Raw genomic sequence first — 68,303 nt, forward strand, 5'->3', positions numbered from 1 at the left:
TTCGATGGGACCTCTTGTTATGCAGAGCCTGTGCACAATGCAGCAGTCACATGATCAGAATCACATGTCTGAAACTGCTCTGCTTCCCAACTGACTCTTTTTCTATGCAACACAAAGCATTGTGCCACTGGGAGGTTTTTAAAGCTGAGTATGCAAAGGTTTAACAAACCCAAACCAGAAACAACATCAGTGTTTATTCAATGAATTTTTAACAACCATATGTTGACACTGAAAACTGTGATCGCACAGAAGAAACACTGGCTCGCATTATTAAAATAAAGAAAAAAAAATATTTTTAGTGTCCGGCTGTCCACATTTTTATCCATTTTTTAAATGATGTGTTATTGATTTATATTAATTTAAGTGATTTCTATGTAATAAGTAACAACAACGACGTCTTTGAAATCAAGATTTTCCTTTTTATTGAAAACTTGGCCAGGATTCTGTACAGCAGAGAGGGTGTGCAATGCACAGGGGCAGGAAGACGAGGGAGCAGGGGGCTCTAAGGACTCAGTTTCCCATGGTGCATCATACCCTGAGCTGAGAATCGTGTATGTAAAACAGTAAGAGACACTCCGTTCCCTCTACTGTGTCTCAGAGGTCTGTGGAGGGGAATGAAGCGAGGGACTAAAAATAAAAATAAAAGAAGAAAAGGGAGGAAAGCAAAGCTCAGCCCACAGGGGAGAAAGAGAAAAGTAGAAACAGAGAGGAATGGAGGGTGGTCTGATGGTTTTGTGGTCCAGCTGGCCCTTCCACTGAGGTGTTTTCTCCAGTCAGGGGCAGACATAGATCCTCACCCTTCCCCTCACTGCATTAGATCAAAGACCTTCTTAAGGTACTAAGGTAAAGGCCTCAGACGTCTCTCCCCCTTTCCCGCTTCCTCCGCCCCTCTCCCTCACCTCCGCTTTTTCTCTTTCTCTCCTTCCCTGAGCCTCACTTGCTGGCCATGGTGTAGCAGCCCTGTTGGTGCCACTGCATGTCACGGATACGCCTCACAGACTGGAACTGAGGATGGCGGGCGCCATATTCATTGAAGTGCCTGTATTCGCCCTTCTCCAGCAGGTACTGGCTGCCACGGTATCCAGGGAACTGGTATCCCACAAAGCTGGGAAAAAAAGATGAAACATGTCGATTTATTTGTTTTTATGGCCTTTAAATTTGGTATTTAAGCTCCACTGATGGTTGACACTCACGTTCCACAGCTGACAATGATGCTGCCCACTCTGTCGGTGAAGCCATAGGAGAACAGGCTGGGGACGTCATCGTCCATGATCTCCATCTTGCGGCCCTTGAACTCTCCAACCTCATACAGGCAGATCTTGTGCTTCTCGGGGTCCTGGCACATGGGAAAATAGAGGGAGACAGAGGTTTTATTTAGAGGGGAGTCTAAAGAGGAAAAAAAGTGACGTTTTAAAGAAATAGAAGATTTTTACCATTCTGACGGGCCTGAAGGACAGCAGGTAATCGTTCTTCTGGCAGTTGCTCCAGGAGTCCCAGCGGGGATACTCTCCCTTCTCCAGGATGTACATCTCACCGCAGAAGTTCATCTGCTCGAAGCCCACGAAGCTGCGGACGAGGAAGCGTCATGAAGCAACCAATCTAAATCTTAGATGCACAAACACAAGTGTATTTCATTTGACACTTACGGTCCACATTCAACACGCAGGGAGCGCACGCGGTCCATGCCCATCTCACACACATTCATGCACTCATTGCTGATTTCGATCATGCGACCCTGGAAGTTCTCCTGGTCGAACACGTACATCTGGAGGAAAGTAATACGTCAGAACAACATCAGTAAGGGTCTGTGATGTGAATTTTTTCAGCGTAGCCACTGTTATCTGTATCTGAAACAGGAGAGAACCACCCACCTTGTAGGACATCATTCCCATCTCAGACTTCTTGCTCTGGGCAGCCTTTCCGTCAGTCTGGGAGGAAGTCTTGGATTTATCTCCGCTGGACATGATTACTGAGTGGAAAGAGAAACGGAAGAAATAGGGAGAGATTGTTTATTCGTGTGATAAGTGCAGCCTTTCGTATTGCCACGAGATTGTTGAGGAACTCAAATGAATTAAAGGTAAAGGAAAGCTTAAACCTAATCTATGCCCTTTCCGCTTGCTGCTGGACCTCCTGCTGGCGTGTGAGCGTGTACCTTACCTGTGTGTGCGATGCCTGTGCCGAGCCTCACTCAGAGTGTGTGTGGCTCGGAGTGCGCCCCTCGCTTTTATACGCTGGCGCACATAGGAGAGGGATTATGGGAAGAGAAACAAACTCGCTGAGGTCAGAGACAAGAGACAAAAGAAACCCCGCATCATCAGAGAGGGACGGACCAAGGGTGATGGGGATGGGCAGAGACAGAGGAGGACAGACACCAGCTGGAGCACAGACTGGCCAATTAAAAAGTAGTCAGGTTTAGATTTCAGACAGTTTAGTCTTCTGTCTCCCCTTGAATGCGTGATTTAAAATAAAACCAAGTTCCCCAGACTGTAGGAACAGAATGTATGAAGAGTAAAAATGTGTAAGCTGTTTTATAACCCTGACTGAAAACTATAAAACCATAACCCTTTAAATAAAGTGTCAGATGTGTATTTATGCTTTTTAAAGGTTAATTACTGTATGATGTATACAACCTTTTCATGTCCCACAGACAACAACTGGCAACATAACAACAGGCTGCACAATCTAGCCTGACTTTGAATGAATAGGTGTTTAAACTGGGATGTAACTGGAAGGTACCAGTTACACTGTGTTTTACTTGTCTGTCTGACTGGTAATTTAGGTCAAACTTCCTGATCATTAGGGTTAAGCAGCTTCAATTAGATGCTACTAATTAAACAAGAGAAAACGTAAACCTTCCATTTCTGTACATTCGTTCACATCGACCCAGTTAAAACTTTATGCGTGGCTCTCTGCCGCGCCGTTAATCCCCACATTTTCCGCCCCGATTCCGACCCTTTGTGCGCGGGGCACGCGCTGGACTGCTGACCGGGGTCCGAACATACTGGAGAGGCTTTTGTTTCCGAGCCTCGGCAGCACTTTAGGATCTGCTGAGCTAGACGCTGGAGGGGGACAACAGCGTCCAGAGGCCACACAGCAGCTCCGGCGGCGCGCGCATGGTTACTGTGTCAAAACGGAGAGCTTGCATGGTCCGAAGCGTACGCGCGAACGCGCAGAAGTAGGCGCGCTCCCCGACCGTCGATATAAAACTGAAGCGCCAGGTTCTCTGAAAGCTCTACGCGAGGCAGGCGGTAGGCGCGTACCACTCCCGAGCTCTTCCAATAAAGTGCCATTCTAGGTAAGGCTGCATCTCTGCTTTCAGCTCAGCTCAGGGTCCGACAGACAGGTGGTGCTTTCACACAGAAACTGAAATCCAAAAGCACTTTGTGACACCTGTGAAACACTTCTGTTGCTGTCAGTCAGATTGTAAAAAAATATATATATATTTGCTTTAAAAGTGTGAATTAGCTGTTCATGGCCAGACCTCCCTTCAAATGTCGTAGCTGTGCAGCATAAACGATGCAGAAGGTGGAGTTTGAGGTGGAGTTACTGTGAGCGCGAACACCAGCGTGTTTTTGTCCGGTTATTTTATCTAAATTATTATTTTTAATTATTACTATCTCTGACACTGTTTCACCAAAAACTTCCTGTTCTTTACTTTACATCCACACATCCAGGAGTAAAGATGTACAGAACTACAAGGTCCCCAATGATCCAGCCCCTGGTTACCTCAGGAATGGGCATGGCTCCTTTCTTCAAGGTAAACAAATGCTCGTGAGGAGGTGTATATGAAATGTTTTATTATAGCCTTTGGAGCAGCAGTATCTAAACTCCTCCCCACTTTGATCTGTCTCCACAGGTGACCGTGTTTGAGCAGGAGCACTTCCAGGGCAAGTGCCTGGAGTTCACCTCCGAGTGCTGCAACATCCAGGAGTGCGGACTGGACAACATCCGCTCCATCAGGGTGGAGAGCGGAGCGTAAGTCTCAAAACTCTCTTTGTTACTAATAACAAATAGATGAAAACAAAACCCAGTGGACCAGCACAGAGTTAAAGAAATATATATAGACTTAATCCTCTTTTGATCACATCTATTCCAAACACTAAAAAAAACATTAAAAATTCTTGTAAAAAGAATACAAAGACGTGGGGTTTTTTTTTTTTAATTGTAGCTCACCTGCAGTTGAAAAAAAGGTTGTTTCTTTACTGTAAATCTCACTTTGGAGACGAAAAGAAGAGCCGAGATTTTATCAGCGGTACAAAAACCTACATTACAGACCAACTCTTAAAGGGAGCATCATGTAAACCAGCCTCTCTGTGTCTCTTCTGTGAAGCTGGGTGGGTTTCGAGCACCACGACTTCCAGGGCCAGCAGTTCATCATGGAGAGAGGAGAGTACCCCCACTGGGACGCTTACAGCGGCTCCATCTCCTACCACGTGGAGCGCCTCATGTCTCTGCGCCCCATCTATTGCGCCGTGAGTACACCCCGACTCTCTCAGGGTCCAACCACATCCTCCTTTTGAACCCTGAAATCTCAAACCTAACTCTTGGATTTTTCTGTCCTGTTCAGTCCCACCAGAGCAGTCGCATGCTCATTTTTGAGAAGGAGAACTTCTTGGGTCGCAGCGTGGAGATCTGTGATGACTACCCTTCTCTGCAGGCCATGGGATGGATGATGCCTGAAGTCGGCTCCATGCACGTGCAGTGTGGCGCGTAAGTATCACCCTAAAAACGAAAATGGGGATGGTACCCCTAACCAAATATTCATCGCAGTCCCTATTTTGTGACCATTAAACATCATCTGCCTATAAAACTGTACTCTTAAAATAATTAAAATCCATCATCAGCACATATTATTCCCATTACTAAATCCTAATTCTGACAGCAGCTACTGAAAACTGACTCTGCTGCCCTCTCCATCTGTCCCACAGCTTTGTCTGCTACCAGTACCCTGGCTACAGAGGCCAGCAGTACATCATGGAGTGTGAGAGACACAGTGGAGACTACCAGCACTGGAGGAACTGGGGCTCCCACTGTCAGACCCCCCAGATCCAGTCCATCAGGCGCATCCAGCACTGAGAGGAGGACAGGCTGAGACTGAGGCCACGGCCCACGGACAGCAGCTCCCCTCAACTCCCGCCTCCTTTTACCCATACCCCCCTCCTCTCTATCTTCCTCTCTTCAATCCTTTCCTTCATCTTGACTTGAGCCGCGACAGCTGCCCCAACCCGACATCACCACTACTACTGATTTACAGCCAGAGTGTGATAAGAGACAATATCGCACTGTTAAAAGCACAGGGAAACACACGCTCCACACACACACACACACCGACATAACTGACACACACACTGTGTCTTTTTACTTTGGTTTAGAGGTCGCTACACACCCGCACACAAGCACACACCTGCGCTGTACTCCCGCCTGAGCTCGGCGATGAGCGTAGGAGTTCAAACCGAGGGGAGACGAAGCTCCAACATGGTGCCATGTCCAGGAAAGTCTCCCACGCTGCAGTCCCTCACTGAGTGCAGCAGACTGTGATATGGTGCAGCTCAGATGTGTTTTGTTGCAGTTGTGTGTAGGAGGTTGGTCCACAGGTTGATAACTAATAAACTCATTTTCACTTCATGTATTCTTTTTTTTTTTCATTATTTCAAATTCTGTATGTGATTTAATTTGAGCCAAAAGAAAAAAATATGTGAATAAAGTGGGCTGCCCACTTCCCTTCCTTCTCTTCTAGTATGAAACACATCACCTGCAGGGCTGAAGTTTCTCTCAGCAGTAATCATGTTCAAATATGACATATACCTTGATAGGACACAAAAACATGCAACAGGAGTTCTTTTTTATGCTAGTCATGCTGCGCTGCATTTATAAGTGTTTCTGCCAGACTAATTAAAGGGACACACAGCAGAGGCAAGTGGAGAGAATAATGAATACCGAGGGTTTTTTAATCTGTGGAAGCTCTCAGTGACTGATAGTTAAACATAGTACATCTTAAGAAAATAAACAAACTAAATGAAAACAAAAAGATTATGTTTTCCAATCTTTTTTTTTTTTAAAGTTGGTAAACTATGTAAAATATAACTAAAACCAGAATGCTATTATTTGGAAATCACATAAACCTATATTTTATTCACAATAGAATATGGAAAACATATATTTTAACAACAACCTGTAAACATCTGGGAACTGAGGAGAGCAGTTGTTGGACTTCTGGGAGAGAAATGTTGTTCTTGTTATTCTAGCAGCTCGACAGTCCTTCGTCTTCTTCATCGTATGCCAAATGTGTTCAGATGGTGACTGCAGGCAGGACAGTTTACCTCCCAGACTCTTCTACTGTGAAGCCATGTTGTTTTAATATATGCAGTATGTGATTTAGCATTGATTTGCTCAAACATGCAGCTCTTTTTTTTTTTTGGAAGATGTTCAGATGGGAGTATATGTTACTTTAAAACTTTTATATACCCTCCACCACTGATGGTGCCTTTCCAGATGTGCAAAGCTGCCAATTCCATAGGCACTGATGACACAGGCTCTTAAACTGAGTGCTGATAACAAGCTGTATGTTCCTTTTCCCTTTTTTGGATGAGGAATGTTTTAAAAAAATAGTTTTGAGTTGTCCGACCTTAGAACAGCTTTCATTATAAGAGCTTTAACCTCGGAAACATTTTATGTCTGTCAAACTGTGTTTTTTATGGATTAGCAATTTGTGGCATTTTTTTAATGGATTTAACTAAAGAAGTATCCAAAGAAAAACCCTGACCTTCAGAAAGACTGAAGAACTATTGCTCAAGAGCACGTAAAAAAAAAATCACAAGAAGGTCTGGCTGATCGGAAGCTAAAAAAAATAGGATTGGACTTTTGAGGCTTTTGTTGTTGTTTGTTGTTTCAGATCCACTTGCGCAGTAATAAGGTCACAAGCATCACAGAAAAATCTTTATTACAGGAAACAGATCCTTGAACCAAAAGTGCCACGGGGAACATTAGCAAACGAAAACAAACATAAAAACAAGGAGTGCTGAAAGTTTTCTGGAAATTTTTGGCAGAACAGAAGCTGACATACATGTATATATATATATGACCAATCATATTTACAACTAACTGAGTTACGCTTCAGCGGGAAATCTACGTCGTAACTTACAACGTAATCTGACGTGCAGCTCTGGAAAAATGCAACTACAGGTCAGGTCGACTCTGATCGCCGTGGAAGATTAAGTTGTGATGTAGATTTTTAGCTGAAGCATGATTAAGGCGTAATGCACGGTTACTGTCATATGTACAACTAATAAAAACGCTTTCTTTACATACAAAAACCTGATTTTTTAAATGTATTTCCAATACTTCAGTTTAAAAAAGAAAACTTTGCTTAACAGTTACAAATGAGTAATATTAAACTTGTAACACATAAAATTCTTCAATTATGAACAATCCCAGCTGTCTCTATATACTCAGCTGAAGAGCTTAAAACTAAACATCTTCACACAAACACACGTCTTTTGTTCTGATTAAGCTCACAATGTTACGCATTAGGCTGCAGGTCTTTCCTCACTGCTTGAAACAAATGACACATATTGCTCCATTTATCCTAAACCCCAGTGGAATAGCAACACAAACATCCTTGGTGTGATTGTCAGCATGTTTGCACGTGGATGTGAGCACAATACAGAGAGAAGACAAACATTCATGAACATCTACGTCGACCATTTGTCACCAGCCCTGAAATAGACGCAGTTAAATGAACCAATGTAAGAAATCACACGAACAGAAAAGAAGGGGGCATTAGAGGTGTTAATGAAAGCGCACCTCAGTCTGAACGTTTCCCTTGACAAGGTCTTTAATCACAGCGGTGAAAATCACTGATGAAGCGCTGTCTTTGTGTTCTCCGACTACATCAACGTCCAGCTCTCCTCCTTCTTCTTCCTCACCTTCTGAAGACTCTGTCCACGTGATGGTCACCGGTTCAGGGATGGGACTGGAGCCTCCAATCACATCGATGACCTCATCTTTGACAACGTCCCAGCTTCCATTTGCAGACTGTGAGGGTGAAACAGAAGGCTGCAGGTCAGCAAACACAGTCGGCGCTCTTCTGCTCTGAGTCTGAATCTCTTCTTTTATCTCAAAGTTTTCGTCGTCTCCATCCACATCGATGATCTCATCAGCGCTGCTCTGTACTTCCTCATCTGTCAGACTTCCCTCAGCTAGTCTGAGTTCACTCCACGGGAGATTTTCTTTTTCTTCTTGTAAACAGGCTCCGGTCGGAGAAACAGTCTCTACATCGATTGTCTCCTCAGGATCTGTGGCTCCTAGTTTAGAGGTAAAGTCTGCAGGTTCAGAGGTGGGTGGCTGTGTCGGTGTCTCAAAGCAAGCCCTCTTGGCCACGGTGGCGTTATCACTCGTATCCTCGTCTGACTCTGCTCCCCTCTTCTGTCCCCTCCTCGTAGCCCCCCCCACCTCTTCGTGTGACTGTACAGCCAACTCCTCCTCACGTCTCTCCTGGTTTTTCTCAAGTTGTTCATCCGCAACACAGAAATCTGCAGGCTGTGCCAGAATGGGTGGCTTTGAACACTCTCTGTTAGATGAGCTGAGAGGGTCATTTTTCCTGGGTCTGCCCCTACTTCTGCGCCCTGATTGAACTGCTGAGGGTAGGCGTTTGGCTGTAAGTGGCTCCTCGAGGAAGGGTAAAGCATCCTGTAAAACAGATTCACCTTAATGAACTATAAAAGTACAAAACAATAGTCTAAACATGGAAAATACTGAAAACAGTGCTACCCTTCAGCCTCCTATTACATGCAACCTATGGTATAAAGCTTTCCTTCTTAACTGACTGCATTCACAAGATTTTCAGAAAACTTGACCCATGACCTTGACTGTGAGGTCGAGGTTACGAAATCTGTACTCGTCCGAGACTTTTAGTAGATACACCACTGAGCCTTTTATGACTGAGTGGGGGAAAAATCCACGTGTGGTAACTTTAAATATCTGTCAGCATTCAAACGTTAGCAGTTGTCACAAACTGGCTCAAAGTAGCAGTATTTGGGATGCACCGTCTGGTAATCACAGAGTCTCACACGCTGTGGGGATTTTTACAGCGTTTTTAAGGTCTATGTCCTAATAGTATACAATTAAAGTTTAAACTTACTAGTTCATTATAAATGCAAACCTAGCTTCTGCTAAAGGTACTGTGTAAGCATGCAGTAGTATAGCCATTCTTAAACAAGCAAAGCATCATGCAGGAGTTGAGGCTTTGGGGTTAACTGGTTTGAATCTTCTATTAAATTTAGGATAGTTTTGATTTAACCGGAAAATAATCCTCTGCATCGGCAGCTTTGACATTTGGAGTTCCACAGGGATCTATCTAGGGGCCTATTTGTTTTCTTTATTACGCTCTGTCTAGGTCATATTACTCATCCGCACATTTCTTTTCATCGCTATGCAGATTTACCTTGGAATCAGGAAGATCGCTGACCCATAAGAAGGCTCAGTGAGTACATTTTGCACGTCCCACAGTTTCTTAGAGTTAAACAAATCCAAACCAGGGGAAATATTATTTGGCCATCCACTATAAACTGACAGTTTGAAGGATAATCTGGGCTCATTAACTCCTTTTATTAAAACACAGGTTAAAAACCTCCCAAATAATAATCATTGATTTATAATTTGGATAATCTCCCTGATATAGACAATGGAAATATTAATGCAACCTTTTTGGTTTTAAATGTGCTATAAAAATACAGTTTACTTACATATTTAATTACTGTTATTATTCACTTACTTAGCAGGTGACAGACGGCAAAATTAAACGATCTGCCAGTTAGCTATTTGAAATATTTCCCACCTTGCCTTTCAGATTCTGACAGATGTGTCGCGGCGTTGCCACTTTGACCGGCAGCAGTTCTCTCCTCTCCAGGTTCACCACAGGAATCTGCTTTAGCTGATTCTCTTTTCTGGCATGAGGGTTTCTGTTCACCGCATCGTCTGGCTTCCTCACCTTCACCTTCTTCTTCTCTAGTGAGAACAGATAAGGCTTTTGCCTTCTTTTGTTCTGTCGTTTTGAAGTCGGTCTAGTTTCCTCTATGTGTTTGGGGGAAACGGTGCGGCCAGCGTGGGCCTTGCGTGACTGTGAGCGGCTCTCTTGAGACTCGTTTTCATCAATGTGCAGCTCAGGTGTTTGAGAGCACTCAATTCTGTGGGTGCTCCTTTGTAGTTGAGGCATGTAGGGGTTTGTAGTGTGATCTTTGTTTTTTTTGTAAGTGTTCATGAGAGTGAGAGGTTGGCAGGACTCTGTGGAGCTCACACCACTCGTCTCCATCTCCTCTCTTGCACGACAGCTTTCAACATGCTGCTCAAACGACTGCAGGAAGTGGTCCAGCATGTCACCCAGCTCTCCCTCGCACGGCCGCTCTAGAACTGGCACCACACCATTTGTAGAACTGGAGCGACCAGCTGCTCCTGCAACAACTGCAACCTCAGTGGATTCATGGAGCTCAGAAGAAAGGCTCTGCGGTTTGTTTTGGGATGAGGTGATTTCAGAAGAGGCAGAGGCGCCAGTGTTGCTACCTGCTGGAAGGGGATGCTGAGCACGTGAAGCGCTGCCTTTGTTGTTTGGTAAAATATCGAGTCCCATCATCACTTCCTCCAGAAGACGATCGATCTGCTCAGGCTGCTCCTCATGAGGTGGTGGGGCTGGGACAGGAAGACAGGATGGTGGAGAGGAGGCTGCAGGCGATGGCAGGTGGGGAGATGGAGAAGCCTGGAAGGAGTGGCTGGAGGTAGATAGAGTATGTGCATTGGTAAACTGCATAGGTGTGGGAAAACAGGAAGCCGATGTTGCTGTTTTGGCTCTGGACCTTCGTGGCCTCCGCACAAGAAGACTGCCCTGCAAACAAGGACAGGTCACAATGTTTGAAAGAAGCAGCAAATGTAACATCCTGTTTTAAATCTGAATTCTCATTTTTGGGTGTAAAAACCCTCAAAGGTTTAGTTTTGAGCTCCCAGACCCTATAATTTTATTTAATTACAGCTTTTGACACTCTATAGATGCCACAAACAGGACACTCATTCGCTTACCTGTTCAAACTGTTGCCCCGTATTTTTCCTTCCACGCTGAGTGGTGCTTCCTCCGACCTCACCAGACTGCAGCACATCTCCAACTTGGCTTAATGCCCACGCTATGCCACGCCCTCTTTTCCTCTCACAGCGTGCACCCTTTTTCACAACCTCTCTGGTCTGCAGGCACAGCTTCCTCCCAGCAGCTCCGCCTCCCTGACCCGTCCTGGGCGTCCTCATGCCCCACCTGAGCAAGAACAACTTCTGCAACCTGCTCACCCCCACCTCCTGCACCATTTGAGTTAATCCTCCCCGACCACGCCCTCTCCCTCCTGCTCGTGGTCTCCCACGCTTCTCCTCGCCCGTCTCGGCTCTCCTGGCACCTCCAACCCCGGACCTTCGCCTGCGGCCTGCTCTCCCCCTGCGGGGCTCCTCCTCATTGTCAGGGTTCAGAAAGTAGCTGATGAATCCTGGGATGTTGCCTTGAAACTGTTTAAACTGCTCTTCCTCCCATTCTTCCGCCACTGTGACATCTTGGTCAGCCCATCCGCTCTGGGGGTCAGCATTACAGATGGTTGTCTGGCTCATAAAATGAGGGAGGGATGGGGGGGCAGATGTGTACGGCTGGGTCACAACAGCAACAGGTGTGCTTTCAGCTTCAGGTATAGAACCTAAGGGAGCAGAGGATATCTGAGGTGTTAGTTCATTTGGAGGGTAGAGGACAGACACAGGGCAAATCTGAGGGGGAACAAGTAGGGGGTCTGAGTGCTGTATACTCTGCAGAGCACTCATATCGATGGTCTCAAACGATACTGCTGGGTGAGCAGGTGGAGCTGTGTTTATCTGCAGCTCGTCTGTTTGAGTGCACACATCCTTCCCGCCATTTGACATCATCTCTTTCCACAGAAAAGTGCTCCCATCCCTCACCTCTCTCCTCCACCTGCTCGGTCTCTCCTCACTCTCAAACATCAGAGGCTCCGTCTGCACTCCTATTTCGGCGCACTGCCCGACCCCATCCCTGCTCTTACACTCCCTTTTCGTCACCTCCACCAACCCGTGGATGCCCAGGTTGGCCGCAGCAGAAATAGCCTGTTGCTTCTCCCTCTCACCCTCCCCAGCCATCTCTCCAGAGTATAGAAGCCTGACCAAGTGGAGCAAGGTGCAGGCACCCAGAGCCCGAAACTCCAAGAGGCGACTCTGCCCCGCAGCGGGAGTCGGTGTGGAGGACAGAGCGGAGGAGATGTGGGGGCTGATAGCTGACAGAATACAGCTGTGTGCGGGTATAGACACCCCTGCAAGACAGGGAGAAATGACAAAAACAAAACCTTTAAAAGCAAAACTAACACATGCAAAATTTTGTTTTGGGTTTTTTGTGTATGTGTGTCTCATACCTTCTGCCTTAAGCAGAGTGTCACAGAACTGGCTGCACTGTTGTTGTCTCTGCAGCTCAGTGAGGAGGAGGGTATCAAACCCTGGTTTTTGGTAGCACCACATTTCCCCATCCACTTCAGAAGGGGAGCAGAGAGGAGTGGAAACGGAAGGTGACATGTGTGTGGAGTGTGAAGCAAATATCCCTGCTCACCTGGACATTAGCACAATAAATGCTTCGATATTGTGGACAAAAACACACTTTTTGAGTTTGAAATTTTTGCACATTAAAACAGAGATTTTTGAGGTCGAGCTTTCTTTCTCCTTTATCAGCAGCTTTATAGTTTATTATTATGTATAGTGTGGATTAATGGGCAATCTTAAATATTTCTTGCAGCAATAAATAGTCTTTGAGCACATTTAAACTCGAGTCATGTGGGGCCAGCTCAAAGCCCGCGCGCTGGTTAGTATCAGAGGACTAGCTAGCAGTGAACTCCAAACAGACTACACAGAGAAAAGAGTTGTACTAGCTTAGTTAACATGTTACAGACCGCTAAACGTCTGTTCTAACATCACCTTCCAGCATATCTGGCCTGTTTTAACCACGCTCTCCCGGCTTGCTAATTAAAGCTGCTGTTAAAGTCGGCCATGTGACAGACACCTGGTTTACTCACCGTCTGCGGGCCTGAAAACTCTCTACAGATCCACTATCGAGGCACAAAATAAAACCGTTTCTTTTTTAAAAATAAATGTACTTCACAAAATATATTTAACGGACAGCATTTTATTGGGCTGTTTTTTGTCCGATTTTAGTGCGGTCAGCCGCAGGTCAACGTTGTCATCAGAGGAAACGGTGCAGTCTTCCGCTTCGCCGCTAGGGGGCGGCAGCGTCACCGCACAGACCCCACGGCCACCCCCCAAGGAAAAAAAAACAGCCGGCCAAAGATACACAAACACATTACAAAGAGAGAGCATTCACTGCTGGCACCTCCGTCTTCGTCAAATGGCACCAGAAACTAGTGGAAGAGTAAGCGATAGATAGATAGATAGATAGATAGATAGATAGATAGATAGATAGATAGATAGATAGATAGATAGATAGATAGATAGATAGATAGATAGATAGATAGATAGTATTTTCTTTTCATTTCACAGTTAAATTAGATTGTATTATAGTTTAATTCGTTGAGTTAACTGCTTTATTATTAGTATTATTATTATTATCATATTTATATGCGTTTTGTAATATTCTGTTTGTGTTTTTAGCACACTTTTTTGCAGTAATAATAATAATAATAATAATAATAATAATAATAATAATAATAACAACACAATTCAACCACAGCTGATTTCACTCTTTAACACATGGATTTGTTCAGTTGTTATTACATTACATGACATTTTAAAATGGCACAGACACATAACAGTTAAAAGTTACCACTCAACTTTTTCACCGTCTAATGTGAGATAAACAATTTTTATGAGGGACCTTGGCTAGTAAGCATATCAATATAAAATTATTTTTATCCACCAGTAGGTTTTGAAGTAGGATGTAATCCTACATCTCTTGCTCTCTAAGCATATATTTATATACAGTGATAGCAATGAGTAATGAGCACAAGAGATGCATTTATAGGGGAAACACTCACGGAGAGAATCGTGAATATTTTCTACTTATGAACAGAGGAGCTGGATTTTAGTGGTGAGAGGTAGAAAAGTACATTAACTCCACTGGAAGGTTAAAGGATAGATTCATATTTTTTCAAGTCTATAAAGCATTTTCAGCTGTGAAAGGCTGAAGGTGATGGGGGACAAAATTTACACCTTTTAATTTGTCTAAAAAAATAAACTCTGCCGTTAAGATGAGGTCAAAATGAGGCTTCAGAAGCCTGAGTTAGACAATTCAAGCTGGTTTTGTTCAAACGTTACATTCTTTAGAGTAATAAATTCCCTCTAAGTGCTTCCTGGACAGTGTTTGCGTAGAGCTGGGATAGTAACACAAATCAGGAAAAGGGAGACTATAGGACTGCGATGCTGGAACATCACTGTTTGACTTTTCCACCTCGGACGACTGACACTTTATTTAACGTACAGGAAAAGCACATTTGCTGTTCAGTGCAGAGAGAAAACCAGGCCAAGCATTTAAAATCATAAGTGCTTCACTCTACAAATCGCACAGACACATTTTCTGCTTTAAAAAAAAATGTATAAAACTGGTAGTGATTTATACATTTTGAGCGCCATGCAAGAACCTTCAGTGCAAATAACAAAATCTTCCAAAAGTTGTAAAAAATAATTGTAGTTTCACTTTTATTTGTTTCATAAGAGAAACAAAAGCTGGAGCACACTGAATATTTAAATGGATTTTAAAGAAACCTGATTCAGCTGCTGAAATAAAATTTTCATCCATTATATTTTATTTTAAGAGGGACAGAGGACCGGCAGGGAAATGTCTCCCACTCAAATATTAGTATGTGCTCTTTTAATCCAAGAGCAGCGTGTGGTCCCCCTGGAGTCCTTCTTTTCTACATTCCAGTTCACGTTGTGCCGTTGTCTCTGTGCACGTCAACATGGACTTCCTCAAATGACGAGGGGGTGATCAGACCAAAAAGCTCGGTAGAGGACGTTGTGTCCACTCGGGGTGGAGTCGGTCGCGGCCAGCGCTCATTAAACTTGACAAAGAAGAGCGGGTCTTTGAAGGGCCCCCCGTAGATGATGGCTTGCATCAGGTAGACGAGAGCTACCACCATGGAACTGATGAGAAAGAAGGGGATGAAGGGCCTCAGGTGGTGCCACGCTACCCTGATCCCATATCCCAGGCCACCGAGCCCGCTCTGCCCACCAGTGTGGGTGGTGTGGCGGGAGGAATCTGGGTCTGGAGTATGTTCAGGGGACTCGTTATCCGAGTTCGAAGCGGATGGACCAGGGACGCTGAGTGTATCCATGAGCCAAATCAAAGCTGGTCCGTTGCTCTATCTGTTTGTATGGTCACGCATAGTCCTCCACAGATCACCTCTAGGGAGTATAAGGAAGGAAGCGTAAAGCCACACATAAAATCCCAGTGGTGTGGTGTCCCTGTGATGAATCCAGCTCTACATTCCTCTCTCGATCACGTACAGTATTCCCTTGGTCCTCCCAGCGGGTTTTTTCCCCCCTCCGATATGGTGTGCAGGAGTTAAATGCTGGTGCTTCTATCTGAGCGTTAGTGAGGAAACGAGGAACAGCGGAGGAGCCCTAAATAGAAATGACACCGAATGATAGGACACCATGAAGGAGAGGGGGAGAATCTGCTGCGTTTGGTGGTCTCAGGTTTAAAGAGCGGTGTGTGTGTGTCTGCACCAGCTGCACAGGTTGCAAGCATTACACACATGCAGTGAGTAACCCAGACAGGCGCACATCTGAGTCAGATAGCTGCTTGCAACAGCTGTGCAGTTAATTCCAGCTCTAATATTAAAGCTGTAAGCAAGGAGTTCAGCTATAAATGTTGCTATAAGATTACCTTCATAAACTGGAAATTCTTTGAGATATTTACATGCTGGTTATATTGCCTTTCCTATCATGAATGAGGAGCCTGCTAATTTTGGCAAGGGAACTTCACAGGGCTCCATGTCGAAAGGATAGATTTACTATTTCTTTCTCCCTCCTCAGTATGTCCTAAAGCAGCACTCACATGTCCACATATACATTTCAGGACTCATTTGTCACTGTGATTCTTTCCTTGTAGCTTTATAGCTGTGAACAAAGTCTAAAACCTTTGTAGCAGAAGATTTCTTTCATGATTTCTCCTTTGCAGCTGAGTGAGTAAATAAAAAGAATAAATCAATATGTATATAATAATTGAAGAGAAATTACTGTTGGTGCCCATCAATCTGGGAAGGCTCATCAGGTCATTTCCAAACAATTTAATAATTTATTCACAAGTGAGAAACACTAAAGAAAGCTGCCAATCCTCCCAGGAGCGGATGTCCCACGAGACTTAACTCAAGATCAGACCTTGCAGTGCTCTGAGAAACTGCAATAAAGCCCATCAAGAGCTACATCTTAAACTTCACAGGTCTCAGCATTTTAAATGTTAAAGCGATCCAAAGTATTCTAGAGTCAAATGTGAGTCTGCCTGTGCAGCAACTACAGGGAGTGCAGAATTATTAGGCAAGTTGTATTTTTGAGGAATAATTTTATTATTGAACAACAACCATGTTCTCAATGAACCCAAAAAACTCATTAATTTCAAAGCTGAATGTTTTTGGAAGTAGTTTTTAGTTTGTTTTTAGTTTTAGCTATTTTAGGGGGATATCTGTGTGTGCAGGTGACTATTACTGTGCATAATTATTAGGCAACTTAACAAAAAACAAATATATACCCATTTCAATTATTTATTTTTACCAGTGACACCAATATAACATCTCCACATTCACAAACATACATTTCTGACAAAAACAAATCAGCGACCAATATAGCCACCTTTCTTTGCAAGGACACTCAAAAGCCTGCCATCCATGGATTCTGTCAGTGTTTTGATCTGTTCACCATCAACATTGCGTGCAGCAGCAACCACAGCCTCCCAGACACTGTTCAGAGAGGTGTACTGTTTTCCCTCCTTGTAAATCTCACATTTGATGATGGACCACAGGTTCTCAATGGGGTTCAGATCAGGTGAGTCGGACAGGAGCTCTCTGCCCTTTACCAATCCAGCCACGGGCCCATCCATCTGGCCCATCAAGACTCACTCTCATTTCATCAGTCCATAAAACCTTAGAAAAACCAGTCTTGAGATATTTCTTGGCCCAGTCTTGACGTTTCAGTTTGTGTGTCTTGTTCAGTGGTGGTCGTCTTTCAGCCTTTCTTACCTTGGCCATGTCTCTGAGTATTGCACACCTTGTGCTTTTGGGCACTCCAGTGATGTTGCAGCTCTGAAATATGGCCAAACTGGTGGCAAGTGACATCTTGGCAGCTGCACGCTTGACTTTTCTCAGTTCATGGGCAGTTATTTTGCGCCTTGGTTTTTCCACACGCTTCTTGCGACCCTGTTGACTATTTTGAATGAAACGCTTGATTGTTCGATGATCACGCTTCAGAAGCTTTGCAATTTTGAGACTGCTGCATCCCTCTGCAAGATATCTCACTATTTTTGACTTTTCTGAGCCTGTCAAGTCCTTCTTTTGACCCATTTTGCAAAAGGAAAGGAAGTTGCCTAATAATTATGCACACCTGATATAGGGTGTTGATGTCATTAGACCACACCCCTTCTCATTACAGAGATGCACATCACCTAATATGCTTAATTGGTAGTAGGCTTTCGAGCCTATACAGCTTGGAGTAAGACAACATGCATGAAGAGGATGATGTGGACAAAATACTCATTTGCCTAATAATTCTGCACTCCCTGTATAGCTTGGCACAAGTTGACCAAGCACAGCAGCAAATCTACAACAGAATGGCTGAAAAGTAAAGAATCGAGTTGTTGCAACAGCCCAGTAAAAGTCCAAACCTCAGCCTGACTGAAATGCTGTGGTGGGACCTTAAAAGAGCCGTGCATAAACGAACGCCTGCAAACCTCAATGAACTGAAGCAATGCTGTAAAGAAGAGCGCGCCAAAATTCTGTTACAGTGACGTGAGAGACAGATGAAGTCATACAGAAAACTCCTTACTGCTGCTAAAGGTGGTTCTACGAGCTACTGAATCATGGAGCATGCTTAGGTTTTCACACACTGCTTCTGCAGTTTAGCTTCATTTTTGTTCAATTTCAGCAGTGATGGCTGTTTCTAGCTAATGTCAAGACCTGTTAAAGAAGATAAGTAGAAGTGAAAGAGGTTTTGCTTTATTTATTTTTTAACCAAAATTCTCAAATTGCATATCAATCTGTCTTATACATTTCAGGATAAGGGGGCATTGGAGTCTAGCTCAGGTGCCCTTGGCTAATAGGCAGGATGCACTCTGAACAGGTTGCCAGTCTATTGTGGGGCTTTATACCTTTTACACACTTAAAAACTCAAATCAGGCCTACTTCTCAAAACTTAAAATACATGTAGGCATTTTTGGCACATCTCTCATAAATCATTAATCTGTAGCTTCCCTTGTAAACAGGACTCTGTGGCTTTTAAAAGTGAAAATGACTGCTTGAGATTGAGAGATGAAAGCAGGAGTATTATGTGTATGCTGGTGTGATTCAAACTGTTACAACTAAAAGTAAAGAGATTCAAGAATGAATAAATTGTTTAGTAGCTACTACAAAAAGCATGTGAACCTCCACACTATAGAATAAAACTCCCTCACAGTGCTAAAACACCACTAACATGCCCTCACTGGCTGTCTTCCTGCACCTTGTGTATTCAATTTAAGGTTAATTTTATATTCCAAGCAGACGCATGCACATCATACCTTAACTAATATCAAACTTTCACACCGACATCTGCTCATAGCCCTCGTGATCCAGCAGCTGCTTCTCAACCAGCCCACGATGCATTTCAGATGCGCTGCATACTTGAAACACCTAAACATATCAACAGACAACCAACTGTATCTTTGACATGTTTGGAAGCAAACACACGCACACCTTCAGGACACTACCCTCCTGTCAACATGCTGCTCTGTGTGTAACCAGAGACAAACAGCAAAGCCGAGAACGTCAACGCTCGCCCGGCCTCCAGCTTTACTGTGGCGCTTGAAGGTTAGCTGGCTTTAATAAGGCTTGAGCACAAGGCGTGAGCAGTTTGAGGTCTTAAGTTAGGAGATTAACGTGTTTGTCTCTTAAATAAAAAGCATTTCCCAACTGAAAGCACTACTAATTCGATCTAAAGATGTGAGGGAGTGAATATCAAACACACCAACTATTAGCATTTGCCTTTACAAGAGTGAGGGGATGAAATTACACAGATGCATTTCCCCTCTTTAATTAGATATGTTTATCCACACGATACAGGAGTCCTTCCTCACAGCACACAGCCACATCAAGCACACGTTACCAAAGCTTGTCTAGGAAAAGATCTTTATTTATAAAAAACAACCAGTTACATACGTCACTGAAAAAAGAAAAAACGAAAGCAACTTCTCAGAGCCAAGGCAGGTAATGAATGGTACATCATAATTTTACATGGATAGGCAACAGTACAAATATACTATGTGTGTGAAGAGTAAAAAACAAAAAGATGATTGGTCTCTTTTGCCTTTAAAACAACTCTGATGTAAAAGTGGAATTATAAAGTAGAACAAATTGCATAATGCTCTCATCCACCACTCCCATACATATAAACCTCCAGAAAATAAAAAGAAACAGACGCACAAAGAAATACAAAAAAAAACAAACCCAAAAAACAAAATGTGCCTTCTGCCAGCCTCCCAGTTTAAATTACACCTGTATCTCTCCCAACCTGTTAAAACTCGAGTCTCCTCTGAGTACAGAAGCCTCCCAAATGTTTTAATACAGACAAGCATGTATAAAAAACAGCTACAGAATTTTATATTTAAATTTCTTCCAAAAAGTCACTTCAGCTGGTCCAGAAGAAAAAAAAAAAGAAAAAGAAAAGATGAACAGGCAGGTGTACAGGAATGGTTAAGGGCCTTCTGAAGCTGTATGTCGAAATATTTTAGTGGCTTAGTAGTGTTTGTTCACAGCTTCATCTCAGTACCAGGTCTGAAGTGTTGGCTGGTTTAGTTGGCTAAACCAAAACAGGAAAATCCAAAATAAAGCAGCTGAAATTCTCCTAAATGTTCCATGTGGGGAGGGACATAAAGGGAACAAAACAAGAACAGCTTCATCACAGGAAGAGGAGCACACAATTTAAAAAAAAAAAAAAAAAAAAAAGCATAACTGATGGAAAAACATGTGGTGTCATCTGGATCAACACACAATCATTCAAAAGGTCCATATTCATTTTCCACGTGCACACACACCCACAGGTTTACTGTATGATAAATATACACACACCTGCCCTTTCTTGTCATCCCAACTGAGAGAAAATAACTCTAGACAGGAAAATAACTCCTATATAAACATTCTCAATCTACAGGGCGGGCTGTCGGTGTGTCCCAACCTCCCATTAATTAAATTAATGAGCCAAAACTACTGCAGTCACCCCCCTTTTCTTTTTATATACAGTATATACCCTACTTAAATGTCTAAATACAAAACTTATCAGGGCCAATGTCAGGTGGCTGTAACATGACAATAAAATTGCCAAGAGGAAAAAAAAGAAAAAAAAAAAAAAAAGTTAACAGCATGGAAAAAAAAAAAAAAAAAAAAAAAAAAAAAAGCAAGCCAGAGGACAACACCAGAATCAAATGATTGTCAACAAAGGTGATTGCCTTTACAGAATAATTATAAGTTATAAACGGAATACATTTCTGCTGCTACAACTGAATTTGCACGTGTGTGTTGCTTGAAAGTCTTTGCCTGCAACACAACCACTTTCTTTGGATGCCAACCCCCCCGCCCCCATGTTTTGATCCCATTTGTGTGGTGATAAGAGAGAGAAACGGGGAAAGGAAGGGGTGAGGAGAGGGAGAGTCTGGATCTTCTCTCCTCAGTAGCAGTGGTAGGGCAGGGACGGCCCAGTCTGGGTGATGCAAACTATCAGTTTTTCTGGAGGAAGAGACAAAAACGCAATGATTAAAACAAAAAACAACAACAAAAAAAAAACAAAACAAAAACACACAAGTACAAAAGATATGTGGCTGATTTAGACATCTAACAAGGAGGCAACACAAAGACTTGTGTGGTATAAGTATGGCAATCTACACACTAGTGTTGTCACAGTAAACGACCTTTCAACAGGAGGCTACTATAATCACATTACTGCTTTAGTTTAGTTAAATTAGATTCTAGTTCCTGGCCTGCTGCCCTGCACATAGAACTAATCCATAATAAACTGAAGTCTGTGCTGAAGTCAATCATCCATTAACGACTCTAAACAAGTGACCGGGCTGCTCTGTGTGTGATTTGTTACGTGTCTTAACTGCCAAACATGTTTATTTAAAACCCTCACCGTTCTGGTCATGCAGTCAGGAACATTTTACAAAGTAATCCAAACAAAGCTGTTAAGAAATAGCACTTTTTGCCACTACTTTCCTCACAAACTCAAAGAAATCAATGAAACCCATTTCTATTCTTGGGTGTCTGTTATTGTAGTAGCCGACACAACCACAAGAGTGTGCTCTCACACACAAATAACAACCCACAACAGTGGATCTCCGAAAAACCAGACAAATATTTCACAACATGACAAAAGCATTAACACTTCCCGACATTCTTAAATCCACTCCAGCAGCTGATTGTAAAGGACTTTGAGGGGGACTAAGATTAGAGTAGCTGTCACAGCAAAACTGCTTTGGGAAGCATCAATTTCATCAGAATCGTTTTGATTTTCATGTGCCATTTCTTGCCAAGAACAACAAATGTGACCAGTAACTTTTTTGTATGGCATTTAACAAAATAAATGCATGCATAAGGCACAAAATGGGCCTGAAGTTTCATGCCATTTGTACCAAACAGTCCCATGAGATCATGTACAGCAACCGGGTAGAAAACTGACACAGAACTTTGGTTTTGTATTAAAAGGACTGTAAGTAACTTTTAAAACTGTGGTATTGTGACAACACTAATGCATAAACAGTTATTATTCTGAGGATCTAAATGTTGTTATTTAATGATCAGCCCGGGGTTCGGATTTACAATGACAGAGGACAATGCACAAGGAACACCTAGCAGCATACTATACCAGCATGAATACACAACACATCAGGGTATCTCATATTTAAGCATCAGTACAACGACACCTCTGCCTGTTTTAGTTCACAATCAGACTTGGACCAGGTTTCACTCAGGTTTTCAGTTATTAGAGACAAAAAGGAGTTCATAAAGTTCATGCAGGAATAGAGGTCAGTTGGACATACCATGCTGTTACATGCAGAGGGGGGTAGAGGGGATGGGGGAGGGCTAACCATCGTAGGAGTCCAATAGAGGCAGGGAGCCCTTTCTGCCCCCATACACCCCTCGCTGAGAGAGGAGCCGAGAAAGACAGAAAGAAGGCAGACAGGAAATGAGTGTGAGAAAAGATGTGTCAGTAATCGTGAGGTTTTAAAAGGTTACAATCAGGAAATATTCAGAGCTGTGCAGGAGGTTAGGGATTAGTGTCATTAAGCCAGCAATCCAACATGTTAATAGTGACTTTAAGTACCGGTAAAGTGTCTGTGGTCTCATCCAGAGTGTGTCTCCTTTCTTTCTGGTCCAGTGTAGAGTAGGCCTCTGAAGGAAGATGAAAACAGGTTAAAATTTGCTAAAGATTTAATCTTGAGGCAGAACAAAAACCCCCAAAAACAAAAGAAATCTAAAAGAAATCTACTAACCAGGGCCAATGTCATTCAGGGGAATCATGTCCCTCTTTTCCCCTGACACAAAGAAAAACAATTCATGAGTTAAGCTGTAAAACTCTTCATAAATAACCCTCCTGCAAAATTTAATGTAAATACTTTCTCTGCTCACCTCTGTCCAGGAGGGGTGTAGTGCTGTCTTCATAGGTGCCGTTAGCTCGAGTGCTCGGGCCGTTAGTGGTAGTGGTGCCTGGGTTAATGTTAACCATGAAGTCAGTTTTCTTCCAGCCGTCTTTCTCAAGAGGTCGGCGCAGTTCCTTGTGAGCCCAGACGAGCTGCAGGACCTGGCTCGCCCCCCGCACTTCGCGATCAGAGCGCTTGCTGAAAGATAACCAGAGATAAGGGTTTGAGCTGTTATCATCTCTGATGAGTTTTGTTATATAACACACACGGTTTACACCGGTTAGAAAACAGCTGCTTTTATACACAAAAAAAAAAAAAAAAAAAAAAAAACCACATACGCAAAGCACCTTTTCTACACTCAGAGAACACTTACCCATCTTTGTTGATTAGCACCAGGCTCTCGATGCCTCGTTTCTCTCGAAGGACCTTTGCTGGCTCCAATCTGTTGCCTAGCACCTCACTGAGCGTGCTCAGTACAGACACAACTGTCTCCTCGGATAGATTACGCCCAGACTGATTCTGGGCTCCAGGCAGGTTGGCCACAAGGTGAGGCACTGCATGCAAACCTGCAAGAGAAACTCTTACTCTTAACCCAAGTGCAATGAATGTTTAGAAAAAAAAAATGACACAGATGCTAAGATAATAGATAACAGCTAAGAAGAAACAATCTTACCTAGCAGTTCACAGTTTCGGTTGTCAATGGCAAGATTCCTCAAAGCTCCAGACATTGCACGAACCACACGATCATTGCCATGAGCCAGCAGTTCTGCCATCATGGGGAGTCCCTGCTCATGACGCACCTTTGCCCTGATATACCGACCATACTGTATGAAAAGCACAAAGAACAGATCAACTTTAGTTGTCATCTAATAACATAAAAACAAAGACAGACCCAACTATTCAGGGTTCATGCACTTTTAAAGTTCAAAATTAAACATTAGCCTTTTATAGCAGAGAGCCAGCTCTGAATCACTGATAAGAAATGATACTAACAGTCCACCGGCCAGCACACAGGTTCTGGATGGCGCCGGCAGCAGCCTCGAGCACTGATGGGTTCTGGCTCTCTTTGAGCAGTGACGTGTAAACACGAACCACTTCAGGCTGGAACAAAAGCTCATAACCTAAAGTTGGCAGAGAGAGAGAGTTGTATGCTTTTATATGAACACAAGCTCCCTGATCAACTATAAATCATCTGAAAGAGAAGCAGACACACAAACAGTACCTCTGGCAGGTGTCGTTCTCTTTGGAATATCAACCATATCTGCACTTCCATCATCTACATCCTTCTTTCCTGCAGAAAAAAAAAGAAACAGCAGATAAGACAGATATAGTGATGTTGGGAGGGGGGGGGGGGTATAACCATTTTCATATTCTCAGTCTTGTTATCTGGTCCAACATGCAACCAGTGGAACAAGCACCATCAGCATGCAATGCTATGTGTGATCATGCCTGTGGAATGCGTGTAAATTCAACGTTATTTCTCCAGGTGTTTCAATATGCATTAGTAAAATAATGTGATGAGAGGGATGGACAGCTTCGCAGGTTCGTGAGAACACCAAACGCAAACTCTTACCTTTGGAAAACCACTCATCTAAACAGAGCACAGAGAGGAAGAAGTGAAATAGGGTGGGAAGAAATAAGGAGGGAGAAAAGGAAAGGGGGGGAAACAGTAGAGTGTGAAAAACAGGGAAAGGGTCTTCTGCCACCAAAAAGCTCAACCCCACCAGTAACTGCCACTCACTCAACCACAAATCTGACACAATGTAGCTGTAAAACACCAACCTTTGCCTTTTCTAGAGCCAAAGCAGCCGCCCTTACTGGCTGGAGCTGGGCCCTGGTTGACAGGTATGGCCTCTGCGTATTGTTCAGAGCCGGGGATTTCACGGTGAACCTGATAGGACAGATTCCTCAGAAGGCAGACGCAGTTCTCCACCAGCTATAGGAAGAAGGGGTGAATGGGGACAAAAGGCTCAAACTCCAATTTTTATTTATTCATTTATTTTTTTAAATCGCACAACTGTCTTGCGAAAAAAGGGACAGTTATAAGTGAATTTTTAACCTTATTGTCCACATCTTTGCAGTTGATCTGTGACTGGACCATGTACATAAGTGAATCCACCAGCCCCGTGCATTCCCTCAGCTTTCGCCTGGCCTCGCTGCGTTCTGAACTCACATTCCTGAAGTAAAGGGAGAGAAGTTAAGCACATAATTGCATGTTTTCTCCTTAAAATAAGCTTCCTTTTCTCCTTCTTCAACTTCCTCTGCTTTGCATCCATTGATCTCTTGCATACCTAAGGCAGCCAGCAGTGTTGGTCAAGGCGGTCTGCCACTCCATATGGCGTGGTTTGCAGCTTTCTTCTCCTCCTCCGCTGTTCCCTCTCTCCCAGCCTGAGTGTGGAACAATCACCTCGTCAACTAGGGCATGCAGGGCGTGGTCCACAATCTCCATCTTAACCGAATCGTGGGATGAAAGGTTCCACAAGGTGCCTGGGATAATTTAGAATGAATATTAGAATGAAATAAAGAGACAGTTGAGCCTTTAAAATAAGAAAATATAACCACCACACAAATCTTCCAAATAGTAGTAACATTTAAGAGCCACATATATCAAAAAACAAAAATTTTACATAACAGTGATACCTGTGATAGTGTCTGTGAGATCCTGGTTGTGCGTTTTCCTCAGTAATCTAACCAGAGCAGGTACGCCATCGCAGTTCTTGATGGCGATTTTGTTGTCTTGGTCTCGTCCATATGAAATATTCTTCAGAGCCCCGCAGGCTGAGTGATGCACATCCTTACTAGGATGGTCCAGCATCGACACCAAAGCTGGGATGCCCTTTAGGCGGCGCACCTCTGATTTAACCTACAAACATAATTAGATACTTCCTTTAAAAAAAAAAGAAATTAGCAGAAGAAACACTACAACTCAGCATACAAAGAGAGAACTACCAGAAACACAATTGCAGAGTTTGCTTTACCTTGTCATTTTTGAATGTGAGGTGCTGGAGGAAGGCAGCAGCGTTGGTCTTGACAGGGTCCAGGCGGTAATTCAACATGGCGATAACCTCCGGAAGCTCTGGCTGTCTCCACGAAGTAGGAGGTTTTCTCAATGTGCTGTCCAGAGAAGCCATGCTTCCTCTCTCCATTGTCATCGGGACGGCCCAGGCGTATGGCTCAACGCTGCCTATGTCACTGTCCAAAGTGTCCTCGCAGCTCCTGTAAAAGTGGATGGAAGCATTTATCAAGAGTGTTTATTTATCAAATAAACTATGTAATGTTGTGAATTGACTTAGTGCAGAACAGTACGTTTTTATTTTACCTCAGTCTTCGTCTATCAATACCCCCAGGCCCCGGTCCCAGGCGTGGCATGGTACCATAGCCTCCAGGGTGCATAGGTGGAGGCCCCATTCCATATTCATCATATCCCATGCTACGTTGATCATCCTCCAAACCATAGTGACCGTGCCCATACCGCATCTCCATCGCAGAGCCCATGGCCCTCATTCCCCGACCCACCTGGGGCTGTGCTGCGTACGGGTCGAGCTGCTGGCGGCTCGGAGCCCGGTAGCCAGAGTCCAGAGTCCTGTAGCCATCCATTGGCCTGAGTAAAGATGGCAGTTATGAAAGTGATGAGTCGGGTTAGCTTAATCCTTTCTTTTCCAAAGAAAAGACAGTGTTAGATTGACAGAGATAGCAGGATAGGTGCTGCTAATGTGGAAAAGATCGACACGTGTTATCTGATGTCACATCTCGGCTTCTGCCTGACACTTCATGGTCTGTGGACAAATGCGGAACAGATGTTTATAGACTGGCTATGTTACCATCATGTTATTATGGTGTTAAGTTCAAGGCCTGTCAACTATAAATTCTGCTCATGTCAGTTTCACACATGACTGAATGATTATTTAGAATATGCACTACAAAAAAAGCATGCTTAAAAAAAAGGGGGAATTATATTTAGCTTTGAATTATTGAGTGTGGAAAAACATGTCTATTAGTATTAACAAGGGCTAAAAAGTTAAATAATTAATGAGGCAAAACAGGAAGTTATTCCCCTGTATGCAATGATGGAAACTTCCGTTACACTGTGGCTTGTAAAGACGTGTATGCTTGAATGTAGCGCAAAGCAGTCACCATTAAACGTCAAGACACTGTCTAGAAGCATCAATCACCTGTAGCGATCATCCATGTGTGAACCCCTGCTCAGACTAGCGTAGGCCTCTGATGGCAGACCTCCGCGATAGTCATCGTAACCACCCACAGGACCATAGTGGTAGTTTCTGGGTACTGTAGCAGTGGGGTAGTCCATTCCACCAGGCTGCCTGTAAGGACGGTCCAATGTGGCGCTGTAGACGCCCATACCAGGCACTGACAAGCCCCCATCGATGGACAATGACTCAGTAGGCAGGACTGTGCGCGATATCGGTTTCTTCATCTGTGGCATAGTGAGATCAGTCCAGTGTTTTAAAATGTTCATGGCTAAATTAAAATTTTATAACGTCTGATATCATCGGTGAAAATGAAGCATGCGCTAGATTAACATACCCCATTGTCCATCCGCCGCGTGGTTCCTTCTTCGGAAAAGACTGAATGCACTTCCTGAGATTCATCCTCTGGCGTGTAGCTCTCATCTAGAGCGCCATGTGCAGGGTCCACCATCCTGTACTGTAGCAAAGACACCACACGTGTAAATATTTAAGCATAGATAAAAGAACATTATTTTTTTTAAATGTGCTTAACTTTGTACAATCACATACCTGTGTGCCGTTTATATATGTGTCTGTCAGCTTCAGTCGTTCTATGTCTGCATCCCCTAAACGCCCGTTCTGGGATAAAAGAGGAAAACATGACTGTGAAATACACAGGAAAAAAAAAAAAATTAAATATACTATTACACTGAAACAATATACAAGATTGAGGGTAAAGGCACAGTTCCCAGTAGTCTGTGCTGTCTACTTTTAACCACTCAGATGATATTACTGCTGCTGAAGCACATTCAGTGCTGACCAAACCGTCCCTGCATGTTTATGGTCTGTGAATCACTGCCAGACACGAAGGAGGACATTTTGGAATGCAGCCAGTCATCCTCACACCTCGTTTCCTCCTGCACTAAACTCTTATATAATCAAAGGCTGTCACAGTGTACGACTTGGGACACTTTCTTTCTAAACCACAGTAACACTCTAGCAATGCAACTACCTCGGTTAGTGGCAATCACATGCAAGCGCAGCACAACTGAGCTATTTTGGAAGCGTTTATCAGCAGCTGTTTAGCGTTTCGACACATACTGCCGACCAGAAAAATATTTAAAGACCTTTTACAATTTCTTCCACTTTGTTGCAATGCTACTGCGGTTTATTGTGTGCCCACAAGGAAGCAGGGCTGTGTTTTTGTTTTTTTTAAAAAGCGATATGAAGATTGGAAGAGCAGACTGTGCATACACCGTAAAGGAAGCACAAACTTCCTCTAGAGCTGGTCCTTCCTTTAATACCATCTGATTTACAAACAACTCTGGTATGCATTTGAACCCATAATCGCAGAACAGATACTGTGTGCCTTTATCATAAAGCATTGACAGCTATTACAAAGTTTTTGTAGCCTTCAGGCTTTCAAGGATTTTCATAAGACAAAACATGAGATCTAATCAATGTCAGCACGCCCTGAAAAAGGAAGGAAAACATTTAAGAACTGCTTACAAAAGTGTGCCAACATTTCTCCTCTACTGTAAAAGTGTGACTTGATCAAACAAACAAAAACAGGTCCATTATTTTCTAACTGCTCAAATAAGCGCTATGGTAAAGAAAAATGGCACATGATAACAGTGGGACCACATAAATTATTAGTCTGGAAAACAAAACAAGTGGGAGTCACAGCTAAACCTCTAAAAAGCTTTAAATAAATGTAAGAAAATACCTACTTATAATAGTCCCTCTTTTTTTAATTTATTTGAAAAAGAAAATGTAACGTCTTATAACATCTGCACAAAATCCATTATTGTCATTTAGCAAATCTGCTAAATGACAACAAAATAAGTGCTCTCAGTTGTCAGATATAATGACATATTGACAGCATCAGAGCTAAAATGTGTCAGTTAATGGCCAAATGGTCAAAATGTATCCACTGTCATTTTGAAAAGCCATCCTAAGCCAACCTGTCAGCTTCCTGCCAAACCTGGAAGCTCTGTGGAGCAGCCATAACAATTTCTAACGTACAACACACAAATTTGCAAGTCTAATAGATACAACATGCAGCACCAACACACAGACAGTTAAGACTGATGCATACAGCAGAAATGAATATCGACTTTTAAACAGCCATTCATCTAGTAGAGTTTAAAACAAATGAACACTGAGGATGCGACATGATCACAAAAGAAAAGAATCTGATCTTAAAAAACAAAACAAAAACTTGGAGAAGAAAACTTGTTTAGAGGACTATGCAACACATGCACAATGCTGTGAAGGGATAAGAAAATTACTGAAATTCCACAGCAGGGGAGAATGAAAAATGAATGCGAGTCAGAGTGCGTCTGGTGAGTGACACTGTAGGCATGCTGATAGGTTTTGAAGGCATGTAATGATAAATTTGCAGATGAGAGTTAATGAGTCAGACATATGTTATCAGAGTCCATAAAGAAAGATCTAAAAAAAAAAAAAAAAAAGTTACAAGAATGACGCACAGAAACGCCCTTGCTGAGCACTGGATGGGAGGAGGTGGGACCAAGGAGATAGGGGATGAGTGATGGACGGATGAATGTCAAGAGACAAACGATGCATGAACTCACGCCAAGGGTTGGATGGAGGGAATAATGATCCATACAATCAAAGACGTAGAGGTGTTGAAATGACTCAAGATGGGAATATTTGGGTTCTTTGGGGAGTTACCTGTGTGTGAGGGAGGGGACGACCCAAGGTTGAGGGGCTAGTGGCGGGGAGGCCCACTCTCCTCCTCTCCTCCTCCAGCGCCCTGGTCAGCTGTTCAAACTGCACCTCCTGCTCCCTGACCGACTCCAGCAGAGCCGCTGCGCTCTCGCACTGCTCCATACACACTACACAGCCCCAAGGGGAGAGAAGGGGGCGTTACACACATGCATACAGCCCTAAAAACAGGCTACAGCAGTGGGAGAGGGTGTATAACAAAAACACACTCTCCAAACAGAGTACAGCGAGATCCAGCTGATGCATGATTTGAATGGGGAGGTGGTTATCCTCAGATCTTGCTTGGTAACTAAGACAGAGGTTTTTTTAGAGAGCTACGGGATTTCACAAGAGTTCTCTTCATGATTTGGCTTCAGTGATGAAATTACAATGGTTAGCGTAAAGACACGCCTCCAACTGAACGTCAACCAGAGAACTTTCCCAATACACTAGAATTTTACAGGAAGAGACTTCCTGTCATGTCCATTTCATTCATCTCCCCCCCCAAATGTCACAACTATGAGCAATATTTCCCACATATTCACACGTCATCAACAGCAACAGACAAGGATTCTACACACACAGACAAAAAAATAAATAAATAAAATTAGGTGTTCCTCTTGCACTCTGTCGCATTTCCGAGCACTTTGTGACAAATACAAGACAGAGCAGTTGATTCATTTTCCTTGTCAGTCACATCCTATGGGGCTCAACTGAATGAGAGACTGCTTAGAAAACCAGTACCAGCGACTGGTCAGCCTGCAGGCAGAAAACTTTGTAACAGAGAACTTTTGCAAAATACAAGGAAGGGAAAAAAAAAAAAAAAAAAGATGAATTGAGGAAAACTGATTTTAAAAAATAAATGTCTTTTTTGGCTAAAATAAATATATTTGCATGGCCAACCAATTTAAATTCTGCGTGGGAAAATTTACCGTGTTCAAAGGATTAAAACAAGAAAAAGAAAAAAACCCTGAAATCCCAACTTCACTGGTAAACTGCAGCAGAGAGGAAGTGGTAGCAGAGGTTTATAGCACTTAACCATAAAAGTTTGTTAAATCATAAAACGTGGACATGTAGTATTTTATCACAACATTACGTCAATGACTGCATGCAGTTTAATACACCATCATTAAATAAACAAAGATATCCTCTAAATTTTGACACTGTCCGATACCACACAAGAAATAAGACGCCAAGAAAAGTTTTTAAAACATGTATTAGTATCTTTGTATCACAAGACATTTCATGGATAAAGTTTCAGATAAGAGCAGAGAAAAGCTAAATGCTGTCCTTGGATAAGTCACTCCCCCCCACATTCAAGTAGAATAATTTCTGGTGATAAATAGAAAATCCTTTATATAAACAACCTTTACCCTTAGAGAATGAAGCTTTTTTTTACTGAAACAGGAAGCTTAACACCACAACTTACAACCTTTAACCCAAAAGAGAACTGCACACTTCTCCTTATGGGTTGACCACTAAAAATGCACCATCTGCCTTTAAACTGGGTTCACAGAAAATCCAAAATACACACCTTAACCTGTGGGCAAGGTTTTGGTAGAAGAGGTGAGAGATCACACCAAGTTCAGAAGTGGCACTTTAGTTGTTCATGTGTGGAAAGTGACCCAACCACCGAGCCCCAGAAGCAGGTAGAAATGGACTGCAGAGAAAGAAAGGAGAGGTGGAGGAAAGAGGGCGAGAAGTGTTTTAGAGACGACGCATCGGCTTGAAAATCAGCAACACAGTGAGAATACCGTACAAGCGTGTCAACGGGGGTTGTTTGCTCGCTCTGTGAGGAGGAAGGCACAGCAGGGAGACAGATATACAGTAGTTTCAGCCTTTGGACACACCCTGTATTTACTCAACATTTGGCCAGAATATGGAGGCTAGCTGGGGAAGTTGAACAACCTGCACCTATTTCTAGGTTGGATAACATCGATTTTCAGCATAAAGAGCTTAAGCAAAAGCAGGTTTTAGAGATTCTAACATATGTTCTTCTTACTACCTCTTCTTTTTGCCCTTTTTTTAATCCAAGCTTTTCTCTCTAATCAGTTTTCACCCTACCTGTAGCTCCGAGCATTAATTCCCAAATCTCCTAACTGCCTTATATCCCCTCCCTCTATATCCTTTGTTATTGTACCTTAAAAAGAGACATTGTTATACCAGAGGCAAGCAACTGGATAGTGGAGACTCAGATCCTCTTATCTGGTGATACACCCTGTTCTGCAGCGGCCCAGCTCTTCATGAGGTGAATAAACCCGCTATTGCTACACACCTGCATGACCGGTTGGACGAGGTGGGGGGGTGACTAAATTTCAGTCACACTGTCTGGCGCACATGCACCAACGCAGCTGAAAGTTTGAACAAGAAACAGGGCCCTGCATTTACACTTCAGATAACAGGTGTAGAGCAAAGCACAAAGCAAGCATTGGGGCTCAAGATGTGATGATGAATGACTCGTCGTTTGACTTTCATGACCCAGCATGAGCTTATAAAGAAAATAATTAAAAACAAAACTATTACCACACACTATTACCACACAGTAAGATCATTTTCTCAGTTTCATTTTACCTAGTAAACTGACAGCTGCAGTGCCTGTCTGTTCCTGTACGAATTTCAAAATAATGACTAACAAAGCACACGACATTTAAAAAAAGAAAAACATAAAATAAAATCCCAGAATGGGGTGTGTTCAGTATGGGAAAAGAGGGAGGGAAAGTGGGATGACCTGATGAGGAAACCAGGCGTGGCTTAAGTGTTTCCTAAGACAAAGGAATCCACGAGAACCAAAACCAGCATTTGCATGTGGGATAAGGCTGGCTGCCAGGAAGTGATATGATGTCACCTCATTGACTCACAGAGAGTCATAACCTCCTACCTGAGCAAATCACAAACTGCTGTCGTGTTACCCACATGCCTTTATATGGTCACAGACCAGACAGGGTTGATTTCATCCTTTAGAGATTGAGATGAACAGACTTTTAAGAGCTGGAAACAAATAAAACAGATGGACTTGTAGGAAAGATGAGGGAATGAGAGGGTGAAGCTTGGGGGGGTTGGGGGCGATAAGGAAAGGAGTGCTGAATCAAAGATAAAAGCTAATCTTGCATTCCTAGCATTGTCTCCTGCCAATTCAGCACAGCAGCCCACCCACTCATCCAGTGTGGAACAGGCTAAGGAGGACACTAGCTAATAATCACTCAGAGATCAGAGTTTACTGTGCTTTTGTGGCACTTCAAGGCAGGTTTACTGGTCATTGTGACCCAAACACAGCAAAATAAACTAATCAAGTCTCTAAAGCTGCTCTGTTTACATAGCTTTGTGATAAACTCGCATAGTCTCAATTCTTGGCTTGTTAAAATCATTAATATTATCATTACCTGTCTGTAGGCCATCTTATTGAACTAATGAGCACTAATGCCATTTGCACAAGATTAATTATAAACCATGATGGATATTTCTTGGCAGGCGAGAGTGTGTGTGTGTATATATACACACACACACACACACACACACACAGTGTGTGAGCAAGTGTGTTATTGTGGTTTAACCACAGCCAGGAGGGAATTTGCAGCTGTCAGCCTGGGAGGCTGGAGGAACAATGAGAAGTTTGTGCAACTGAGAGCACAGGCGCAAGTGTGAAAAGGGTTTGGGAGCAAGAAAAAGATCATAGGACACATTTGACTGTGCACGCATCTGTGTTTATAATGTCACTCTTTACATGCGCATGGCTTCTGTCCTCCATCCGACTCTCTCTCTCACAGCTGTTAGTTTTGGCCTTGAAAGTCAGCGCAGAGTTTCGCTGAACAATGAAAACAATCAATGTCGTCCCACTGCCGCTCCCCTTTCCCCTCATAGCCACTTCCTGAGAAACAGGATGTTATGAATTCGACATCAGAGCTGAGGAGAGGTCCGCAATGGCGTCTTTGGCTCACTATAAATCCTCTACCCCAATAGAACCAGTTGTACACAAACCTTGAAAACCTACCTAAGGTACACTTTCATAAACCACCAGCTGATGGTTGTCTTCTTCCATCAACAGAGTGTTTTGCTGCGGCGAAAATCCCCCATGGTCAATATGTTGATCACACGACCACAAGGCACTTCCCACCCTGCCAATATTGTTCTCCATTTACTGGTTTCTGTTCTGCTTTTGTGAACTTTGGGAACCAATTTTTATGAACCTGCATAGCTAAGTCATCGCAATTTATTTTAAAATAAGAAGTTAGTAGAGCATTTTCTTTTTTAATATAAAATCTGGGATAACATCAGAAAAACTCTGACACACTGACATTATCATGAGTTCCCTTTTCTAATGCTAAATGTGAGAAAGAAAGTGAGAAACTCAGCATCACGGCTGCTCCAGCTACTGGAAATGATCTTATGAGTTAGGTGTCATTAGGTGTAAGGCCAGATCGTGCACAGGGCAGCAAACACGTGGCGTGTCCACATATTGTAAACTTTGGACGGTTACATGCTCTGTTCTCACATGAGGTACATCAAACATTACTTTCACTCGAATCTCCTAGAGATTACAAGTACAAAGTCATTCACTTTAATCACAGTTATGCTTTTAAATAATACTAAAACAAGAAAATTATTGTTTTGCTTTTTAGCGCATTTTCCTTTATTTGGTCCCAAAAGTACGCCTGCAACTACCTGAAAACTCAAAGTTTCTGCTTTTTAAAAGTTTAATAAATCGACTAACCAAAATCTGAGTAAGCAGACGTTGTAACTTTATAACTGAGCACTTCAGACTGGTTAAAAGACTAGTTCATGTCTGATGCGACCAAATTAAATGTTTGCGGTGACTGTTTGCAGGCTCCATCTAAAATCAGTCTATTTTTGGGCTGTTGATTCAAGAAGCAGAGTGGTCTAACCACTGAATCAGATCACCATCTTCTCTTGGGTTTCAGACATTGTGGTCTGACATATATACACATACATACGTACATACACACACATATATCTGTCAAAAACATATGCCCAGAAAGACCAACCTAAGACAAAACATAAAGTGCCAGAGGAAACAAATGGAGCAACCCTACATGTGGACTTCAGGTACAGAGTCACAACATGGACTTATACACATTTTTAAAAAGTCTATGTAACTACAAAAACAAGTTTTCCTATTTTGTTCTTTAAAAGAGCCACACTGTTCCAAGTCGACCATGACAAGGAGAAGTAAAAGAGGTTCAACATGTCAAGTACCGTGCCTTGAGGTCAACTACAACATCTGATCGAACACTGACACACCACGAGTCAGACAGCTCCATCTGATTCTGCACCCATCAGTCAACGTGACTCACTCACTCCTGTCAGGGGATATCTGATCATACTCACATGTAAGCAACAATATAGCCTCTGTCCACTTAATTAAAATCTAGTCAGTAACAGAGGCACCTGCACCAGCTCCCACTGAAACAAGATATTCACTGCTGAAATGCACATCTGTTCACACATCTCAAAGTAACTAACTGCAATTTGCTCTCAAGTCAGTTTGATGCCACTGGTGGTAGTTTAAGCTGAGCATGGCTTGTAATGGGATTGAAGCTTTAGCCTCCTAATCCACTTACATCCTAACGCGCACACACACAGTTAACATGCACGAACGTAGATGGGGACACACACACACACACACACACACAAGGCCCTTCGGGGATTAACCTGTACACCTCAAGAAAGCAGACACAATTGTAGTCTGTGTCGGCAGCACGCATCAACAATCAAACAAGGACTTGCAGACAGTGTGGTGGCACCTGGAGCACATGAGTCAGCTACAGGTAAAGTGATAGGTACAGGAAGCCCGTGTAAAACACATTGTGTGCATTTGTGCCTTAATGAAACCAGTGTTTGTGAGTTCAGGCACACAAACAGGCTGACAGTTATCCCCACCCAGGCACTTTCCTAACAAAAACAAGTCCACACAGGACTCACACAACAGGTTCACAGGCTGACAAGCTAATAATCCCAGGATGTGTGGCAGGCTGCAAATGGAAGACCATTAACCTCAGAGAGTTCTGCAACATATACATACACGTCTAACCAAACAGGTTTCCAATTATGCTCCGGGACACGGGAGAGCTCCTAATCGTAATTACCGTCAAGCCTGTGCAATCTGCTCCCTTCTCCAGCTGAAAAATATGGATGCTACCCGCAGAAAGGAGGCATCAGCTGCAACGATAAGTAGGTCAAACCACAGTTAAGTGCAGACAGGCAAAAAAGAAAAAACGCTCGAGCATCACACTGCCATATCTGCTTGAACACCCCAAAACCTATCACCTGCAAGATCAGCTAACTGCTAGCACCCCTTCTGAAATCCCACGCAATGTCGGGAATTGATTTGCTAGCGTTAAGATAGCAGCGTGGGGCAGGAGCGACGCGGTGAGCTGGCACACAGAGACATAAATAAAAGGCGAACAAAGACCACGCATTTGACTTACTCTGTAGTTGCGCTAGCGCTACTACACAAATAAATGACAACGCCGGAGATCAAATCAGCCCAAGTTGGCGTGAATGCTCGCTCAGCACCCGCATGACCTCGTTTGGCTGTCTTGCAGCGTTAGCATCACAATAACCCACATAGCCGTCCCAGATCGCTGCCAAAAAATAGCCAGGCTAGCGTTAGGGTAGCAAAAACAGATTAGGCACGGGAATATTCGGTTAAAGCGTCCTTCACAGTCAGGTCTGACGGCTTTCTTTGTTTTATCTCCTGGCACCAAAGGCTTGTTTGAGTCCTGCACGGCGAGCAATAGAGGGTCTCGATTTGAACTTTACGTTAGCATCGTTAGCTAGCCGTGGAGAGTCGATGCTGTGACCACTCCTTGCCAGCGCTGCAGTGCACCCATAATTTGATGGAGGGGGGAAAAACGCGACCCCCAGCACACGCAGCCATATGGTAACATTTACGAATTTACTCACCTGCTCTTGAAAAGCCTGCCCCTTCCAGACGGTCGTTTTTTTTTTTGTTTGTTTTTTTTACTGTTTTCTGCCCTCTTTTTTCCCCCTCCTTCTCCGGGTTCTGGGTCAAGCTCGTTAAAGACCGAGCGACATCACCGAGTTTTCTATCAAAAGAGAGGGCGGGATCAACGGCTACCGTAAAGACGCAGGCGCACACAAAATTCCTCCTCTCATACAGGTGTTTTTACGAGGTGGGCGCAGTCGCTCAGCAGTCTGCTATCACAAAAGGAACAAAATTTAAAGTATCCCCTCCCAGATGGAACGTACACTGGCTGGTATGAGAAAGACTATTACAACAAAACGGAAGTGAGGGATTTAAATTGTGTTGTGGAATATAGAAGCTACCTCCCACCGCCTCTTATCTCCTCCCATTCATTCCCCTCAGTGGCCACACACACACACTGATGTCATTTCATTGATTGCCCAAGAACAATAGTCTGGGAGGAAGCACCACTTTCATGGGGAAGTACAACAACAGCATTCCTCACCAAGTCGCCAAAACTACTGGTATTAAAAACCGCTATCAACGGCCATCGTGCACATGTTACGCATGCGCTTGGTCTGCTGGTAAACATGCTTCTTTACATGAATCATGCTTGACCACAGCTATTTAAAGGATTTAAGGCTTAGTGCATGACTATACCTCTAAGGGTTTGTTTTTTATTTTTACTATTTTGAATTTTAGTGTCTTTTTTAACACTTTGAGTCAAGTCTCTTTTTTAATACAGTCTGACTTTCCAGAGCTTTCGGTAAAATCAAAGAAAAAACAAACTACAAACTCTTAAGCAATACTTAAGTGTGGGTAGGGTGGAAAGAGGAACAATGTGAGGAATTTCCCCCAGTTTCCTTGAGAGTCCCCCCACCCACAGTGATTCAGTGTGACCAGGCCTTAAGACATTATAAGTGCTGGGGGGGGGGGGCACAACACTGCACTCTAGAGGTGCAAAATGAAACTCTTCAGGCATCGAGTAAAAAAGCAACTATATTTATTCAGAATATCCACACTGACTAGCATATTATTGCCCTATCTATCCAGGAAGTACAAAAAAGAGGAAAAAAGCTGCAAAAAATGACAACAGTAGAGGTAGTGCGTTTTTAAAGGAAATAATACACATGTAAAAGCAACTGTTATAAGTAATGATTCATGTTTTTCGTTCTCAATTTGTTTGAAGTTCAGACTGAATTAAATCTTATTATTTGAGGAAGCTCGGCAGTTACTTAAAAGTATCCCTATAGTATATAAAAGCAGCTTTACATCAGTGGATTTGAACTAAGCCCAGTAACTTCAGGGTTAACCTTTATTCACTTCTTGCAGTTTGGACATCGCCATGGTAACTCATGCTGCAGACCAGTGTGGGTTATATTTGAGATTAGAGATCAACAGGTATAAAATCACCACCTATCAGCTATCAGATCTTTAAACAGAATTGTGATATTGATGCATCTGTTAACTTACACCGTCTGCATTTTTGGCCAGCTTTCTTTCCTAGCTTCAACTTGCTATATTATTAAAAACAGTAGGTGTTTTCCAGTCTTACTAACAAAAACACTTGAAGCATACACGCAGTCCTACTGCTGCTTTGTCTGCAGAATCCGTTTTACTTTCAGTTTGTATTGTGTGTGTAACTGCTTCATAGTTTTCTAATACTACAGTTTGATCTTCTTGTGTAAAATCAGCCACTCTGCTGTCACTTATCCATCTTTGTAATTGGTCAGATTCTGCCAACGCCACCTCTTTGATATGAACACAGAGAGGAAACCCTAAGTTAGCCAGCTGATAGCCAGCTTCATGTGACTGCTTATCCTGATTACTAGTGTTAGAATAAGTGAATCCAGATAAAGGGAATAACCTGAGTATGCTGAACGTGCTTCCTAGAACAGAGTCTGGGGTCAGAAAACATTAATTTAATATATATCAGTTTGCTGCAGTGGGCAAATCATTGAGCTGGAATGCTTTATAACACTGTATTAAATGTGGTGCATAAATAAAATTCAGAAATGCTCAAATCTGGCCACAAACAGTCTTGTCGTGGTACTTTATCGATACAGAAGTCTGCTATAAAATAGACTTTAACCCCTTAATGCGTAGCGTATCATATTTGACAGCAATTTCTGAGATTTCTAGTGTAATCTTCCCCCTGACAAACCTAAATAAATTGCGCATGACATTTTTAAGGTACTAACGCAAAAAACGAGCAAATATGAAACAAAGTTAAACTCATATATGCAAATTAGTATTCAAATATTATTTTTAAAAACTTGTCCGAATGTTCAATAATTTCATTAAACATTTTCTGGCAATTATTTTGTGGTCCAAGCTTTAAATGATAATTGATATCCCATTTTGAAATAACATAGACCAAAACAGAAGTAATCCACAGTCACCCACTGCTAACTGTGACATGGTTCTTTATTTCAGTGTCTTCATTTGAGGATCTGTTGTGCACGCTCGAGAATAGAAAGCCGGTTTTCCTATAGTTAAAAAATCTGAACAGCGTTTGTGTCAGCGTATCTGGAATCTACAAGTGCGCGTGATCCAAAACAGTTTTACACTGTGGCACAAATGACAGTAAAAGTGCTTCTAAACTGCAAAGTCTATCAAGTCTTTCTAGTTCGTTGGGGTCAGAGCGCCCCGTTGGTGTGTGTGATCATGTGTCTGCGAAGGTTGCTGGGGTTGTTGAAACTGGCTGTGCACTGACTGCAGGTGTACGGCTTCTCTCCGGAGTGTGTCCGCAGGTGGATCTTCAGACTGCCGTTCTGCGTGAAGCGTTTTCCACATTGCGCACATGCGTACGGCTTCTCGCCCGTGTGAATGCGCATGTGGATGCTAAGTGTGGTCTTGTTGACAAACGACTTGCCGCACAGAGAGCAAGGGACCGGAGACTCCCCGGTGTGACTCGCGCGATGTACGATGAGGTCTTCGCGGCTGTGGAAGCGCTCGCCACAGAAGTTGCAGTCCAGGGATTTGTTGGCGGTGTGAGGGAAGACGTTCTGCTGCTGTGGGAACTGGCTCATGTGGCTGGGGTGCCCCACTTGACCCTCAGTTACTACTAGTGGCGATTTCAATCCAGGGTTCAATGCTGTCGGAGCCATTTGTGTGGAATTATTTCTTTCAAGTTGGTTGTTTCTCACCAGTCCGGCACTGTTATCCTGTGTGACTCTCATTGGAGCTCTGTCACTTGCGCCAGTGGTGAAATTCAGGAGGTTGTCGTGGCCGACGTTGTGGTCAGACAGAGAGCTAAAAGCCTGAAGCTCAGACGCAGAGAAGAGGGTGTCACTTTCATCCTGTAGAGGCCCTTCGCCTCGGCCGTGAACGCACACGATTCTCAGCTCCTCGTTATCACCTGTCGAGCAAGAGGAACCAGCTGGCTCAAAATTCTGAGCTCCTGTTGCAACACCGCCCTGCAGACTGTGGTTTCTAAAGTCACCCTGATCTGAAAAGACAGAGAATAGCATCTTTAAAGGCCACTATGAAACAGAAGCGCTTAGGCCAGTCTTACTCAGCACTCATCAATGAGGAACTGCTTGTGTGTAATTTAGAAAGAGAGACTTTCTATCAGATGCTTGACGTCTGATCTACTTTCTTCCTCCTATTCTCGGCTTGCCTGGTATAATTGTTTTTCAGCCCTAAGATAGAAGATAGACAATCTAGGCTTTTAGAATCTGTGAGCTGTAGTGATGACAAGTAAAGACATAAAATACAAATAAAAATAATAATTAATCAGCCCTTTAAGCTCACTTAAAAATCCTACTCACCACCAACATCTGGCCCACATCCACCCACATCATCCTCATCTTTGATTAGAATGACATCTGGACTCTCCACATCTGCACACTAGCACATTAAGGACAGCTATGCATGAGCAAACTAGATTTCAAACAGAGCTACTGCTATTCATTTATGGACTGCATGTACCTGCACTTGAGCTGCTGAGGAGGTGGTCTTTTTCTCCGACTGCAGGACGATAGAAGCAGCTTCCCCACCCGCCTTTTGAGCCACTTGTGATTTGATGAGAACTGAAGAAGAAAAGGAAAATACATTTTTATTATTCATTAATCTTTATTTAACCAGGAAGTGAAACTCCTTAGATTAAGAATGTCTTTTGCGAGAGTGTCCTGTCCCCAGATAAGCACAGATTTGAACCCAGGACCCTACTACTTTGAGGGTAACTTAAATAACTGTGACCACAGATGGTGTTGATGTAGTCACAGAAGAGCAACAATCATACCTTTACTGTCCTCAAACCCACAACTGTTTTATTAGCTGTACTGTTGCACCACCCAGGAAAGACTTGTGGTGGTTAGTTTTATTTAAAGCAATGTTAACTGCAATGCTAGTGAATGTATAAATCACTGAACTACAGAGCCACACTGAATATGCACGCTTCAAAGCATTTTTATTCGCTGACACTTATAGAGTGTGACAGGCCTGGTGGTGCAGTGGTCAGCATTGTCATCTCACAGCAAGACGATCCTGCTTTGAATTCAGACTATGTGGAGTTTGTGTGTTCTTTCTGCGTGGGTTCTTTACAGGTACTCTAGTTTTCACCCACAGTCCAGAGATTAGATTCATTGTCACACCTACAGTCTAAATGTAAAAGTTTTCCCTGCAACCCTGAACTAGATAAGCAGAAGAAACTGTAAGCTTTTAAAGTCTTTAAAATACAGAACAATTTTGCAGCACTATGCAGGTTCCTCATATTGTGCAGCCCAGAGATATTACAGCTGATCATTTTTTAATATTTCTAATATTATTTCTTTTTTGAGTTTATACCCTCAGTTCAGTTTGGTTTGATTTCAGAAAATGGTTAGTTTTTATAACTAGTTTCTGTGTTACTTTTACCTCAAGATTGATCAAAACCTGAACTAAACACAGTACTTTTGAAGAGGTGAGTCACAGTCATTTAGACATCCTGGTCTCAACAAATATTTGCACCAAAGCCTTACTGCACAGTTTGTAATACCAAATATGGACAAGTCCTCCATATTTTTATTAAATATTTGATTTACTTTCAGTTAGCTATTTGTTCATCTGTTGGTATCAGTATTTATATGAGCTGAAAACGAAAGATTTTAAGAGTCAAGAATAGACGGGGGGGAGGCAACTTCCCTGTTGGTGTCACATGTGTTTGCTGAAACGAGCTGACAGGAATAAAATGAAGGAAGTTCAACACAGCCAGGTTTTCTTTGCATTAGCTGGCTCAATAACACCTAATACCCCCAGCGGAGATAACAAGCATCACAAAAGCAGGCTCTGTGTGCGCTCACAGAAAAACGAGTGTTTCACATGTCATATGATTCCTCTTTGCACAAAATGATCCCTATGAGTGTCGCCTACTCCAGTCAAAGGTCTTGTCAGAGGATGATGATAAAATAGTGATAAAAAAGACATTAATTAAGTGCCTTGAGCTCACAGTTGCTGTGATTTGGAGCTATGCACATAAGACTGAATTCAAAATTGAAGTGAATTGCATAAAAAATAAAACTGTAAACTAAGAAAAGGATTAATGCTGCAGAAAATTATTAATTAAGCAATTCAGACACTTTTGAGACACAGACAGCTCTGACTTTAAGCTTGATATAAAGTCGGTATGCTATTAATCAACCCTCAGATTCATGCAGAGAGTAAAAGAGTCAATTAATGAGAGATAACAAATGTTAGGGAAATCTGTTTATGTTCTGTGTCTGCAAAAAAAACAAGTTGACATGTCGACACCAAATATGATATGGAACTTAAAACTCAGGGAATTAATGGCATTTCTCTACGGTCTCTGTGGTTTACGCCACTCAATTACCTGACAGTGAACACAATAAAAGTGACAAAACATTACTTTTCCTTTAAAAAAAATGTCTATAAAGGAAATGTAATATGAAAGATCATGTAAGACATTCAATTCAATTCAATTCAATTCAATCTTTATTGGCAGACTACATGTCCATAAAAACAAGACAAGAAACACACACACACAACTCCCCCCCCCACACACACACACACACAACACAAGGTATACCATTAAATATATATATGTATATAAATAAGTATATAAAGCATTTGTAAAAATATAAAACCATAATATACATTGATTTTTAATTCATCGTATTAGTGATTTATGATAACATAGAATATGTCCATAAATAACCTGTGTACCTGAGTCTTTGATTCTTTATGGGTTGATTGTGGTGAAGACTAAATGTATTTAAAGGGACAGACACATGTTCTGAGTTGAGGTTGGACTTGTTATAATTCAGCATCACATACTTTAAGCGGAAATTCCACTTAACAATTATTTTAGACTGAGGCTTTGAATGAGCGTATCGAAATGTGTCTTTATTTATTTGTGTATTTGTTTATTTATTTATGTTTCGGTTTAGCTGACCATTATTAAGTTTAAGTAAGTGAGTGAATTCACATTTAATAAGCCGAATAAACTTTTATCACCACAATAAAAAACCCGCTGGTTCTGTTATCTGTGTCACATGACCAGGGCCAGCTGTGTCTGATGCGCGATACTACTCCGCACATCTGCATTTTCATAATCAACTCGTTAAACTAGCTAAAACAGCTGTTTTATACGTTATTAGTTTGAAGTAACTAGCGGTGGGTATTTAATAGTTAATTATATAAATGGCGGGGGCGGAATGTTATTTGTTACTCGAGTATGAAGTACTTTTAAAGTGAAAGTATCGTTACCTTGTGGCTTAGCTCGTGGTTTGGTTATGTTTCCTCTGATGGGAGAAAAGCGGCTCGCTGGTCGATTAGTTCTGGTTTGTAGCCTGAGGGAGAAGAGCTCACTCCTCATAACCTTCATCCTCGTCCTCAGGTTTTCGTTTTCCTTCAAGCTCTGGGTTAAATGCAGACGGAGAGACGCCGAGCTCTCCGAGAACAGCTGGCTGATTTCTGCCACCGCCGCTTTCACCAGCACGTCCATAATGGACAAAAGCTGTGACTCCAGATTCAGGCTCCCCGGTGGCATGTTTGTGGACATGTTTCACTTTGCTGCCACCGAGATTTGTGTTGAAAAAAGGGCGCAACACGGTCAGTAGGTTAGCTTAACAAAAGAGACAACACAATGGCCTTCCTGGTAGCATGATGCTGATTACCGTAATACCCAGAAAGCAGGGACACTGGGGGGTGATGCTTGGCTGGTGATGATGTTTGTTTGAAGAAACCAATTTCTGTAGTTTTGAAGGCAATTCTTGGTTGATATAGTTTTAGTTGCTCAACAGTTGGCTTTGTGGTATTAGTTTGTTTCGATACAGCGAATTGTTTCAATGGGTTTACATTTTTAAAAGGCCTTCCAGGAAAGAACATGTCTCTCCACATATTTAAACATAATGATGACTTCACATGTGAGGGGGAGTTACCTCATCTATATAGATTAATGTTTCCCCAGTACCATCACAGGAGTAATGATAGCTGTTCGCTTTCCGCTTTAGTTTGGGGGATGTGGGGGATCTACGATTAACAAAATCAATATTAAATTTGAATTGGATAGACCTACACTTGGTCTCTGGCCCTCTTAAATAAGCTCTGGCCCAGAGAAACCTGCTTTGGGGTGTTGTTTACATTCAATTTAATGGAGGATAGTGTTATAAATTGCATTAGCAGACCAACTTTTCTTTTGGAAGCTTTTCACAGCTCTTGTAGCATCTTTTGTCTGCCTGAAAACCCTGAACATTTGCCCGCACAATCTTTCACAGTGTCATAACCCCCTCCCCACTGTTACCTTGTTCACAGTAACAATCTGGAACAACTCAAAATTTTAACATCTGACCAGAAATAGTTTAACCTTTTCATGTGTATTATGAAAAAAGTAAATACGGCACACACTCTCTCAAGGTTTTCTTATTGCACAAGCAGCTTTTTAATTCACAAGATCTTTGTTTCATTGTTATTTTTTCATAGATACACAGCAATTTCTTGCTTTTCGTGCTCAGAACAACATAAAAAACAGCATATCTGTAAATGGAAAAAACACACACAGAAGTACATTTTCAAACACGCTGTAACTACGAGACATCATCATCACAAGTATTTTAGTTTTGAGTGATTTTTTTGTTGTACCTCATTACTCCGACAGTAGTCAGTCCAACAATGCCAGACTAAGACTTGCTCCTTGTAGTACCATAAACAATCTTTTTGGTCTTTTCAGTCTTTGTGTTTGCCAGTGTCTGTCTAAGACTCTGCCTCGACTGATGAACTCTGACCTTCCTCCACCACACAGCTCTTTGATGGACTCCCTTCCTCATTAGTGCCCCCCATCTCTGTACCGTCTACTGGTTTATCCTCCTGACTGCTCATCGTCTCGTTCTCAGCAGACTCTTCCTCATCTTTCTCTGGCGACACCTCTCCTGCTGCATCATCTCCTTTGTCCTTCTCTTCCTCCTCGTTACCAGCCTTCTCTTTCTCCCCCTTCTCTTTGTCCTTCCTTTCTTTCTCTATTTTGGAGAGGCTGTGGCACAGGGACTGGACATATGTGAACACACACATTGGGTCTGGGTTGTTACCCATCATGAGCATGTCACTCACTTCCAGCAGAGGGCAGCAGTCAGCCAAGGACCTGTCAGGGATACACAAAGGAGGGGAAAGGATAAAGTTGAGGTGACAAGGTGGCAGTCATTCATAGTAATATGAATAAGAGATTTCTAACCAGGTGCATTTACATTAACAGTGTCATTCCATACATTGTTTTCCTGAAACTTTCTTTTTTGGACAGCCAACATGCAGAATTTTATTTTAGTTACATTCTTTTCACAGCAGTTCTCCTTTTGTATTATTCACCGTGACCTTGTTATATTATGTTCTGCATGTAAAGTTCCGACTCTTAAATATTGTAATTGTGTTATTCAGTCTTAGCTGAACTGAACTGAGAGAAGAAAGAATGAAGAAATCCATACTCTGCCGTTTTGAAGGCCAGAGTGAAGTTTTTCTCCCTCTCCTCTGGCTTCAGTGAGCTGTATTCAAAAGCATCTGGAAAGAAACGATGAATCAGAGCGCAGAATGCCATCCCATTGCACCAGGATGACGAGAAGTTTTCTATGTTGATGCCCTAAAAAATGCAAGAGACAGACACATGGGAAGAGCATCTTAAATTAGGTCTTCTTTTATCTCTGGATCTAGAATGCGGATGTGTCGCATTAGATAAAGATTTAACGCTGAGCTCACCTCGTAGTTCCGAGTCTTGTTGCGACACCACTGAAGTATCTTCTGTTTGATTGAAGCTCCTGTAGCCACAGCAGCAGATGACTTCTGAATCTTGAAGTTGCGAGGTATTGGTGTCCTAGCAGTGTTGCAACACAGTTTCTGATTTAACCACTTGAGGAACATTTTTAACTGTCACACTCTAATTTGAGGTACTAAGCATCATGTAGTTACTCACTCTGGTGCGCCCTTCTGGAACTTGGCGATGATGTCGTTTTTAGCAGACGCTCTTATGGAGCGTGCAGAGGGTCTTGGTCGAGAGAGAGAAGAGGAGGGGGGACCACTCTTTCTTTTGGGCTTTGCCTGCTTTTCTGCTTCTTTTGTCTTTCCTTTGTCCTTTGGCTCTGCATCTTCCTCTGTCACTTGTTTTTTCTTCTCTGCCTCTTGTTCTTTCACATCTTTACCTATTTCCTTTTTCTCTTTCTCTTTGTCCTTCATGTCCTCTCCATCTTTTCCAGTCTCACTACTCTGGATCTCTGCCACTTGCCCTCCTTTCTCGGTTTCTTCTGCATCCTCCTCTTTATCTTTTCCTTCACGTTCAGAATCCTTCACCTCAGCACCAGTAGATGCTTTCTCCTTATCTTGTGCAGCTGCTTCAGTATCATCTTCACCAGACTGTGACACAGTCTGAGGTTTCTTTGTGTCTCCTGACGTCTCCTTTTCTGCCTCTTCTGATACAGTATCTTCCTCAGCCTTATCCTCAGTCTCCATTACCCTCTGACCTTCTGCTCCTTCCCCCAAGTCTTTATTCTCCACCTCTGGCTCGCCGGCCTGTGCAAAAATAAATATGTGACAAACACTCGTAATACATGTCTGTGACAATAGTTCTATCACTTCTAAATTCTAGCCTTATACCAAGGCATCAAGACAAAGTGGAGTTTAAGGTGGAGTATTCAGTATAAGTAACAGTGTAGGTTACACAGTAATTTTCTTTGCTATTTCCTTTCCCTGGGTTTGGGTGAAGAAGGGTATCCCATATAGAATTTTGCCAGATCAGAGATCCAGATTTACCCGCTGTGGTGACCCCTTGTGAAGAAGGGAAAAGCTTCTTCATAGTCATTTCTCTGTGGGGGCACTACATCACATGTTTTCTTTTCAGCATGACTCAGAGGATAGTCTTCCTCTTTTCTTTCAGTTATTTACATCTCTGATAACTATCTTCTTCTTTTCAGTCTTGTAAAGAGGATTTTTTCTGTTTCTTTCATGAAAAAATGTATGAAGAATGAACAAAAGTTTATTGTGTTTTTTATTTTATTTATTTCAGATTTGTAATGCGAGCCATTAGTTCATTTGCTGTGTGTTGTATTTTTTTTTAGGTATTTCTTTCATTAACTCTGATTTGTATTTTTAAAATTATTCTTTGTGATTTTTCTGTGTTCTTCAGTTCTTGGTCTTGCTATGTGAAACGTTTGAGCTGTTTACATGAAAGCTGCTGTATAAATAAAGTGGACTTTCCACAAGTTACTCGAGGGATAACACAGTCCTTGTAATGTGAGACCTGGAGCTCTGGGATTTGTTGAGTATTATAAATATACACCTCAGAGTTGGAACTTTCAAGGGGAAAATTGGCCTTTTACAGTTTTAAAACCAATGATCTCACATCATATGTTAAAAATCTTCATACAAAAAAAATGTAATGCATACATTATTATTTCCTCATGATTAAATAGGCCCATGTACCCTGTTTATTAATGACACACCAGGTCAGGCATCACAGCAGTGACTCATCAGTGGGAAAAGGAAACTCCAACGTTGTATGTGTGGCTTAGTGTGTGTCATGTGCACTACTTTGCATAACTTGTGTGAGTGTGTATTTACGTGTGTATGTGTCATTCTTCAGCCAGTAGTAAGAACAGGTGTAGCAAATGCAGCCAACAACCCCTTCTCCCGCTCTGCTGTCCCAACACAGCACCTGCTACAGCCACGAACACTCTCACTGCTTTTTCCCAGTACAGAACATGATGGACAGTCATTGTGGGTGAATGTGAAAATGTTAATGAACATGTTAAATAAATAAATAAATGATACAGACCTGGTTGCTGTTGTTGTTGGTGTCAGTGGGATTGGTTGATTCCGTGGAATCGAATGTGTCCTGTTTGGGTGATTCTCCATCCATGGTGTCCATAAATGTGTGTGTATCAGCTGGATTAGAGGTCAGATCAGACTTTGGTACACTAACGTTTTAATTCAGTCAAAGGTGAAAGCCCCTCTTAATGTCTCTGTGTCCCACTACTCCTGTCTGCCTTTCTCCCCTTCTCAGCAACACTGTCCTGAGTTTTAACACGTATGTGTGTGTGTGTTGGTTTGTGAATATCCGCCTTCACCCGACACCCCCGCCCTCTGCTTTGTAAGGATTCCTGTGCTTCTTTATCTGACCTTTTGGACAACACAGGTTCCCGAAATAGAGTTACAGTGACATAGGCTCAGTCCTCCAGGCCGGACAGCTGCGTCTGCTGTGGAAACCATGGTTGTACACACACACATATACATAAGCACTGAAACCATTAAATATGCCTTCTCTCTTTTGGCAAAATATAGACACAATTTAGCTACCACCTGTCCCGTTTATAAGCTCTTACTGTAAAGTGTGGTGATTTAGAGTACTGTACTGTTGGGATGCTTAAATTAATAAAATTAAAAGCAACAGTTCAACATTTGGGAAACTTATACTTATAGCAAAAGGTCAAGAAAAGGAAACATGAAACACAAATCCGCGTGAGTGGTCTATCTCAGCTCTGTTCAAAGCAATAAAATCCACCTAAATATTTTTTTAAGAAATTACACACACTTATTTTATTTTTTTGAAAAAAATTAATGTACTTGACAATAAAATTTTCAGCCCTGAAACCCAAATGTGACTTTTGAGGGCCTTTTCTTAGTGAATGTACATAATTTCCCTTAGAGTAGGCTTTCTTTCTTGAGTGGAATCAAATGGTCCATGTATCATTTCGCTCTAAACTCACTGCAGTTCTCCTGTCAACACCTTGTACATCACGACTCAAATCACAGCTCTTCATCTAATGTAACCTGGATGTTTGTGAAAGAAGGAGCCATGTGGCAAAGGGAGGGGGAGTTCAGCTATTTATAGTTACCCTCCTATAATCTAGTAGATTTCAGAATCTGTACATATGTGGAGGATTCAAATTATTGTCTGTAGCTTAGGTGAAAGGTTTCCAAGTGATTCCCTTGTACTGCTTGTGTGTCCACATTTTTTGCAATTCCCACCAGGGAAAGTAAACCCTTCCAGTATTTTTATGTTAAATACTTGAAAGCGTATATAGGTTACTGCCAGTGTGAGATCCACCTTAACATATAGATCAACTTACAAAACTGGATGCCCTTCTTGACAGCCTGAGCAGGGTAAACTTGCTTATACCAGGCCATAAGTGGGACTGTCCACTTATGGGTCACTACAGGTTGCCAACAGAAAACCCAAGTAGTTCCCTTAAGGTCATAAACCCCACATGGGCAGGTCTAAATTCAGGCGCGCATTCGGTCTTTTAACAGATCATAAATTGAGCCCAGTAGTTACATTACATGCAATTTCTACAACCTTAGTCGTTCCCGCACCACCACTAATAAGAAAAGTGACCAGGAGTATTTCATAAGACTTTATTGATTAAACTTGTGCTCATGCCTTTGAGATTCAGCTAGTATTTTATCTGGAAGGAAAGAGGGAAAGAGTTAGTACAGTTACAATATGCAGATTGTGACATGTAGGCATTTTAGGAAACATACCTGCGTAACACCTGTGTAGGAAGGAGCAGGTACTGTTTGTGCTCCAACCTGGTAATAACCTCCCACCACTGGACTGCTCACATACAAGCTGGGAGTCTGAAGGCTCTGAGCTGCTCCAACAGCCCCCACTGACTGTGCAAAGCCGGGGTAGGGGTGGTCTTTCAGGTAGTGAGTGCTGTGAGAGTAGTCTCGTCCCTGCTCGTAGTCCTGGCTGAAGTGACCGACTGTGCCCGCAGGGTACTGGCCAGTCAGGAACAAGAAGTCAAAGGATGGATACGGACTACCCCACAGCCCACCCATTCCAAACTGTCCTGTGGCAAAGCCTGGGGATGCCAGTCCACCCGCAGCAGCAAAAGAGTCCATCGTAGCTGGGACAGTCCTGCGACCTAGTTCTTCTGTCTCCGACTGGTAGTCCCCAGCCTCAGCAGCCTTCTCATAGTGGGACAACTCTCCTGGTTGGTACGCAGGTACTGGTGGTAGAAGCGCACCAGGCTCATCAGCTGTGCCAGAGGCAAGGCTTTGAGGGTTGGGTGATGATTCCTCACCGAGCTTGGGAGGTGGGATAGCCCAGTTGATTTCTAAGGAAAGCAAAATTTAAGCCAAGGTTACCAAGGATTCGGGTCAGGAGATCCTAATGATTGCATTTATACTGCATCATCACACTAGGTACCAGCTGCAGGTTGAGAAGTTGCTCCAGTTTGTGCAGAGCCAGCTGTGCTTCCTCCTGCCTGAGCAGGAGCGGAGTAACTGGAGCCGGTGTATGGTGCTGCCACACTTTGAGCAGCATGTGAGAAACCAGGCTGCTGCACTGCAACACCTCCATATGGAGCACTATAAGGCACAGCTACAGAGGGGTATGGATAAGGTCCTCCCTGGCTTAGGGCAACATTAGCACCAGTATTTGCGCTGCTTCCTCCAGTAGAAACACCAACATTTGAACCTTTTGAAAGAGAAAGCCACACAACACTTGCTGGTAATGTTCACAATAAATGTTTGTAGTGCATCATGAAAGATTCCATTATTTACCAGCTGCAGGTCGAGCAGCACCTCCACCCTGTGTGGAGCCAGTCGTGTATCCTCCAGCCTGGGCAGGACCAGAAGAACTGGAGCCAGTATATAATACTGGCACGCTCTGGGGAGCATATTGATAGACACCAGGCTGCTGCACTGCAACCCCTCCATACAGAGTATTGTAAGGTACAACCACAGAGGATGGGTATGCATAAGGTCCTCCACGAGTCAAGGCAACATTACCTGCAGTGTTACTGCTACCGGGGGAAGCACCAACATTTAAATCTAGGAGAAAGCAGAATGCCTTTTTGTAATGAGAGCAATGCACATTTAAACTCACGAAATATTTCACTGGTTATAAGCTGCAGGCTGAACAGTACCCCCAGTTAATGTAGAGCCAGCTGTGTATCCACCAGCCTGAGTAGGTTGAGAAACACTGGAGCTGACATATGCTGGGACTAGAACCCCTCTGTATTGAGGGCTGTAGGGAACAAGTCCAGGAGTTAAATTGGCTAAAGTTCCTCTTGGGTTTGAGGCAAGATTATCTGCAGTGTTTACATTAGTTATCCTGTATTGAGTGCTGGGATTAGAGCCTGGGTGAGAAAGAACTGAAATTAATGAAGATTTATCACAAAGTTTTGTATGTTTAGGAATGTTTCACCTACCTTTCTCAAGAGGAAGGCTGCATATATCCACAACCAGCAAGACAAAAAGGGAACCCCTGAAACCATTTGAAAATATCAATCACGTGCCTACAAAAAGTAGTCAGTTGTGTAAAAAGAGAAAGCCAACTACACCTGCCACATACCCCAGTGAGAGGCTTGCAGTCATCATTCTGAAGGCAACCAGTAGAACAAAAGGTGAAGGGTTAAAAATGCTGCGAGAAAGCAGTCTTAACCAATCAGAGCTTAAAGAAGTAATGGAATACACCTGCTGGAAAGGTGACTCAAGCTTGAGTCAAAGATAAGGAGTATCATAAAGGTGGCTATCAACTGGGCTTCAACAATCAACAATTCCTATATGAAGACAATGAGTCCAATCAGAGACATTATCAGATGATGAAAATAAAATGATGGTAAAATCTAGAAATAGTATGAAAAATAAAGATTTAAAATGCAACACTGATGCAAATAATACAAGTGATTCATGTGGCAGAAATGCATAGTATAAAGTACAAGTATAAAAGCATTTATACATTTTGTGCATCACATGTCACATCCCAGTGATAATGTGATGTGCATTTGTGCTGCTGTAACTACAGCTGGGTTTTATTCATGGTGTTTATAAGGTACTAAAGGTACAGCTTAACAGTGTGCACATATAAAACATATTTAGCCAACAGTCTTTAGGGCACTTAAACATGCTGTAAATAAAGGAATCAGTGGAGACGTAACACTTTTAGATGGAAACTGTCTACATAACCTGGCTTAACCAGGTTAAGCGTTCAGTATAAGTTACCGCAGTGATTTCCCAGGTAAAAACAGAGCCACGTCTGTGACGTGTAAAGCTTTGAGATCGACCTGCTTGCAGACTCATTATTCTCACTTCATAGTTACACCTGTTAGGTGCGAGGAGCTGCTGACTACCCTACAACAATCTCAGATGGTGTAGACGTCAAATTCTGAAAAATAACAAGGGTTCATTTGCATTTGTTTTTGTTATTTGGATAGATGATTCCATTTTTGTGGAAATCTAAGCAGTTTTATGCTAATCATCAGTGACAGTTCATCTCTCACTGTTCTGTTGACCTTTTCTGTGAGATGTGCGAACACTGAGCCAATACGACCCTTATTAGACTTCTAGCTTTTTGGACATTTCAGCAACATTATACATTTGTTAGGAAGAAATGTGCAATAAAAATGAAGTTTAATTAAAATTCACTTTAATGGGAAATAAAATAATTTGTCTCATGTAGGTCCTAAAACCATCTCTCATAAACAGAGCTTAAATCTCAATAATGTACAGCTGTTGGTCACAATAACAATAAACAATGAAACTGCTTAAAATGAATTACTATATATTTTTATAACATAGTGACCCTTATAAGAAACATCACATGCCACAAGTGCAGATAATAGTACCTCAGAACAGATTAAGACCAACTACAGTTACAAAGTACTTTCACATGAAAATATAGGTGAAATAGAATAAGGTTAACCGACCCCTGCTCTTGAGCAGCACATGGGGATGGGGAAAAGGGAAGATCTCTTATAATAATTTAGTTCAGTTAATATAGGAACAGCTCCAAAACCAGACCCTACATTTGCTGTTGGCTAGCTCTGAACAGCATACAGACAGAAGCAGCAGTTCACAACAAGTGACTCATGGTAGTCTTTGTAAGGTAAGCCCTACAATATGAGAGCAATAACCTCAGGGATCATATCATCCCATGTGGTAAAATACTTGGCAAAAATAGGGAGGACAAACATCCTTTTAACAGGAATACACATCCAAGAGAAATAGACGCCTGCTACGACTAGCTAGGATGCTACAGAACAGTGAGACGCAGCAATGAAGAGCAAAGAAAAACCCAGACAACACACGATACACAAAGAAGACTGGGGGTTGGACTGAAGTGAGAAACAAGTAAACAAACAAACCCTACAAAAACCACAAATCAAAAACATATACCTCCAGAGCCCGAGATACCTGACAAGGCAAACAACTGCCTTGGTGGAGCTGAAAAGGTGATCTTTAACACAAATCTTAAAAATAAAGAGTCTGTCTATGTGCCAATAAAATAAACCATTCATTTACAGTTACAGTGGTGAATAATCATATTTAATATTTACAAAGTTTCAAATATTGAGGGCATTATGTGTGAAAGTCATCTCTATGAGCCAGTGCTCAAACTGTTTTTTGTTGTGGCTCATTTCCATATTATGTCAATGACAACTGATATCATTGATATGGCCATCTCATGGCACACGTCTATGGCTGTGAGTTCAGAAGAAGCCCCACCCAAACGCTGTTCAAAGCTTTTGCATGCTAGAGGCAGCCAGTCCAAAGGAAATTAATTTCAAGGGAGGGGGAAGGGAACTGAAATTTCTTGTTGCAGACAGGAAATGAACTTGAGAGGTGCACCAAGACCACTATAATAAAAATAAGGATTTTAAACTGCATCATGCAAAGCTACTCTAGTAATCCACAAATAAAGATGGAACTAGAAATTAGCAAAATAGTCTTCGTTGTTTTGGTCTTATATGGCCTGCAGTTACTTCATAAATGGTGGTTAATGTGAAAAGTGGAGCTGTAATGCATAGCTGTTAGTCTTTCACATGGAGCTGAGGACATAAAGTCAAGAGTAGAAAGGATTGTGGATTTGTAAATGCTGTTAACACCTGTGTGGGAGTGTCTGCAAATCATTGACGATAAACTGTTGCATGTTCATTTGACATGCTAGTTACAGAAATCACAGCATTCATCTGTGCTACAAGTTTGTGTAGAGGAGCGTTATTAAAACTTGATTTATTGGCCACATGGGGGAAGCATAATATAAAGCAGCAGGCTTGTCCTATAGTGTTTATACTCAGATGCAGCAACATCATGCAATACAAATGTTCATGTTTTATGCCAACAGAATCTGAAATTTGCAAGCCAGTTACATGCCATAGATTTTTTACATTTCCTCACTTTAAGACCTGAAAAGGAACTACTGTATGGCAAACTAGTAAAGTGAATTCTGTGTAGTCTCACTCCCAACATGACAGATGTCTTAGTTATCTAAAGTGCTTTAATTTCTGTGGGAAATTAAATACCTAGAATTATTAGCTTGTCTTTATCATGCCAATTAGTTGATCAGGGTTTTAAAAAGTTGCCTAAATCTGCCCAAGTTTGGAAATCATTGGGGCCTTACACTAGGGTCTTGCTTTTTGTATCAGAGACCGAAGATATACTAGAAGCTATAGACTACTGAACCATTAAGTATCCAAGGCTGACTACAGCAATTGGCATTTATCCACAGACATATGAACAGGCACTAGAGCCTTGCCGGAGTAGCAAGGGAGGGTGGGTGTAAAGCTTCATTACCACTCACTACAGAGGAGACTGAAGTCACTGTTTCAAAACACTGAAAACCAAGTTTATTGTATCACATGGAGTCATTCACCAGTTCATTGTGTTGCCCAGTTCAGTAAGCCGATTTGATTCAGCTAGTATTTTATCTGAAAGACAAGAGGGAAGTGTAAGTACAATTACAACATGCAGTTGTGGTAAAATTTAGACATTAGGAAACATACCTGCGAAACACCTGTGTAGGAAGAAGCGGGTACCATTTGTGCTCCAACCTGGTAATAACCTCCCACCACTGGACTGCTCACATACAAGCTGGGAGTCTGAAGGCTCTGAGCTGCTCCAACAGCCCCCACTGACTGTGCAAAGCCGGGGTAGGGGTGGTCTTTCAGGTAGTGAGTGCTGTGAGAGTAGTCTCGTCCCTGCTCGTAGTCCTGGCTGAAGTGACTGACTGTGCCCGCAGGGTACTGGCCAGTCAGGAACAAGAAGTCAAAGGATGGATACGGACTACCCCACAGCCCACCCATTCCAAACTGTCCTGTGGCAAAGCCTGGGGATGCCAGTCCACCCGCAGCAGCAAAAGAGTCCATCGTAGCTGGGACAGTCCTGCGACCTAGTTCTTCTGTCTCCGACTGGTAGTCCCCAGCCTCAGCAGCCTTCTCATAGTGGGACAACTCTCCTGGTTGGTACGCAGGTACTGGTGGTAGAAGCGCACCAGGCTCATCAGCTGTGCCAGAGGCAAGGCTTTGAGGGTTGGGTGATGATTCCTCACCGAGCTTGGGAGGTGGGACAGCCCAGTTGATTTCTGAGAACAGCAAAATTTAAGCCAAGGTTACCAAGGATTCGGGTCAGGAGATCCTAATGATTGCATTTATACTGCATCATCACACTAGGTACCAGCTGCAGGTTGAGAAGTTGTTCCAGTTTGTGCAGAGCCAGCTGTGCTTCCTCCTGCCTGAGCAGGAGCGGAGTAACTGGAGCCGGTGTATGGTGCTGCCACACTTTGAGCAGCATGTGAGAAACCAGGCTGCTGCACTGCAACACCTCCATATGGAGCACTATAAGGCACAGCTACAGAGGGGTATGGATAAGGTCCTCCCTGGCTTAGGGCAACATTAGCACCAGTATTTGCGCCGCTTCCTCCAGTAGAAACACCAACATTTGAACCTTTTGAAAGAGAAAGCCACACAACACTTGCTGGTAATGTTCACAATAAATGTTTGTAGTGCATCATGAAAGATTCCATTATTTACCAGCTGCAGGTCGAACAGCACCTCCACCCTGTGTGGAGCCAGTCGTGTATCCTCCAGCCTGGGCAGGACCAGAAGAACTGGAGCCAGTATATAATACTGGCACGCTCTGGGGAGCATATTGATAGACACCAGGCTGCTGCACTGCAACCCCTCCATACTGAGCATTATAAGGTACAACAACAAAGGATGGGTATGCATAAGGGCCACCCTGGCTTAAGGCAACATTACCTGCAGTGTTTGTGTTACCTCTCCGGTAAGGAGTGCCTGGATAATAGCCTGAGGGAGAAGGAAACATTAATAGAAGTTAAGCACTACAGTTTGTATATATGGAAAAGTTTCACCTACCTTTCTCAAGAGGAAGGCTGCATATATGCACAGTCAGCAAGACAAGGACTGAACCCCTAAAACATTTGTAAAAGATCATTAACTATAATAGGCCAGAAGATCAGAAATTAAAATACACTTGCCACATACCCCAAGAAGTAGTCTGTTGTCATCATTCTGAAGGCTATCAGCAATAAAGTTGACTGAGGTGAAGGCTTATAAATGCTGCCAGAGAGCAGTCTTAACCAATCAGAGCCTAATGACTAAAAAAGAAACACCTGCCTGAAAAGTGAATCACGCTTCAGCGTAAACTGCTCAGGTGTTTGAATGAAGATAACACATTTTAATTTGTGTTTGTTCTTTTTCTTGTTGTTGTTGATGATGATTATATTTTTTGTTGAAAGCAAATGCAACTTTAATCCAACCATTAATGCACCTTTTTCTCCTCTCACTGTTCTGTTGATCTTTGTTGTGAATTGAGGCACAGCATCACCTTTGATCAGATTTCTAGTCTGTTTGAAAATTTCAGCGTCAATATAAAAAATGTAAAACAAAACACAAATAATGTATCACAGTATCACACCAATGTAGTACTGGTGATGGAGGGAGTGGAAGAGATCCCTTTCAATAACTATTCACTGAGAGGACCAGAGAATTGGAATTAGAGTGAGAATGATAAAAGAAGTAAACAACTACACGCAAACAAAAAGATTCACCAGTAAAAACATTCAGCTATGGAGCCGGAAACAGCTGGAGAACGGGGAGGAAAAGGACACATAAACACCAGATGTCAGTATCAAAAACGCAAGAAATGATTTGTTATTTTTGTTTTTATTCTTAATTTATGTATTCATATATCCAGTTTTCCCACACTTTTGATGACTCTCATGCAAACCAGTGAGGCTTTATTCTTATTTACATGTAATCTTATATCCTATAATCCTGCGGAACACAATATTGTTACGTTTTATTCAGCGCATTTTTTTCCTATGGTCACACGGTGGCGCAAAAGGACCGTAGGCACACTTCACGAGCTAGCGTATATCAAACACATAGCTATTAGTTCATCATGAGACAGATGAATAGTACAAGGAGTCGAATTTAGTGAAGACGAGCAAATGCAAGTTTTAATGAGTATTTAAAGTTATTCTAATTAAAATATTTGATTCTTTTTAAGAAATTGATTTTTGTAGAGGATTAAACCTGAGCAAAGACCAGAGCTGGGAGCAGCAAACCAGCTAGTACTCATATACTAAGAGGGTGTGTGAGAGCGCAGAAGCCTCCCGAGTCCTTTCTCCAGGCTGCTTTCATGTTACAGGACTAACAATGTGTGGATTTAATGGACAATGGGATCGCTGCAGGAGATCACAATATCACGTAAGTGTACATCCTCTTACAAAGACTTCAGACAAAGCTGCCGACTAAAAATAGACTCGAAGCTGTTTTCTAATGAGGGCAGGCCTGCCTGCAGTTTTGTGTGTGCACACAAACAGAGCATCAACATCATACGGGTCTGGCTGTGCAGACACTGCACCAAGCAAGATTACAGCTTAAAAAAAAACACACTGACGCCTCTTGTGTTTTTTAAGCGCATACAGCAAATAAAAAGAGTAAGAGCTGATTAGTAGAATCACATGCAACTACACTCATTGTTTTAAATGTAACGACTTTTAAAGTTGACCTAATCTAAAGATGTGGTCAGACTCATGTGATGTAAGTGCCTTTGGAGGTTGCGTGGTTGCTTGTGCCAGAGCACAAACAAACCATTAGCACTTTGTTGATGTCAGAGGTGAACGGTCATTCTGATGTGATGTGATTGGAGGGTAACAGTAATGCAAATAAACAGTGGTTATAAAGCAAGTTATGCAGAACCTTGAAGCAGGAGCAGAAGATCACAACAGGTACCACTCCTTTTACCTAAGAACCGAAAACTGAAGCTCAACAAAACTGAATGGTACTTATAGTAGATTGGAAAAACATTGCCTGGTCTGATGACTATCGATTTCTGCTGCAACATTTGGACTACCAAGTAAGCATTGTTTAAACACCTGGACGCTATTGCTGACCATGTCCATCCCTCTACGACCATAGTGTTCCCATCAGAAGATGGGTACACTGTGGTCATAAAGGGATCCAGCAGGATAACTCACCATTTAAGAAATTCACTGTACTCAAATGGCCTATAAAGCCACCAAATCTTATCCAAAAGAGCATTTTTCAGATGTGGTTCAATGTAGGAGTGCATCATGGATGTGCAGCAGACAATTCTGCTGCCACTGTGTGATGCTGTGATGTAAATATGAACCAAAATCGCTGAGCAGGGATTCCAGCACCTTGTACCACAAAGAATTAAGGTAGTTCTGTAGGCAAAAGGTACTAGCATAGTGTAACTAATAAAGTGACGGTGTGTGAATGTATGTGTGCTTAAAGAATAGTTTCCTAATTTTGCAAGTCTGTCTTAAAACAACACCCATTTCCTGTTGTCACAAACAAAAAGGGCGACTATTGCTACTTTGCTCTTCCTGCTGTTATCGTTCTGGCTTTTAAGATAGAAGGCCAAGATATCTGTGTCCAAGTCTATATCAGTATTATTGATTGGGACAAAATCCACAGCTCCCTCTCTTTATTTTTGAACGTTTATCTGAAGAATGTGGTTGTGGTCTTAAAAGGAATTTTAAAAAATGAAATTAGAAGATTCTTTACCGTCCTATAAACTTCAAGTAACTGCATTTTTATGCATCAACTACATCATCGATCATGTGTGTGGAAGGGTTTTCTTGGTGTTCAGATATGTCCACCGAGTTAAACGAAAAATGATTATCATTAATTATGCATATATGAATGCTTTGTTGTCAGTAAACAGATTGTTATTTAGAGAGAAACTCAAATCTTTCATCTTTAGTGATTTATACTGAAGTGTGAAAATTCATCATTAAGGGTGGGCGGGGAAAGTTGTCAGATGTCATCTTTACGGGGGAAAGAGTTAAAAACGCCTGTTCTTTAACTTTTAAACATTAACTAGGTCTGTGTTTGTCCGTTTGCCAAAGGTCACATGGTCATTGATTCATTCATACCAGTGAACCTTCACATTCAGTCATAGGTACTCTCATTCACTTCAATTTTGACTCCCTTCGTATGCAATAACAAAGATTTGGTCTCTTGGTGTGAAAAAGTGAAGCTGTTTCAACTGTGCAGGAGTCTATGACAACATTACCCTGCTGCTCACTTGATTTACGAACTCAGTAGATACTTTCCTGATTGGTTATGGCTTCAGTTGATAGTTTTAAGTCTTATTTACTACAACATGATCATCATTTTGTTTTAGGTTCGAGCTCACTTGTTATTGAGAAGTTGCCGCCACATCAACAGTCAGATCCACCCCCTAACTCGTGACTGATGGCTCTTAAAAACATCCTGGTGGCAGGCAAAATGCCAAACTTCAGGTTTCAGAAGTCACAAACAAACGTCACACCTGTTCAGTTGAGGAGCTTCCTCATCCAACCTGACAGCCGCGCACTGTGCAAGCCAAAACTCGCCAGCATTTTTGAACAGTACACATAAGTTAAAGAATAAAACTGTAAATCTTGTGACAAAATCCTATGTTTAGAATTTTTGTCACCAGCTAATCTCATAAGTCACATGTGGCACTAACTTTTTCTTTTACCTAAACGTTTTCAGAAAGAGGAAGTAGTGAGTGTGATGTCCCGTGGTTTCTCTATTTGGGGATCGAATTTTAAAGAAATATAAATTCGATGACATGTGACAATTTCCTGTCCAACGGTTTGCTGATGTTGGCACTTATCAGACTGGCACGAATGAAGAGTGTGTCTGACTGCCCGTTATGCAATACAGCACACACACACAGATTTCCATCACTTCTGAGGATTGATCACAGTCATTTTCTGCAGAAGACTCGCACTAAAATACTGATTTATGCATGTATGTATGTTTATGTCCAATCACATGAATAATCATATAGATGCATGTGTTTTCATATCAGAACACTCATTTACTTTTTCTAAAGCCCATAACCCTAAAGGCAACCATAATGACACCTGCACCTGGTTCGATTCATAATCAGACAAATTTCTAAGCTTCCAGATACACCCAAAAAGCTCCAGCATCACTTTTATGAAGCACATTATTACCAAAGTCCTCTTTGGTGATCTGATCTTATAGTGAAATGCATCCCGGTCTTTTTTTTTTTTGCAGACTCAGATGAAAATCTAGCTTTGTTGTAGCCTAGCTTACAACAAAAACTGTAAGAAAATCCATTCATCAATACCTGTAAAGTTGTTGATTGGTGGGTGGTGGTCAAAGTTTGCAGTGACAGTAGGAGAGACCTTGACTCCCTATGAGGCCCCCACCTGACTCCAGTCACTCACGTTTTGCGATGTGCATGATCCTGTTTAAACAAACCAAAAGACAACAACAAAAACCAATGAGTGAAAAATTTGAGGATTTAAAGTTCTGTGAGTGAAAAAGAGGAAGAGGAGAAAAACGCTAGAGCAGACAGTGGTGAGTGGAGCAGATAATAATGAATAAATATAATGCAAAATAATTAAATGCTGCTGCCTTAACTTTTGGGGAGTGACACTTGAATAACATAACTTCTGGTCGCACAACATTGTTTCTTTTGTTTACTTTGCCAGTTAACATTAACTTAGCTGGCAGTCAGTCGACTCTTAACTCTTCCAGTCACTCTGGAGAGAGGAGCTTCTCATCTTTAAAACTCAAAAAAACCTCCAAAATCTGCCTCAGGTCAACCATGTTTTTGGGTCTTGAGAAAATAACAGTGGGCAGGCCAAAGGCTGTAAGCAGCACTGGTCGAATCAGTGCTCATTGCATGTTGATGTGGGTTTAGTTCTTTAAGAGAACTTTTTAAGGTTAAGATTACTATGTGTATTTTTTGATGCTAATTAATATTTTTATTGCCAATCGAGTGTCAGCCTGTTATACTGTCCTGTGAACTCTGGCTGTTTTTAAGAAGAGCGCAGTTTACCTGCATAGGCCAGCCCGCCCAGTGTCATCCTCAGCCATGCTAGTTACCACGACTGCTGCAGAAGCACTAAACTACTTTTAACTGAATAATTATAACTGAGCTCACTTTTGTCAGCAATATGGATGTTTACGTTTTTCATTACCAAATTGTATTAATTATTGTAACTTAGTGTTAATGCGTATCAGTAGACTTCAGCTGAAGGGCCACAGTGACTTTACTGGGTGAACTTAGACCCATCCATAACTAAATAATAAAATTTCATCACTCCTCAAGACCTTTTGCTGATTTTCAGTCCAGTTCTTGTGTAATTTGGCATACCTCATCCTTTTTTCGACATTTCCCTTTTTTTAAAAATGGCTCTGTGACAGCTGCTCCTCCACTGAGACCATTTCTGATTACTATTTTATGCGCATCAAACTGTGTTCCCTTTGGCATTCCTCATAGATTTGACTAAAGGAATGGGAACAAAATATCTGTTTTGCATCAGGCTGCTTGTAACAAAGTGCCTTAATATCTCATTTAAAATTGGTTCTTTACTAAAAGGTCTGTTATGTGTAGTTGCAACGATGTTTCATCACTTGAGTTAGGTGCATTTTTATATAGGCCCTAGTTGACTCATAGGTCAGTATTAAGTGGCTTAACAAAGATTTCATGGACTAGACTGGACTGAAAATGAGCGAAAAAGCAGCAAATGTTCAAAGAAGAACGTCCAGAAAGCCTTGGAAACTATTATTCAAGACTAATTTAAACAATTACGAGACATTCTGGCTTAAATTATAAAGAAATGAGCGTTGGCTCAAGAACTTTGCACAGCACTATATTAGCTCATGTAGCATGTCTCAAAATGCTGGGATGGGTCAATAAAAGGCTGGACACTGGACACAGCATACCAGCTGTCACTTGCTTTGAATTGTGGTTGCAGTGAGCCAGCATATAATGGAGGGCCTAGGAGAAAAGGTACGCACCAAATACATTTAGTTTGTGTGTCATGGATATGACTGGGATTCATGCCAAACAATGGTAACTGTGGTGTTTGTACTCCCTTAATCATTTGTGAGGTAGAGGTAGAAACTTGATCTGTCTCTCATTGGTGAGGTTTGAGCCACAGCGGCAGAAGAGAAATGTGAAAGTCAACGGAAATGTGCCCTTGTTCTCGTTCTGCATCATCATCCTTCGAGCGAATAAAATGTACGCTGGCACATCATTCTTTACTTGTTACACTCGCTTCCTCCGTATCATGTCACCTAGGGTCACCATTAGAGTTGGAGTCCACTTTGACTACCGGGACATTAAACAGTGACTCTGGACTGTGACCAGAAAGAGTTCATGTGCTTTAAGACCTTTGGTCATCTTTCCAGTGAGGCTATAGCTCCACTTGCATGCACATAGAAAGCTTTGGTTTCAGGAAGTGTGCTCAAGCTTGTTGCGTGTCAAGCCATGAGTGTGTGAGCTGTGTCTTGTGATGAGTAGTGATGATGATATATATGTGTTTTTATAGTAATACTTCCATTTACATCTCTGCCCTCTCATAACACCCTCTTTAACTTGTTGTAGCAGCAGAAACCCATTGATACAAAAACAATAAGGTAATAAGAATGACTTTAAACAGTTTGTTTTGTAACTGACATAGATCACACAACAATATGTGCTGCGTTTTCTCGTTTGCTTTAGCAACAGTGACATCCTGGCATCCCACACCCAAAAATGCAAATACAAACAAATCACATGTTGGTGAAATTAAATTACTTTATTTGTTTGTTGTAATGTCACTGTCGCCATTTTCCATCCTTCCCAACAACCTCAAACTAAAGAAAACTGACAGAAAATCAATCACCATCTGGTTATAATCAATAATCTCTGGAGTCTGAGTGCAGGCTGTCTCAGTGACTGTAGGGGACCAAGCAGGCAAAGCTGTGCTGTTGAAAAAGTGGGTTTCATTTCAATCAAAATTAAATAAAAGCATTAAAAATAATATTTAATGCAAGACATATAAATTTAGCAAATAAATAGGGCGAACTAAATAAACACTGCTCATAAATTACTGCTTACAAAACCTCACTTTAACAAAGAGAGCTAAAACACACGAGAGCACCATGAACCTAGAGTAGTGGAGCAAACCATTATGGATGCAAAGGGGAAAAATCACAGGGATAACAACTAAACTCACCACAAAGAAAATCCATGAACCCCACAGGTATCACAACAAATGGTTTGGTCCATTAGCCTCTGTATTTCAAACAACTCAGCCACCTGCTTTGAGTAGCCATGAAGACCTGGAGCAGTCGACGTTTAATGCCAGCAACAGAGAAAGAGTGATTAGTGCAATTTCTATAAAACTCATTGTGTCGAAAAATGGTTGAATCAAAATAATCAGGTAAGCTAGTTATCTCTTATAACTGCACATTAGCTTTAAAGTCGTAACAAGGCTGTGAAACCTCAAACCTGTATGAGGGATTTAGGTGAGTGCAGAGAATGAATGGATGTTACTGAACTTGTTCCAGTGGTGTGTTTTTTGAACTTTGATCATGCAAACATTTTTGATAGAGGGACCTAAAGAATATTTGGATGCTAAAAACAAAGGCCTATCCTTGAAGCTTTAATATGGAATTTTGTCTCATGTGTTAGAAACCAACCACATATTTTGAAGGTTCACCTTCACTGTAGAAGATGAATTATTTAATAGGTGAAGGATATCAATCGAGCCATTATGTTCAGCTTGTCTAATTCAGGGTTGCACGGTGAATGGAACATATCTCTAGCACAGGGCAAGAGTCGGGGTACACCGCTCTAATCACAGGGCTAAGGCTCATTTACCAATTTAGAACTACCAGCAATATAATTTAAAAAAAAAAAAAAAAAAAGCTAACGAGCAGCAGCTGGATCGAAATCCAGAACTGTCTTGCTGTGAGGCAATGGTGGTAACCACTGCTCCCCTGATACTAAGGATACTGTACAAAAACTGGGGTGTGTAATGTGTGTTTTCTGGTGTTTTATGACTGCCTTTTGCAGTAAGCCGGAATATCTGCAAAATGGCACACTGTTGGACGAAAGCACTTCTGATTTGAAAGGAGCGTGACACTTACTTTTTGACCGTGCAATGTGGTCCACTCGCATATGCGTTGTGCCAGAGTTCACACTGAGGAATCGAGCACTGTGGAATATTTGGATGTAATGAACAGAATTATGTGAGACAGAAAGAACTCCAACAAACCTGAACTTGGTCAGAATCTTTGAATAGCCCTTTACAGCAGCGGTCCCCAACCTTTTTTGCGCCACGGAACCGTTTATGCCCGACAATATTTTCACGGACTGGCCTTTAAAGTGTCGCGGATAAATACAACAAAATAAAACTAGTACCGGTACCGAAAAAAAGATTTATTCATAACACACGTGAAAAGACCCAGGAAAACAGAGTTAATGACAAAATAACGCTGAAAACCGACAAAAACCCTGAAAACCATACATTTCACACTCGAGCCTCAACTCTCGCGGCCCGGTACCGAACGTTTCACGTGGTCCAGGGATTGGGGAACGCTGCTTTACAGGACTGGGCACGTCTTATTCAGGTGAGTGAGTGGGTCAGGCAAGTTTTACAGGTTTTTCCCATGTTGTCTTCCTAAAAGGGGAAAATCAAATCCGAGCAAGGGATACTAAATAAGCAAGTTTGTAATATTTATGGTTTCTCAAGGGATGAAGCAGTGTTGCTTACACATAACGGACAACTTGGCATGAACCAGCTTTAAATTGTAGCTTTAAGCACTTTGTTTTTGGAACTGGCTGTTAGAAACTGAAATACATTGTGTTACTATCTTTATAATCTATAAAAAGTGCCAAAGAGAACAGGTTGATAGAAAAAAATAGTATTTTGACCTAACAGGATGTTTCCAAAGTGCTATTAGCCAAAACCCTGGAATATTTCTACGTGGTGTGCAATCTTTAGAAACTAGACAAGCTGAAGATGGGTTTTTAAGTCTGCCAATAGCCTTCCATCTGTCACTAGTATCAACTTCTATTTTATTTATATAGAAGAACAGTAGTTTCTACAAAACTACAGAGAAAACCTCAATAATCGGATGACCCAACGAGGATGCACTTGGTGACAGTAGGAAGGAAAAACTCCCTCTTAACAGGAAGAAACCTCCAGCAGAATCAGGCTAGTGGAGGGGAAGTCATCTGCCGCGACCAGTTGGGTGTAAGGGAGGAAGACTGGATAAAAGACAGGCTGTGGAAGAGAGCCAGAGATGAATGACTGGGAATTCATCTCTGAGTGAGTGGGAAAGTTCCTTTTCAGTGGGGAAAATGAACTTTTTAAGCCTAATCTTAAAAGTAGAGGTGTCTGTACCCTGAATTCAAACTGAGGGCCATCTACGAACATAGCAGAGGCTTTTGGCCTGGAATTTTTCAGTGTGGTGTGCAGCTTTCTTTGACTCTTCGTTTAATGAGTAAGACAGAATCAAACACTGCAGGCACTTTACTCTTGACTCATTTCACTCCATTGTAACAAGTTATTAGAGTAGTGAAATCTTTCTGTTCTGACTATCTGTGCTTTTTTTTTTTTTTTTTTTTTCTCTTCCCCCTCAGTGTCACCACTTGACTTTGCGTTCTTGTTGGATGATGTTTTTTGTGGGGGGGGGAGTTGCATGCAAAGTTAATCCCTTATGTAGAAGCCTTATTCTAACCCTCTCCTTTTAATTTTAGTGAGGGGCTAATTATGCATTTTCTCATCAGCCTGGAGCACCGTGGAGAGTCATGAGTTACTGCAGCATCTTTTTTACAGCCTGTCAAGGAGAGAAAACCTATCACACATCCTTTTTTTTCCACGTGCACCAGCTGTGACAAAGAGGGTTCCACACGGCACTCACGTTTTTTTTTGTTTTTTTTCCCCCTCCCCTGTCTGAGTCACATGATCTTTTGGCTAAACTGTCTTAGCCTCCCAGCATCCACATCTGTCCTTTCTCCCACAGTGTATGTGGCTCTGCTATCTGGCCGGCTATACGTGCGCAAGTGTTTGTTTTCTTTAGCCACTAGCACCGCGAAGAATATTTTCTCTCCTATAGAGCAGAGAGGAGAAAAAACCGGAGGGAGGGAACTGATGAGGAAGAGGAAGGAAGAACTGTTCTATATAAAGCAAGCGCGAGAGGCTCAAGCTTGTGGTTTAAGAGCATTTGTAGAGACGCTTGGAGGCTGAACTGTGAGTACAAGACGGTAATGAACTGGAAATCATTGTAACTGAACAGCAGAGCGTTTTATGTGGAATACTTCCTCTTTGTGGCAACACGAGGTTAATCTTAGTAAGAATAACTTTTGTGTAACCTATGAATTCATGCAATATGTGTCTCTGGAGGTGTGACCTAAACTTGAGCAGGGCATTTTATGTCCAGATGTTTTCAGTTACAGCTCTTGCGCAGCTGAAAAGGTTTTGATTTAAGGCGTTCTGTTTTGGGTTTTTTCATTTTCTTGTAGTAGATTTCTTGTAGTCTTTCCCTTTCAATTTGGAAGGGATGGAGAAACAGGGAAGGTGGGTTAAGGAAGAGCTTGGCATGCAGCAACAGGCCTGAAATGGAAACAAACCACGACTGCTAGACAAAATAAATGACTGCTGTTATATGGTCACATCATTCTTATTTTTCTTTAAACATAAGAATAAAATGCAGTATTTTGGTTTGGTTCTTTTAGCAGGTGCTGTGAGTGAAGCCCCCTCTGACTGTGTACAAGTTTGTGACGTACTTGTGAGTGTGAGCTGAGCCTGTGCGACCATGCCAGGGTCTGGGAGCGGTTTATCGGTGCAGCGCTGCCTCACCTTCACCACAGGTCTGGTGGAGTGCCTGTGTTTCGCTGGAGCCGTGTTTGGTTGGGCTTCTCTTGTGTTTGTCCTCAAGGAAGAAGGCTACTTCAGCTCTCTGTGTGTCAACGGCACAGGAGTCAATGGAACACTCGTTTTAGGTCAGTGTGATGTTCTTACCTTCACAACTTTGAGCAACAATAAGCTTGAAAATGGCTGAAGGATGGAAATTAATCAATCACCTGTTCCTTCTGTCTTTTCTAACTTTTGTTTCTGCAGATTGCGCCGGACAGGATGAACAGTTCTCGCTTATTTTTACCATTGCGTCTTTTATGAACAACTTTCTGACGCTGCCGAATGGTTTCCTTTTTGATCGGTTTGGTACTACAGTGACTCGGCTCTACGGAATGTAAGTCCAGCACCTTAAATAGTCAATGAATAATTCTAATCAAGAACATTCATATGAAAAATGTACTCTTATGTGGCACTAAAAGCCCAACAATCATGTTAAGAGAAATGAAGTGGTAAACTATTAAAGAGCACCAATAAGATGTCATAACTTTTGAGCAACAACTGCACAGTGCAACTTTTAATTAGTTTTTCCTCGAGATGTGATGGTTTATTGAAATTCTGCAGGTAATTCTAATATATCCTGCCCACAAATAAAATGGACTTAAAAAAACCCACCAAAAAAACCCCTCCTAACTGCAAAGATCGTCTGTTTTTTAGATAAACAGGCATATTTTGACTAAAATGTTATCCCAGATTTTCCTGACAATTCCAGAGGAAGGATCCACTCTGTAATAGGACTTTTGCAAAACTTCTGGTCCTTACTGTCATGTTGAATTTCAAGAGTTAAAGTTGGTGGTTAGATGTTTTTATAGCATCTGTTTTTGAGAGTCCACTTTTAAATTCCATCATCTAGAAAACTACTTGAGAATTTTCTTTTAGGGAAGATATCAGGAATTATTGAGCGGCAAATGTGGAATTTCAGGCACATAACTCGGATTACCACAGAATGATGGATGCATGACTTTCCTGAAATACTTGGATATCTGATCTGACAGCAGATTTGGAGGCTTGAGGAACCACAGTATTTCAGCTTCTCACAAGTTAGGGACGTAAATAAAACAGTCCAAATTAGGCGACTAGTGTCACAAATATTAATATCTGAATTTGACCCCATGACCTAAATCGAAA

The 68,303-nt window shown here is 42.1% G+C and overlaps 8 protein-coding genes across 16 annotated transcripts in view; 2 read left to right on the forward strand and 6 right to left on the reverse strand.

The window, feature by feature from the left end:
• Positions 1-905: 905 nt before the first annotated feature.
• crybb1l1 (crystallin, beta B1, like 1) lies at positions 906-2,208 on the reverse strand. The gene is made up of 6 exons (XM_085466414.1): positions 2,158-2,208; positions 1,872-1,969; positions 1,647-1,765; positions 1,434-1,566; positions 1,194-1,336; positions 906-1,105 (listed from the first exon to the last, which is right to left on the reverse strand). Exons 2-6 carry the CDS (start codon positions 1,962-1,964, stop codon positions 934-936), a joined length of 660 nt encoding a protein of 219 aa, XP_085322540.1. The 5' UTR covers positions 1,965-1,969; positions 2,158-2,208; the 3' UTR covers positions 906-933.
• A 1,474-nt stretch (positions 2,209-3,682) lies between these two features.
• On the forward strand, positions 3,683-5,586 carry cryba1l1 (crystallin, beta A1, like 1). The gene is made up of 5 exons (XM_085466428.1): positions 3,683-3,757; positions 3,857-3,975; positions 4,331-4,472; positions 4,568-4,710; positions 4,929-5,586. The coding sequence occupies exons 1-5, from the start codon at positions 3,683-3,685 to the stop codon at positions 5,074-5,076; spliced, it is 627 nt and encodes a 208-aa protein (XP_085322554.1). The 3' UTR covers positions 5,077-5,586.
• A 1,337-nt stretch (positions 5,587-6,923) lies between these two features.
• Positions 6,924-15,662, reverse strand: LOC146717728 (uncharacterized). Of its 2 annotated transcripts, none has more exons than XM_085430154.1 (5): positions 13,089-15,662; positions 12,438-12,551; positions 11,068-12,338; positions 9,836-10,876; positions 6,924-8,688 (listed from the first exon to the last, which is right to left on the reverse strand). In XM_085430154.1, the coding sequence occupies exons 2-5, from the start codon at positions 12,538-12,540 to the stop codon at positions 7,789-7,791; spliced, it is 3,315 nt and encodes a 1,104-aa protein (XP_085286280.1). In that variant the 5' UTR covers positions 12,541-12,551; positions 13,089-15,662; the 3' UTR covers positions 6,924-7,788. The 2 variants fall into 2 exon arrangements, with proteins under 2 accessions (XP_085286280.1, XP_085286272.1); XM_085430146.1 differs by having other exon boundaries at positions 12,438-12,628.
• Positions 15,663-19,383: 3,721 nt separating this feature from the next.
• Positions 19,384-37,053, reverse strand: LOC146717729 (catenin delta-1-like). 7 transcript variants are annotated; one of them, XM_085430164.1, is made up of 22 exons: positions 36,742-37,053; positions 31,355-31,480; positions 29,788-29,951; positions 27,661-27,729; positions 27,449-27,568; positions 27,076-27,338; positions 26,223-26,504; positions 25,882-26,119; positions 25,544-25,766; positions 25,195-25,390; positions 24,963-25,080; positions 24,686-24,839; positions 24,477-24,494; positions 24,126-24,194; positions 23,897-24,024; positions 23,577-23,727; positions 23,277-23,469; positions 22,893-23,101; positions 22,757-22,798; positions 22,588-22,655; positions 22,352-22,406; positions 19,384-20,993 (listed from the first exon to the last, which is right to left on the reverse strand). In XM_085430164.1, exons 3-22 carry the CDS (start codon positions 29,944-29,946, stop codon positions 20,935-20,937), a joined length of 2,814 nt encoding a protein of 937 aa, XP_085286290.1. In that variant the 5' UTR covers positions 29,947-29,951; positions 31,355-31,480; positions 36,742-37,053; the 3' UTR covers positions 19,384-20,934. The 7 variants fall into 7 exon arrangements, with proteins under 7 accessions (XP_085286290.1, XP_085286296.1, XP_085286304.1 ...); XM_085430170.1 differs by lacking the exon at positions 36,742-37,053 and adding an exon at positions 36,264-36,732; XM_085430195.1 differs by having other exon boundaries at positions 20,931-20,993; positions 22,304-22,406.
• A 2,098-nt stretch (positions 37,054-39,151) lies between these two features.
• Positions 39,152-43,870, reverse strand: LOC146717730 (uncharacterized). Its single transcript, XM_085430228.1, has 4 exons — positions 43,472-43,870; positions 40,697-40,797; positions 40,537-40,615; positions 39,152-40,214 (listed from the first exon to the last, which is right to left on the reverse strand). The coding sequence occupies exons 1-4, from the start codon at positions 43,764-43,766 to the stop codon at positions 39,403-39,405; spliced, it is 1,287 nt and encodes a 428-aa protein (XP_085286354.1). The 5' UTR covers positions 43,767-43,870; the 3' UTR covers positions 39,152-39,402.
• Positions 43,871-44,615: 745 nt separating this feature from the next.
• smtnl1 (smoothelin-like 1) lies at positions 44,616-48,286 on the reverse strand. 2 transcript variants are annotated; one of them, XM_085430239.1, is made up of 5 exons: positions 48,015-48,286; positions 46,161-46,753; positions 45,947-46,061; positions 45,679-45,830; positions 44,616-45,341 (listed from the first exon to the last, which is right to left on the reverse strand). In XM_085430239.1, the coding sequence occupies exons 1-5, from the start codon at positions 48,105-48,107 to the stop codon at positions 44,957-44,959; spliced, it is 1,338 nt and encodes a 445-aa protein (XP_085286365.1). In that variant the 5' UTR covers positions 48,108-48,286; the 3' UTR covers positions 44,616-44,956. The 2 variants fall into 2 exon arrangements, with proteins under 2 accessions (XP_085286365.1, XP_085286374.1); XM_085430248.1 differs by lacking the exon at positions 48,015-48,286 and adding an exon at positions 47,801-47,917.
• A 1,389-nt stretch (positions 48,287-49,675) lies between these two features.
• On the reverse strand, positions 49,676-56,495 carry LOC146717732 (uncharacterized). Its single transcript, XM_085467256.1, has 10 exons — positions 56,470-56,495; positions 56,341-56,396; positions 55,996-56,271; positions 55,640-55,909; positions 54,970-55,547; positions 51,540-51,682; positions 51,397-51,452; positions 50,747-51,016; positions 50,391-50,660; positions 49,676-50,298 (listed from the first exon to the last, which is right to left on the reverse strand). The coding sequence occupies exons 1-10, from the start codon at positions 56,493-56,495 to the stop codon at positions 49,676-49,678; spliced, it is 2,568 nt and encodes an 855-aa protein (XP_085323382.1).
• A 1,693-nt stretch (positions 56,496-58,188) lies between these two features.
• Positions 58,189-68,303, forward strand: part of slc43a3b (solute carrier family 43 member 3b) — a 20,709-nt gene continuing 10,594 nt past the window's right edge. Inside the window, exons 1-3 of the mRNA XM_085430261.1 lie at positions 58,189-58,348; positions 66,998-67,264; positions 67,383-67,512. Of these exons, the coding sequence (XP_085286387.1) occupies positions 67,078-67,264; positions 67,383-67,512 (317 nt within the window). The 5' untranslated portion in view covers positions 58,189-58,348; positions 66,998-67,077. The remainder of the gene's footprint in view (positions 58,349-66,997; positions 67,265-67,382; positions 67,513-68,303) is intronic.

The sequence above is a fragment of the Copadichromis virginalis genome, linkage group LG2, assembly GCF_057382275.1.
Source record: "Copadichromis virginalis isolate Kocher_CV1m ecotype Utaka linkage group LG2, C_Virginalis_male_GT1.1, whole genome shotgun sequence".
Lineage (NCBI taxonomy): Eukaryota > Metazoa > Chordata > Actinopteri > Cichliformes > Cichlidae > Copadichromis > Copadichromis virginalis.

Bases quoted from the DNA above. Each gene is read 5' to 3' on its own strand.
- crybb1l1 (XM_085466414.1), bottom strand. From the start codon at position 1,964: ATGTCCAGCGGAGATAAATCCAAGACTTCCTCCCAGACTGACGGAAAG. The intron at 1,567-1,646 runs GTAAGTGTCAAA...CCTCGTCCGCAG, and splicing joins CTGCGTGTTGAATGTGGACC to CTTCGTGGGCTTCGAGCAGA. The intron at 1,106-1,193 runs GTGAGTGTCAAC...TTTTTTTCCCAG, and splicing joins ATCATTGTCAGCTGTGGAAC to CTTTGTGGGATACCAGTTCC.
- cryba1l1 (XM_085466428.1), top strand. From the start codon at position 3,683: ATGTACAGAACTACAAGGTCCCCAATGATCCAGCCCCTGGTTACCTCA. The intron at 3,758-3,856 runs GTAAACAAATGC...CTGTCTCCACAG, and splicing joins GCATGGCTCCTTTCTTCAAG to GTGACCGTGTTTGAGCAGGA. The intron at 3,976-4,330 runs GTAAGTCTCAAA...TCTTCTGTGAAG, and splicing joins ATCAGGGTGGAGAGCGGAGC to CTGGGTGGGTTTCGAGCACC.
- LOC146717728 (XM_085430146.1), bottom strand. From the start codon at position 12,594: ATGTCACCTTCCGTTTCCACTCCTCTCTGCTCCCCTTCTGAAGTGGAT. The intron at 12,339-12,437 runs GTATGAGACACA...CCTGTCTTGCAG, and splicing joins CACTCTGCTTAAGGCAGAAG to GGGTGTCTATACCCGCACAC. The intron at 8,689-9,835 runs GTGGGAAATATT...TCTGTTTTACAG, and splicing joins GTCAGAATCTGAAAGGCAAG to GATGCTTTACCCTTCCTCGA.
- LOC146717729 (XM_085430178.1), bottom strand. From the start codon at position 29,946: ATGGAGCAGTGCGAGAGCGCAGCGGCTCTGCTGGAGTCGGTCAGGGAG. The intron at 23,102-23,276 runs GTAAGTGTTCTC...GTTATCTTTCAG, and splicing joins GTGCTAATCAACAAAGATGG to CAAGCGCTCTGATCGCGAAG. The intron at 22,799-22,892 runs GTGAGCAGAGAA...TCTTTGTGTCAG, and splicing joins TACACCCCTCCTGGACAGAG to GGGAAAAGAGGGACATGATT.
- LOC146717730 (XM_085430228.1), bottom strand. From the start codon at position 43,766: ATGTCCACAAACATGCCACCGGGGAGCCTGAATCTGGAGTCACAGCTT. The intron at 40,616-40,696 runs GTACATGCAGTC...TTAATGTGCTAG, and splicing joins CCTCAGCAGCTCAAGTGCAG to TGTGCAGATGTGGAGAGTCC. The intron at 40,215-40,536 runs GTGAGTAGGATT...CTGTCTTTTCAG, and splicing joins ATGTGGGCCAGATGTTGGTG to ATCAGGGTGACTTTAGAAAC.
- smtnl1 (XM_085430239.1), bottom strand. From the start codon at position 48,107: ATGGACACCATGGATGGAGAATCACCCAAACAGGACACATTCGATTCC. The intron at 46,062-46,160 runs GTGAGTAACTAC...CAACACTGCTAG, and splicing joins TTCCAGAAGGGCGCACCAGA to GACACCAATACCTCGCAACT. The intron at 45,342-45,678 runs GTATGGATTTCT...TATCCCTGACAG, and splicing joins CTGGCCTTCAAAACGGCAGA to GTCCTTGGCTGACTGCTGCC.
- LOC146717732 (XM_085467256.1), bottom strand. From the start codon at position 56,495: ATGATGACAACAGACTACTTCTTGGG. The intron at 56,397-56,469 runs GTATGTGGCAAG...CAAATGTTTTAG, and splicing joins ACAACAGACTACTTCTTGGG to GGGTTCAGTCCTTGTCTTGC. The intron at 51,683-54,969 runs GTATGTTTCCTA...CTTTGACTCAAG, and splicing joins CCTACACAGGTGTTTCGCAG to CTTGAGTCACCTTTCCAGCA.